This window comes from Hyla sarda, chromosome 11, assembly GCF_029499605.1.
Source record: "Hyla sarda isolate aHylSar1 chromosome 11, aHylSar1.hap1, whole genome shotgun sequence".
Classification (NCBI taxonomy): Eukaryota; Metazoa; Chordata; class Amphibia; order Anura; family Hylidae; genus Hyla; species Hyla sarda.
In genome coordinates this window covers 87,105,943-87,167,062 of record NC_079199.1, presented here as the reverse complement: position 1 = coordinate 87,167,062, position 61,120 = coordinate 87,105,943, and the positions used below count along the sequence as shown (strand labels likewise).

Sequence of the window (61,120 nt, the reverse complement as noted above, 5' to 3'; positions counted from 1 at the left end):
TGCAGTGTTTTCCAACCAGGGTGCCTCCAGCTGTTGCAAAACTACAACTCCCAGCATGCCCGGACAGCCAAAGGCACTTCTCTAGGCATGCTGGAAGTTGTTGCTTTGCAACAGCTGGAGGCACCCTGGTTAGGAAACACTGGTATAATAAGAACAACAGCTACGGATCTGCGAAAAATTTGCATACGGCTGGAGGCAGTACGTCTGTGCTCCGACCACTGCTCCTCTGGTCCGGGGCCTATGGGTCAGAGCAGTAGCCCCGGAGGAGCAGTGGTCGGAGCATTGAAGGCAGCATGCTGCAGTTACCTTCCCGGCCAGCCAGTTAGTCACGCGTCTTCCTGGCTGCTCCTCTGCTCCGGCTCTTCTTAACCTCTTGTCACTTACTGACTGACAAGAAGTTTTAAGAAAAAGTGTCGGGCCCGGCTGGGCTCCTCTAGGGGTCTGGGCCCCATACTGCGGTACTGGCTGTACCCCCCCATGATGGCGGCCCTATCTATACATCAAAATAGGAACTTGGATGGTGTCATCAAATGTAGGTTTCTAGTAGACAGTAACTATGATTAATATAGGGATTTAGGCCCAGATTTAGCAAACTGAGAAAGACAAAAACTGGAGTGATTTTCTCATAACGACCAATCACAGCTCAGCTTCCACTTTACCAGAGCTCGTTAGGATAGGAAAGCTGAGCTGTGATTGGTCGCTGTGGAAATATCACTCCAGTTTTTCTCTCACACCGTTTGATAAATCTGGGGAATTAACTATATATTTGCCTAAACATACCACTCCCATTTCCCAGTAAAGCATGTCCTCTTGTTGGATGGGAAGCATTTTACTGCTGATGTTTTGTTTTGCCTAAGGTTAGACTATTAGTTGGTGTAAAGATGTTTTCAGGGCTTATATGTTTGATGGCCTATCTCTGGCTAATGTCTGATTGGTCAGGTGCAAAGACCAAGTACCCACACTCATCTGTTGGCTCTGTTCACTGCATGTTGATAGTGCCACGGTACTGCAGTTAAAGGGGTACTCCGGTGGATAACTTTTTTTTTTTTAAATCAACTGGTGCCAGAAAGTTAAACAGATTTGTAAATTACTTCTATTAAAAAAATCTTAATCCTCCCAGTACTACTTAGCTGCTGAATTCTACAAAGGAAATTCTTTTCTTTTTTGGAACACTTAGCTCTCTTCATGACCCCAGTGCTCTCTGCTGATATCTCTGTCCATTTTAAGAACTGCCCAAAGTAGGAGAAAATCCCCATAGCAAACATATGCTGCTCTGGACAGTTCCTAAAATGGACAGAGATGTCAGCAGAGAGCACTGTGCTCGTGATGTCAGCAGAGAGCTCTGTGTTCCAAAAAGAAAAGAATTTCCTCTGTAGTAGTCTAGGGTGGGAGTACCCCTTTAAGCTCCCATTCAAGTGAACAGGAGCTGCCCAGGCACTATTCAGTGAATGGAACCAAGTGCTTCCCTCTCCGGGCGCTGAACGGCTGATCAATGGAGGTGCCATATGTTGGCACCCAAGCTGTCAGCGATCGATGGCCTTTTCTGAGCATATACTACAAAAACAATATCAGGGAGACAGAGTGCTTCATGTGTAGAGGCTTCCTAAATAAAATAACTGGAGATACATTGGTTACTGCTCACCTTCGAAGGTCGTGGAAATGGAGACACAGCACTCTAGATGGATTAGGTAAATCACTGGTCCTCGCTCGACTTGTCTTGGTAACCTCCAGGGTAACCAATAGAAGCATATTGATAAATCACCACTCAGGATCCCTGGCGTCAGGAACGATCTACAGTGCTCACCAAGAATATTGTGTTTTACATCTGAACTGGATTCTTCCGTAGATTCATAACAAATAGAAACAAACAAAAACTTTAAAACATTGCTGGGCTGGTCAGAGATCAATAGACGTGCCCCATAGCGCCATCTAATATCAATAAAATGTCCACTTGAAACAGAAATACACATATAAATCCATGCAGGATGGATTCCACACATTACAAATACATTGAAAAAAACTTTTTCATATTGATATATCAAACTCCCGGGACAATAATCCTGCTCATATTAAAACCACTACAAACATCAAGGGCCGGTAATGGACAACAAATATAAAAAGTCAAAAGCTTTACTATATACTGTAGTTATTCACCATTATTTACACTCCTGCACAGAACACGTTCTATATGAACACAATAGATTATGTCGGCTTCAGGAGCGCACTGGATACTTGCAGGCGCAGCAGGTAAAACATGCAAAGTAAAAAGGAAACATCCAGCGCTCAAAATGAAGCCCTGTGAAAAAATTGCATTTATTTTGGATTCATTAAAATCTTATATTACAAACGTCGCAATACAAAACACATGCTTGATGCGTTTCAGGGGAGGTTAACCCCTTAGTCAACACTGTTTTAAACCTTTTAAAATAACATCAACCAGAATAACACAACCAATACCTCCAGTGGTAATTAATTGGATAGCAAATCAGAAGAATAAATACGTATGTATCAATCCTCTCATTGAGGGGCATTTACTAAGGGGTTTAGTCATTTTTTTTGGACTATTTTTGGCGCAAAATTGTCGCAATTGCGCCTACCCTATTTTTTGTGCGACTTTCTCTAGCAAGAGCTAGAAAGTCAGATTTTTTTTCCCGCTTAATTTACGCAAGTTTTCAGTTTTTACTTGCAGTGGTCAGGAATTTATTAACTGAGACAGTCGCAGTTGCGCAATAAACTGTCGCAACGGCCTTAAAAATGAATTACTTAATTTACTCCAGCTCCAACATGGAGCAGGAAAAGCTACTGCCGCCCGGGTTCCGACATACTTTCTCCCCGCTACCCTCACTGCGCTACCGGGACACTGCAGTGATTTACATCCCCCCTCTCACCTGCCAGCGCCACACAACTCCCATCTGTCTGCTGTTGCAAGACTACAAGTCCCAGCATGCCCTTACAGTGAGGACATGCTGGGAGTTGTAGTCTTGTAGCAGCGGGAGCTGAGCGGCACAGGCGGGAGACAAGGGGGAGGGGATAGCGGGGAGGCCGTATGAGGAGCTCGGGCGGGAGACAAGGGGGGTAGCGGGGAGGCCGTATGAGGAGCCCGGGCGGCTGCACTGTGATCTCAGCCTGGGCTCCTGCCCTGAGAGCCAAAAGCTTTGGCTGTCAGGGCATGCTGGGTGTTGTAGTTTTGCAACATCTGGAGGCACCCTGGTTGGGAAACACTGTTTTAGGCCAGTGTTTCCCAACCAGGGTGCCTCCAGATGTTGCAAGACTACAACTCCCAGCATGCCTAGACAGCCTTTGGCTGTCCAGGCATGCTGGGAGTTGTAGTTTTGCAACATCTGGAGGCACCCTGGTTGGGAAACACTATTTTAGGCCAGTGTTTCCCAACCAGGGTGCCTCCAGATGTTGCAAGACTACAACTCCCAGCATGCCTAGAGAAGTGTATTGGATACACACACTGCACACTACCCAACTGTTTGGTTTAAATTGCAGAACAGATTACATTTTTCATTATTAACAAGTATGGTTTTTCATGTTTTTGGTGCCTTTTTATGCTATATATCTCTCTCTCTTTTTAGCTTTTCTTTGTATTCATTTTGTTTCCTATATCCATAATACTATAGGTACTAGTTAGTTCAGGTTGGTTTATAAAATTAAAAAGCAGGAGATCCAGCACTATTCTTTGCAGCCCTTATTGAAACACAGCACTCGGATAAAATCAGCCAACACATCAGACGCGTTTCGGGCGCATGCGCTCTTTTTCACTCACCGAAAAAGAGCTCATGCGCTCGAAACGCGTCTGATATGTTGGCTGATTTTATCCGTGTGCTGTGTTTCAATAAAGCTGCAAAGAATAGTGCTGGATCTCCTGCTTTTTTGTTCTACTGTCGGGTGTTGTCTGGACACCGATCCGTGCACGTTGGAGGGGTTTTGGTGAGCTGGACAAGTGTCTGTGAACTTTGGTTTATAAAATTGTATTGTGTATGGGTCGACTATGGCATGGTGAGGGTTAAGAGGAAGTTCTACCTTCTTGTCCGTCCCCTAACACCTACGGATCCCCATTTATACCTGGCTCTACCTGAGAATTTGTGTGCATTGACGAACGGTCCTACCCGAAATGCGTCCACACTGTGTTCTCCTGCTATTGCTTTTACATTGGCTGTACCGCTCACATTGCGGGTTTTATCCGGTTCAATAAAGCTTTCATCGTCTTACCCCTGGCTGCTCTTTCATTTTGCCTACAAGAAAACAGTATAACATATGACACCATCTAAAAAAAATTTCTCCTAAGTTATGTTTCACCAAGAACCTAATACATGTGATTTAAACCGGAGCGATCTAGTTTAAAACCGCACATTAGCAAGATCGCTTCAGTGGAGTCTTACATCAGTACAAACAGTTTGGTTGATGCGATTGTTCTCTTGGGTAAAACACTTCATAGTGCACTACAGAAATATCCATGTGGGTGATATCTCAATTTTAAAAGTTATGGGAATAAAGAAAGTTACTACTCCAAGGAGAGGAGGGAACATGTTAAGAAAAATATTAAACATAGGGAAGGAGATTTATCAAGCTTTTTATTTGTTGCTTCACTATTGTTTATGTGCCTGTTGGTGCTGCGCTGTCTTCCTTCCTGACGTAAACTCCAGCCTCAGCGCAGCGATGCAAGACTCCGCCCACCAACGTCACAAAATGCGGACTAAAAATTAAACAAAAAAGCCTCCAGAGAACGGATATTCATGGTGCGGCATAGTATGTTTTTAATATTTTAAAATTTCTGAGGAGGGTGGACGGGTTGTTGCGGGATAGTTGGAGTGCAGCTATTTAGTGGCAGGCCGGCCAGTCAGGGTGTCACCCGATGTGGTACGGCTCCCCTCCCCGCCACTCTCTAGCAACGCTACTGGTAATAAAGGGTAGATAAAGAACTTCGGCTATTAACATAAGGGAAAACTTTCTGCTTTAAAAAATGCTTTTATAAGCGAGTTTCCCGGGTTTTGCTTACGTGCAATTTATTTATCAACCTATTTATATATATATCAATTTATTGATAAATAGGTCGCATGAAAGCAAAAGTAAGTTAAAAAAAATTGTCATATAAAAGCCATACGTTTGAAAAAAATTATAAATCTTCTTCAGGAAGTTTTTGGATGTTCCTGCTGGAACAGTGGGGAGGTCTCAACCAGCAGAATGACTTCATTTTGACATATTGAGGTGGAGATGTCTATATTGCAGTTTTTTAGTATGCTACTAGCTGAGTACCCAGCGCTGCCCGGTTTTTCCTACCTTGTGGGGGAGGAAAAGCAAGAAAGGAGGAAGCTTTTGTCTTCATATCCCCTCCTCATATCCCGACCCCAAATCCCTCCTCATATTCCGACCTCATATTTTGTCCTAATATCATGACCACATATCCCGACCTAATATCCCGTCCCCATATCTTGTCAACATATCCCATCCCCATATCCCGTCCCCATATCCCGACCTTCATATCCTGACATCATATCTCGTCCCCATATCTCATCCCCATATCCCATCCGCATATTCCGTCCCCATATCCCATCCCCATATTCAGACCTCATATCCCGACCCCATATCCCGACCTCATTTCCCGTCCCCATATCTCGTCTCCATGTCCCATCCCCATATCTCGTCCCCATATTCCGTCCGTATTCCATCATATCCTGTCCTCATATCCCGACCTTATATCCCATCATCATATCTAATCCACATTTCTAATCCTCATATCCCGTCCTCAGGTGGGGCTGAGTTGTGATGAAGATATTGTAAGCTGATAATAAAAGGGGTGGGGCTTAAAGGCTGAGCGTATCTTTGTAATATGGGGCGTGGCATGCGGGGGAGGGTGTGGTCTACCAGCCGCACTGACACAATCACCAGGAGATGCAGAGCGGAGCTTGTGGAGTAATACATATATATATATATATATATATATATATATATGTCGCAAGAACCAAACTGTTTACATCTATGTAAGATCCACTGGTGCAATCTTGCTAATGTGCCGTTAAAAATTAGATTGCTCCGGTTTAGAACAGTGTACTTGAGAACTTATGACTAAGAGGTAACCAACTTGAAACACGTTGTCTGCTACTCAATAAATCAGAAATTGCACTTTCAAGACCTGATGAAGAGGGGTAAAACCCCTCGAAACTTGTCAGCTCTTTCTTTCATTTCTGACCAGCGACAATGATTTAAGTACCCAGCATTTCCAGATGATGACAAGAGGACTGCCCTGACCATCCAACCAGGGTATTGTGATGCCTGTAATATAAGATTTTAATGGATCTGTAATTAAAGAAAGCTTTTTACAGGACTTCATCTGGAATGCTGGATGTTTCATTTTTTGCTTTGCACATGTGGACTCAGCCGTAAAGTTATTCCGGAAGACAAATGTATTACCAGAAAGGGTCACTAGAGGTCTCCAATGTACCTCCTGTGTTACAGAAATACATTGTTCAGTGAGAACAAACCTGGGATATAAGTAAGTATCCATGCATGAGCAATAAGCAATTCATAACATAAATACATACAGCACTGATAAAAATCCATAATAAATCAATATAAAAAAGAGACAAGAGGGCACAAGAGTGAAGCCCATTGTAAAATAGAAAATAAAAAAATATACAGATGGTTCATTGAGCAATACTTACTCTTAATAAAAAAAAAGGATTACTCGCAACAAGGAAATTAATGCCTCTGCGGAACATTCTTCAGTACCTTGGAAGGACCCTAGCAACCAGGATCAAATCTTCAGTCTCAAATCAGTATAATTCTGTCCGGTAAAAGCACCACAAGTCTCAGCAAGGCAAGAGGGCTTTCAAGGGGTTACGCTGTGTGTTTATTCGCTCATCGTGTCTGGCCCAGGAGAAGGTACCTCAAACCTCGGACCGTGTATAGGATAACGGCGCCCTGACCTCACAAAGTGATCAGGTATTCTTACTAATACCCCGTGGCTACCACATTTGGATAGGGGATAAGATGTCTAGCAACGGAGTACCCCTTTAACAAGAAGCACTGCAGCCTAATATACTGTTTTTACCTTTAAAGAGGTACTCCGCCCCTAGACATCTTACCCCCTATCCTGTCCCCCCCCAAATCGCAAGGCCAGCACCCTGGCGTTCTGGACATTTATGTTCAGAACGTCGGGCTCGAGCGGTCGTGGTTTGACGTCACGTCACGCCTCCTCCATTCATATCTATGGGAGGGGGCATGACGAGCGACCACAGCCTATGCACAGCCGTCACAACCCCTCCCCCCTTAGACATGAATGGAGGGGGCGTGGCATGACATCACGAGGGGGCATGGTGTGACATCACATCTCCAGTCCCGGAAACACAGAGGTTACTGAGACTGTAGCAGCAGCCCGGCATAGAATGCTGGTGCTGCATGGAGATCGCGGGGAGTCCCTGCGATCAGACATATTTTCCCCTATTCTTTGGATAAGGGATAATATGCCTTTGGCCGGAATACCCCTTTAAGAACAGCATATACAGTGATCTTAGGAAAATCTACCATACATAGTACCAAATATTTGTGTCTAATTCTTTTACATGTTTTATATGTCCTGGCACAGCTAAGGCTACTTTTTGACAATCGTAATGTGAGCTCAATGTGATGTGTATCATTTTAAAATAAAATAACCTCATGATTTAGTCACTGCAATAGTAATATGTCATCCTGGTTTGAAGGTATTATTTAATTTTTTTAAACCCCAACTTTTGGGAAAATCCTAGGGACACAACTGGTGAGTAGCAATGCATACACTGTATGCATCACCGCTCCATTACATTCATGTGGTATATTCGGGGGAAGGGGTTTCCCAGTACTATGGCTTTTCCAAGGTGCGGCCAACCCACACTAAACCACTGCCGTGGTCTGAGATATTACATTTTCTTTCACATCATGTGGATGGCTTTGTGCATGGTTGTCAATCAAGGGGTTAGAGGAAGTGACCAGCACACGATGGGGAGTGACTGAGTGGTGAAGGGGCTGAATTGTGCTGGGCTCTAGCAGGAACATGATCAATGGGCTCCAAAGCCTGATTTGTTAATCTTTTAAAACTCTGGTATCTGAAAGATGAAATGGTCAATTAACTAATGAGCGGTATAGACAAAATCAGGGTCAAAAGTCCTATACAGCAACGCTCTTACGTTATACCCTAAAAACCTGCAGACAGGCCCACTTTAAGTCAGCACATCTAAACAAAGTGAATGCTTTTGCGTTTCAATCACAGCAGCACATTTCAAATATGTAGACAACAATACAGCAGCATTCTAGAAATACAATGTTACTGGTAGTATAACAATATTGAACAATATTAAAAATCTCTGGTCTCGTCACTGGATCCTCCTCCTGGCCTGTTACAGATCCACCACCCGTTTCACACTTCCTGCCATCTGGAGGTCGACTTCCTCTCTCTTTCTTACTCTTCTCTTAATGCATTACTGTCATTAAAGAAAACGTTTGACGAAAGTTTTGTTTGGTTTGGGTCCCAGGGCTGAAACTTTCACCAATTCTAGATATGGTCCCTATGATTGAGCACCAAGCCTGGGACTGAAGTGCACAGCACTGAAACTCCGACTGATAAAAACGTTTGACATAACTGCAAGACATATGAAGCGTTTCCTTTAATGACAGTAATGTTTTAAAGGCTCTGACCTCCATGCAATTAATACAGCCCCAAAATTGCTCTTTTCTTCTTTACTCTCCTTTGGCTGTGAACTGCAGCGGCTGCATTGTGTTTGGGAATAACACCGCTTTTAAAGCAACATAGACAGTGAAGTGAGTGAGAGCGGAGTGAGCATTTAAAAGTGCCATTTGTAAGGGTGACTTGAGATTCAGTGACTTTAGGTTCTGGGGGAAAAGTCCCTTTTAAATTGCTTACGATTGTCTTTATAGAGAACTGTTTTAGGTTCTGTTATCCCCATATGTAGACAATGTCCTCCATGTTAGACTATGCTGTCCAATGTACATCTTGTGCTATATATGCAGTCCTAGAGCAGCCATTTGAGGGTGCATATTGTTTTGTGAGATGTCAGCTTGTTGGGTGCCTGGACGTCCAGTTAAGTGTCAGGGAGGCTAGTCCTGATATAGCAAACCCCAACAGGTTTGCCCGATTGGCAGATGAGGGGAATGTTAGATCAGAGCTAGCAGTACTGCAGCAGGACTCTGCCTCTGACCGCCAGGGGGGTGTCTGCTCCAGTAAAGAGGGAAGGACGAGTGCAGGGCAGGCCATACAGGTACTGGTAGTGGGGGACTCGATTATTAGGGGGACAGACAGGGCGAACTGTCAGAAAGATCAGGAACGATGAACAGTGTGTTGTCTTCCTGGCTCTTGAGTTCGTCACATCGCGGATCGGGTTGACAGGTTGCTGGGTGTGGCTGGAGTTGACCCAGCGGTCATGGTACATATTGGCACCAATGACAAAGTAAGAGGAAGGTGGAGTGTCATTAGAAATTATTTTAAGGGACTTAGGCAGGAAGCTTAAGGCAATAACCTCCACAGTAGTATTATCTAATATCCTACCAGTACCACGAGCCACACCAGAGAGACAGAGGGAGATTAGGGAGCTAAACAAGTGGCTCAGAAGCTGGTGGACAAAGGAGGGATTTGGGTTCATGGAGAGCTGGGCCCACTTCGGTGTCGGATACAGGTTCTACAGTAGTGACAGGCTGCACCTAAATGGGGAGGGTGCATCTGTGCTCTGGTAGAAGATGGTCAGAAGGGTAGAGGAGTACCAAGACAGGTTATCAGACTTGGGGTATTTAGTTTGGAGAAAAGACGTCTTAGGGGCGATCTGATCACAATGTACAAATATATGAATGGACAGTACAGAGATCTTTCTAGTGATCTTTTTATTCCTAGGCCGGTAACCATGAAAAGGGGGCATCCTCTACATCTAGAGGAAAGAAGGTTTCACCATCATCATAGATAGAGATTCTTTACTGTAAGAGCAGTGAGACTATGGAACTCTCTGCCACATGATGTTGTGATCTCTGACTCAATAAAGTTCAAGGGAAGCCTGGATGTTTTTTTGAAAAAATATAATATTACAGGTTAATGATACTAGATTTATGTGGATAGATTGTTGATCCAGGGAAGGGAATGAACTTTTCCTCTTTCATGCGGCAATTGGCATCAGCCTAATGTTTTTTTTTTTGTCTTTCTCTGGATCAACACAGTAGGGTTCTAGGTTGAACGCAATGTACCGTTGTCTTTTTTCAACCTTACAAACTATTTTACTATTTTACTAGAGCCACAGGAATGCTTCCAGATCCCCTCTTAGGAATGTCGTAGGGGTTAGTCCTGTACCTATACAGCCCACTACTCAAAGGACTTTCCCAGCTGGGCTTACAACCCAGGCAGCACTAGCTAGACCACACATTTCAAATGCTCGGCTCACAGGCTACATCTAGCCCACTAAGCCACTTTTTTGTGGCCCGGCTCCCTCTGCTAAGTCTTGCAGCATCTTCTACGTCTGCTGCATTTAATAATTAGAAAAAGTAGAGGACGCAGCCAGCACTTTGCAGAGGGGGTAGAGCAAGCACAGGCGCAGTGGACATAGAGGACCTTGTGAACCTGTGTCTTCTTGGACAGAGTAGTGCTATGTGGGGTAGTGTGAAGGACCTAACTACTATGGTGGAGAAGTGTGGGGGACCTCACTACTTCATGGGGGCAGTGTGAGGGACCTTACAACTTTATGGTAGCAAAGAGGGGATCTAACCATGATATAGGGCGGTATGCAGGGCCCATTGGTTCTTACAATTACAATCATCCCTTTGAAGGCAACCATAAGGCTTGTGACTCTCTGTGAAAATGATACTCCTAATCTAGATGAATCTTTAGACCCGAACTATCCAGGCCACTCTACAGATCTGTAGGGCATCTAAATCCTGCTGAAGCTAACTGCTAGCTTTGTAACAGTGATGAATCGGCACTTGCACTACTGGAAGGGGTCAAAGGGTACCTCTCATCAAATAAACTTTTGATATATTTTAGATTAATGAATGTTGAATAACTTTCCAATAGCATGTTAATGAAAAATATGCTTCTTTCTATTGTATTTTTCCCGATCGGTCCTGTCAGCAAGCATTTCTGACTCATGCTGGAGTCCTAAACACTCAGAGCTGCCAGCCTGCTTTGTTCACAGCCAAACAGGCTGTGAACAAAGCAGGCTGGCAGCTCTGAGTGTTCTCCTTTGTGAACAAAGCAGACTGGCAGCTCGTAGTGTTTAGGACTCCAGCATGAGTCTGAAATGCTTGCTGCCAGGACTGGTAGGGAGACCCCTAGTGGTCATTTCTTCAAAGTGGAAAATGAAATAGAAAGAAGCATATTTTTTAATAACATGCAATTGTAAAGTTATTCTGCATACATTAATCTATAATATATCAAAAGTTTTTTTGATGAGAGGTACCCTTTAACCCCTTAAGGACCAAGGACGTACCGGTACGTCCTTGGTCCTGCTCTTCTGATATAACGCGGGGTTACACAGTAACCCCGCGTCATATCATGGCGGGCCCGGGGTCATAGTGAAGCCGGGACCCGCCTCTAATAGCGCGCAGCGCCGATCGCGGCGCCGCGTGCTATTAACCCTTTAGCCGCGCGCTCAGAGCTGAGCCGCGCGGCTAAAAGTGAAAGTGAAAGTTCCCGACTAGCTCAGTCGGGCTGTTCGGGATAGCCGCGGCTAATCGCGGCATCCCGAACAGCTGACAGGACAGCGGGAGGGCCCCTTCCTGCCTCCTCGCTGTCCGATCGCCGAATGACTGCTCAGTGCCTGAGATCCAGGCATGAGCAGTCATGCGGCAGAATCGTTGATCACTGGTTTCTTATGAGAAACCAGTGATCAACATAGAAGATCAGTGTGTGCAGTGTTATAGGTCCCTATGGGACCTATAACACTGCAAAAAAAAAGTGAAAAAAAAAAGTGAATAAAGATCATTTAACTCCTCCCCTATTAAAAGTTTGAATCACCCCCCTTTTCCAATAAAAAAAAACACAGTGTAAATAAAAATAAACATATGTGGTATCACCGCGTGCGGAAATGTCCGAATTATAAAAATATATCATTAATTAAACCGCTTGGTCAATGGCATGCGCGCAAAAAAATTCCAAAGTCCAAAATAGTGCATTTTTGGTCACTTTTTATATCATTTAAAAATGAATAAAAAGTGATCAATAAGTCCTATCAATGCAAAAATGGTACTGTTAAAAACTTCAGATCACGGCGCAAAAAATGAGCCCTCATACCGCCCCATACACGGAAAAATAAAAAGTTATAGGGGTCAGAAGATGACAATTTTAAACGTATTAATTTTCCTGCATGTAGTTATGATTTTTTCCAGAAGTCCGACAAAATCAAACCTATATAAGTAGGGTATCATTTTAATCGTATGGACCTACAGAATAAAGATAAGGTGTCATTTTTACCGAAAAATGTACTACGTAGAAACGGAAGCCCCCAAAAGTTACAAAACAGGTTGTTTTTTTCAATTTTGTCGCACAATGATTTTTTTTTCCCGCTTCACCATAGATTTTTGGGCAAAATGACTGACGTCATTACAAAGTAGAATTGGTGGCGCAAAAAATAAGCCATCATATGGATTTTTAGGTGTAAATTTGAAAGAGTTATGATTTTTTAAAGGCAAGGAGCAAAAAACGAAAATGCAAAAACGGAAAAACCTCCGGTCCTTAAGGGGTTAAGGCACACAGCTGCTGACTGGCCACTAGGAACCTTGCCTTATTCCTGGACTCCGAGGTGCATAATCCCAAATACAATGCAATAAGAGTCAAGCAGTAGAAGAAAAGGAGACTGCACTCACCGTCCAGGAAAACTTCTTTATTGTAATCAGTTAGGCATAGATACAACGTGCAGGAAATGCGTCAGATGGTAAGAGGCAGAGGTGATGACGGGACAGTACTGTTTCGCACGCTTAGCGTGCGAAACAGTACTGTCCCGTCATCATCTCATCATCTATGCCTCTTACCATCCGATGCCTATCCTGCACGTTGTATCTATGCCTAACTGATCACAATAAAGAAGTTTTCCTGGACGGTGAGTGCAGTCTCCTTTTCTTCTACTGTGTGACTCTAACTACTAGCTTTGCATGACTAGATATTCTCTACTTAACCTCCAACCGGGACATAACTACAACCGTCACTGAGTTTGAGCACTCCACTGTTTGCCTTTTGGGTTACTCATACATGACTTCAATACCAGGATGACAGTAAACTCAGCCTAGACCACCTCAGTAGTGACCCTAAACCACCTAACTCTATTGCCAGACCTGCTAAGCAAAAAGATAGTAGTAGGGGTTATTAGTGCTTGACCTCCTAGCTCACTATCTGCTACGTAATAACCAGGGCCCGTTAGGTAAAGCAGATTAACCCCTTCACCTTTGAGCCTGTGCCATGTCTTATAGCTTCCAGTCCACTAGAGCCAGGACAGAGCCCGCTGTCCAGGACTGTGGCCTATTCTTCACTACACAAGCTTTACATTGATACCTCATTAACACTTCCCAACTGGTGCCATACCCTACCTCCCCAAGACTCCTCCCACTCAGCAAGGTGGTACAGCATATTGGCATCACCACTTGTCCTTCCAATAACATGCTCTTCCAGGGCCGATGCTAGTACCTGCATCTCCACCTTTGACTACTACCCTAAAAGACTCTTGTTACCAGTGACAACAATCCAACGTGGCCGTGCCACTGGCTTCAAAGCCATTCATTGTGTAGTTTTTGCAATAAGACAATTAACAAATGTACACAAAATATATCCACATATAAATGAGCACAAAATCAACATAAACACAACTCATTGTGCAGGATTTGAGGTACGTAAAGTATACAAATTTGTGCAAGAGAGAATATACGCAGTTTCTCCCTCTTATAAGCAGCATCCAGGCCTGACTTCTGACTAAAGGTTTGCTTGCGTGACTAGAATAAACCTGCATCATCCATTTACTAGACCATAGGTTTAAAGGTATTCCAGAAAAAAACTTTTTTTTATATATATCAACTGGCTCCAGAAAGTTAAGCAGATTTGTACATTACTTCTATTAAAAAAATCTTAATCCTTCCAATAATTATCAGCTGCTGAAGTTGAGTTGTTCTTTTCTGTGTGGCAACAGTGCTCTCTGCTGACATCTCTGCTTGTCTTGGGAACTGCACAGAGTAGAAGAGGTTCTCGCTATGGGGATTTGCTTCTACTTTGGACAGTTCCCAAGACACATGTCATCAGAGAGCACTTTGACAGAAAAGAACAACTCAACTTCAGCAGCTAAAAAGTAATGAAAGGATTGAGATTTTTTTTTTAATAGAAGTAATTTACAAATCTGTTTAACTTTCTGGAGCCAGTTGATATATAAAAAAGTTTTTTCCTGGATAACCCCTTTAAAGCATAGTCTGCTTTGACCGACAGGAACCCCATCCCTCCTCAGATTTGTTGTAGTTACCTACACTGCTATCCCCGATTGGCTGATGCCCCCTAGAGGTCAGACTCCCCAGGGGCCAACCATACATATTATACATGCCTCAAAGTATGTAAAGTTCATATTATCCTCCTCTATCTCATTTTGTAACAATACAAAAGCCACGTACAAAGATACGTGTATTGAGTGGCCGACCATAAGTTATTTAGAAAGAAGGATTAGGAAACCTCAATTTGCAAAGACATTGCACAAATAAGTCATGTGAGGATAGTTCCGCCATTGGCGAGCTAAAATCTTGTGTTTCTGGAAGAAATTGTTGCTGATATTTAGTTTCATATCCCTTAATATAAAAAAAAAACTGCTGAATCATAGTAATGAGTCTGACTACATCCAGTATCACATACTCGCTTTCCAATGGCGTTTTCAAGAGTGGCCATAGGGGTTATGCATACTGGGAGGAGATGCCGTAGCTAGCCTTGTGTCCTACACTTGTAACCACAACAAATCGTAATTATAATTGTATAGCGCTGTCATTAAAGTCTACCTGTCATTAGCAAAAACTTCTTATATAATGTAGAGTATAACATATTTGTAATTATACATTGGTTAATGGGGTACTCCGCCCCTAGACATCTTATCCCCTGCTGCACCCAGCGTTCGTTTAGAGCGTCGGGTGCATCGCCGGAGGCTTGTGACATCACGGCCATACCCCCTCAATGCAAGTCTATGGGAGGGGGCGTGATGGCCGATGCGTGGCAGAGGCTCGTGACGTCACAGCCATGCCCCCTCAATGCAAGTCTATGGGAGGGGGTGTGGCGGCAGATGCGTGGTGGAAGCTCGTGACGTCACGGCCATGCCCCCTCAATGCAAGTCTCTGGAAGGGGGTGTGGCGGCAGATGCGTGGTGGAAGCTCGTGACGTCACGGCCATGCCCCCTCAATGCAAGTCTATGGGAGGGGGCGTGACGGCCGATGCGTGGTGGAGGCTTGTGACGTCACGGCCATGCCCCCTCAATGCAAGTCTATGGGAGGGGGCGTGACGGCAGATGCGTGGTGGAAGCTCGTGACGTCACAGCCATGCCCCCTCAATGCAAGTCTATGGGAGGGGGTGTGGCGGCAGATGCATGGTGGAGGCTTGTGACGTCACGGCCATGCCCCCTCAATGCAAGTCTATGGGAGGGGGCGTGACGGCAGATGCGTGGTGGAAGCTCGTGACGTCACAGCCATGCCCCCTCAATGCAAGTCTATGGGAGGGGGTGTGGCGGCAGATGCGTGGTGGAAGCTCGTGACGTCACGGCCATGCCCCCTCAATGCAAGTCTATGGGAGGGGGCGTGACGGCCGTCACGCCCCCTCCCATAGACTTGCATTGAGGGGGCATGGCCGTGACGTCACAAGCCTCCGCCACGCATCGCCAGTCATCTGGCACGGACCCCCGATATAACATGTCTAGGGGAGGAGTACTAGCAATAACAGCAATAGCCCTATGGTCTCCCTGTCTACTGATCTGGACTGTAACTAGAATTTCGCTGTAAAAGAACTATTGTATGTATATAGGTTGTGACCTTGTACAGTAATAATTCTTGGATTTCTTTGTCACATTTTTAGTACACATCATTTTTTATACTATGAGACGTGTATGTTGAGGATGTGATACTTTGCTTATACATCATGGTGTTCCTGTGGCCCTCGGCTCGTCTCGTGTGTCTTTCCACTGACTTCCTGTTGCACTATTATTTGTCTGTGGGAATTTACTGTTAGGTAAGACAGATGAGTCTCGAGTGTCCTCCTGACATTCTAGATCCTAATATTTCACAATTGTCTTTTGTAACCTACTCGATGTAGTTTTTAAGTTGGCTAAAATAGTGTTTTATGCTACCTGACACTTATCTAATAACTCCTGGCACTGACTGCTAGACCACCAATATTCTATTCAGACATTTATTAGTTAAAGGGTACTCTCTCTGCCCCTAGACATCTTATCCCCTATCCAAAGGATAAAATGTCTGATCGCGGGAGGCCGGCAGCTTGGACCCCCCGCAATATCCAGTCGGCACCCCAGTTATCCATTGCAGGGAGAGAACTTAACTTCATTCTGATGCTGGGCGGAGGCTGGTAACGGCCGCCACACTTCCTGTATTTGGTCTCTTTACAGAGAAACACCGGCAATAGCTGCTGGGACAAAAATATACACATTGATTTAAAGGGGTACTCCGCCCCTAGACATCTTATCCCGGGGGTCCGTGCCGGATGACTAGCGATGCATGGCGGAGGCTCGTGCAGGGCCGCCATCAAGTGGGTACAACCGATACCCCTGTAAGGGGCCAGAACCCCCAGGAGGCCCGTCTGGTTCCCGCAATTTTTTTTTCAATGTCAGTGAGTGATTGCCACTCACTGACTGCTGGGGCCGACACATTGTACACTGACTGATTGACTGACTGTACTCTGTACAGTCAGTCGATCAGTCACAGATCACACACGGCAGCGCCGCTGATGCTGCCCAGCACATATCTCCGGGCTGGCAGACGCTGTCTCTTTAAAACAGCAGCAGTGGTCGCCGGGAGGTAGTAGCATAGTCAGGAAAAGGAGGCCAGCGATGTGTAGCAGCAGTCTGACTGACTGCTACAGAGCGGAGCAGCGCAAAGGGCGAGCTGGCCCCGAGGAGCCCAGCGGGCCGGCACAGAGCAGAGGTTAATATGTAAAAAAAAAAAAAAGGAGAAAAAATATATGTATGGAGCTGGGGCAGAACTAGGTGGTGGGGCCTGCATTCTGGGGGGCAAGGACTGAGGCCTACAACTATATGGGGGGAACAGTTAGCAGCAGAGAGGGGCCTTTAACAACTATATGGCCTTCAACAATTAGTTTTTGTAGGCCTTTTTTTAGCTAATAGTTGCCCCCCATATAGTTGAGAGGGGACTACAACAACTATATGGGGGCAACTTAAACATGGGGGCCTACCCAAACTATATGGGGCCCCCATAAAGTTTGGTTAGGCCCCTCTTTTAATAGCTGCCCCCATAAAGTTTGGGTAGGCCCCTCTTCTAATAGCTGCCCCCATAAAGTTTGGGTGGCCCCTCTGTTAATAGTTGCCTCCATAATGGGGGCAACTATTAACAGACGGGCCTACCCAAACAATATGAAACAACACCGACCGAATAAAATATAGCTTATATTGTATAACCTGTTAAAGGGGTACTCCACTGGAAAACATAAATTTTTTTTTTTATCAACAGATGCCAGAAAGTTAAACAGATTTTTAAATTACTTCTATTAAAAGATCTTAATCCTTCCAGTACTTATCAGCTGCTGTATGATCCACGGGAAGTAATTTTCCTTTAAAATGTTCTTTTTGTCTGACCACAGTGCTCTCTGCTGACATATCTGTCCATGTCAGGAACTGTCCAGAGCAGGATATGTTTTCTATGGGGATTTGCTCCTACTCTGGACAGTTCCTAAAATGAACAGAGGTGTCAGTAGAGAGCACTGTGGTCAGGCAGAAAGGAAATTCAAAAAGAAAACAACTTCCTGTGGATCATACAGTAGCTGATAAGTACTGGGAGGATTAAGATTTTTTTTAATAGAAGTAATTTACAAATCTGTTTAACTTTCTGGCACCAGTTGATTTAAATAAAAATGTTTTCCAGTGGAGTACCCCTTTATGGACTAAGGGCGTACTTGTACGCCCTGGTCCCGCTCCCCCAGTTTGAATCTCGCTCACGAGCTGAGCACACTTCATACCCAGTGGGTCCCGACTGCTACAAGCAGTCAGGACCCACGGTTAATGCAGGGCATTCTTTGGCTTCATATTCTTTGATTAACAAATAATTCCTCACTGAAATTACTGGTGACGGCCTGACTCATTTTTTACTGTCTTTGTAGTTCTAATAAAATAAATAAAATTGGGAGTGGTTCCAGGGGGGGGGGGGGGGGCGCATCTAGGGGGTGAAGTTGGCATTGACCCTAGGGGGTGGGGCGTGCCATGGGGGGTCAGGCCTTGAGCTGTGTAAGGGGCCCCAAAATTTCTGATGGCAGCCCTGGGCTCGTGACATCATGGCCATGCCCCCTCAATGCAAGTCTATGGGAGGGGGCTTGACAGCCATCACACCCCCTCCCATAGACTTGCATTGAGGGGGCGTGACTGTGACATAACGACCGGGGAATGGCCGTGACATCACGAGCCTCCGGCGCTGCACCTGATGCTCTAAATGAATGCCGGGTGCAGCAGAGAGATCGTGGGGGGGGGGGGGGGTGTCTCCAGAGGTAGGACCCCTGCGATCCGACAAAGTACCCCCCCATTAAACCTGTTTGACCCCTTCCCTGCTGGCCATTCTTTTTGGTAAGAAAATGGTCCATTATGCAAAAAACAAGCCCTCATATGGGTCTGTGGATGTCCAGAGTAGGGGCAAATCCTAATGGCAAACCTCTCTTGCTCTGGACAGTAAATCTGTTTAACTTTCTGGCACCAGTTGATTTAAAAGAAAATGTTTTCTAGTGGAGTACCCCTTTAAGGCCAAAATGGATCCTTTGGATAGGGGATAAAATGTTTTTGCCCGGAATACCCCTTTAAAGCTGGAACCCAAGGTCCGTGCTTGAGGTAAACTGGTATACTCTGGCATTGGAGTGCTGTGTTTTTTCCTGTGTATAAGCTGAAAATATAGGCATTATTTTTGGAGAAAGAAATCTGCACCACAGTTAGAATCCCAGATGCATTAAAATTAGCAGTAAAAATATCCAACCCACTTACAATAATACAGCCCAGGGCTCTACTAATGGGAAAAGTTTTATGTGTTTTGGAGTAACAGTACTGCTAATACAAGCATAAAGGCACAATGGTTAAAAAAAATAAAAATAAAAAAAGTAATATTAATCTAAGTAAAAAACAAATGGTGTCCTTCGCTAATCTGCAGTGTGAAGATTGTAACATCTACTCCTGCCTCAGTAAAGACAGTTATCCATAACCTGGCATTGGTGTAATTATTATCCTGCACCAGGAGAAGCTGTTGGATCCTCGGACTGTGTAGGTTAATGGTGCCCTGGCATTACAAAGTGATAGATCTAATCACCCTGAGCCACAGCCTTGCACCACAGATAGAAGCACTAGTGCGCCATCATCACAGATACACGCTATATAGTTCAGACTCATAAATGAGACTGATAAATGTCCCAAAGAGAATTATAATAATAAAAATTCTTATTTATTTAGCGCACTCAGATTCCGCAGTGCTGTGCGCTTGTTACGCCGAGCGCTCCGGGTCCCTGCTCCTCCCCGGAGCGCTCACGGCGTCTCTCTCCCTGCAGCGCCCCGGTCAGACCCGCTGACCGGGAGCGCTGCACTGACATTGCCGGCGGGGATGCGATTCGCATAGCGGGACGCGCCCGCTCGCGAATCGCATCCCAAGTCACTTACCCGTCCCGGTCCCCGGCTGTCATGTGCTGGCGCGCGCGTCTCCGCTCTCTAGGGCGCGCGTGCTCCAGCTCGCTGAGACTTAAAGGGCCAGTGCACCAATGATTGGTGCCTGGCCCAATTAGCTTAATTAGCTTCCACCTGCTCCCTGGCTATATCTACTCACTTCCCCTGCACTCCCTTGCCGGATCTTGTTGCCTTGTGCCAGTGAAAGCGTTTAGTGTTGTCCAAGCCTGTGTTACCTGATCTCCTGCTATCCATATTGACTACGAACCTTGCCGCCTGCCCCGACCTTCTGCTACGTCTGACCTTGCCTCTGCCTAGTCCTTCTGTCCCACGCCTTCTCAGCAGTCAGCGAGGTTGAGCCGTTGCTAGTGGATACGACCTGGTTGCTACTGCCGCAGCAAGACCACCCCGCTTTGCGGCGGGCTCTGGTGAACACCAGTAGCCTCTTAGAACCGGTCCACCAGCACGGTCCACGCCAATCCCTCGCTGACACAGTGGATCCACAACCTGTAAGCCGAATCGTGACAGTAGATCCGGCCATGGATCCCACTGAGGTGCCGCTGCCAAGTCTCGCTGACCTTACCACGGTGGTCGCTCAGCAATCGCAGCAAATTGCTCAACAAGGACAGCAGCTGTCGCAATTGACCGCCACGTTACAGCAACTTCTGCCTCTGCTACAGCAGCAACCATCTCCTCCGCCAGCTCCTGCACCTCCTCCGCAGCGAGTGGCCGCTCCTAGCCTCCGCTTGTCCCTGCCGGACAAATTTGATGGGGACTCTAGACTCTGCCGTGGATTTTTGTCTCAATGTTCCCTGCATATGGAGATGTTGTCGGACTTGTTTCCTACTGAACGGTCTAATGTGGCGTTTGTAGTGAGCCTTCTTTCAGGAAAGGCCTTGTCTTGGGCCACACCGCTCTGGGACCGCAATGATCCTGCCACAGCCACAGTCCAGTCCTTCTTCGCTGAAGTCCGTAGTGTCTTCGAGGAACCAGCCCGAGCTTCTTCTGCCGAGACTGCCCTGCTGAACCTGGTCCAGGGTAATTCTTCAGTAGGCGAGTACGCCATCCAATTTCGTACTCTTGCTTCCGAATTATCTTGGAATAACGAGGCTCTCTGCGCGACCTTTAAAAAAGGCCTATCCAGTAACATCAAGGATGTGCTGGCCGCACGAGAGATTCCTGCCAACCTGCAAGAACTTATCCATTTGGGCACCCGCATTGACATGCGTTTTTCTGAGAGACACCAGGAGCTCCGCCAGGAAAAAGACTTAGATCTCTGGGCACCTCTCCCACAGTATCCTTTGCAATCTACGCATGGGCCTCCCGCCGAGGAGGCCATGCAAGTGGATCGGTCTCGCCTGACCCAGGAAGAGAGGAATCGCCGTAGGGAAGAAAATCTTTGTCTGTACTGTGCCAGTACCGAGCATTTCTTGGTGGATTGCCCTATTCGTCATCCACGTCTAGGAAACGCACGCACGCACCCAGCTCACGTGGGTGTCGCGTCTCTTGGTTCAAAGTCTGCTTCTCCACGTCTCACGGTGCCCGTGCGGATTTCCCCTTCTGCCAACTCCTCCCTCTCAGCCGTGGCCTGCTTGGACTCTGGTGCCTCTGGGAATTTTATTTTGGAGTCTTTGGTGAATAAATTCTGCATCCCGGTGACCCGTCTCGTCAAGCCGCTCTACATTTCCGCGGTCAACGGAGTTAGATTGGATCGCACCCGTGCGTTACCGCACAAAACCCCTCTTAAGGTGCATTGGACCCCATCACGAAATGATTGAATTTTTCGTTCTTCCCAACTGCACCTCTGAGGTCCTCCTCGGTCTGCCATGGCTCCAGCTTCATTCTCCCACCCTTGACTGGACCACCGGGGAGATCAAGAACTGGGACTCTGCTTGCCATAAGAAATGCCTCTCCCCCCCTCCCAGTCCCGTCAGGCAAGTCTCAGTGCTTCCTCCTACACCTGGTCTCCCCAAGGCTTATCAGGACTGTACCTTGCCCCCTCATGGCCCCCGTCCTGGTGACACACTGCCCCGTGCAAAGCTTCACCCTCTGCCCTCCCTCCCCATTCTCACTCCTGCTGTACTGCCTGCCTTTGAGGAAACCCTACAGTCACTCCCGGTGTCCTCGTCCCATGTGAAGCAGCTGCCGGACAAAAAAAGGGGGAGACCTAAGGGGGGGGTACTGTTACGCCGAGCGCTCCGGGTCCCTGCTCCTCCCCGGAGCGCTCACGGCGTCTCTCTCCCTGCAGCGCCCCGGTCAGACCAGCTGACCGGGAGCGCTACACTGACATTGCCGGCAGGGATGCGATTCGCATAGCGGGACGCGCCCGCTCGCGAATCGCATCCCAAGTCACTTACCCGTCCCGGTCCCCGGCTGTCATGTGCTGGCGCGCGCGGCTCCGCTCTCTAGGGCGCGCGCGCGCCAGCTCTCTGAGACTTAAAGGGCCAGTGCACCAATGATTGGTGCCTGGCCCAATTAGCTTAATTAGCTTCCACCTGCTCCCTGGCTATATCTACTCACTTCCCCTGCACTCCCTTGCCGGATCTTGTTGCCTTGTGCCAGTGAAAGCGTTTAGTGTTGTCCAAGCCTGTGTTACCTGATCTCCTGCTATCCATATTGACTACGAACCTTGCCGCCTGCCCCGACCTTCTGCTACATCTGACCTTGCCTCTGCCTAGTCCTCTTGTCCCACGCCTTCTCAGCAGTCAGCGAGGTTGAGCCGTTGCTAGTGGATACGACCTGGTTGCTACTGCCGCAGCAAGACCATCCCGCTTTGCGGCGGGCTCTGGTGAACACCAGTAGCCTCTTAGAACCGGTCCACCAGCACGGTCCACGCCAATCCCTCGCTGACACAGTGGATCCACAACCTGTAAGCCGAATCGTGACAGCACTCAAGACAATTCTTCAACTCAAATACATTTATTACCCCTTGGTCAGAGGTTAGTTTGGCTCAACACGTTTCACCCACATAGAGAGGGATCATCTGGAGACTTAAAGGGGTCCTCTGCCCCTAGACATTGTATCCTCTTTCCAAAGATAGGGGATAAGATGTCTTATCACTGGGGGCAGCCGCTGGGACCCCCTCGTGATCTCTGACCCGGCACCCAAGTAATCCTCTGCACAGAGTGAACTTCGCTTTGTGCCAGATTATGTGCAACCACAGCCGTCACACCCTCTCCCATAGACATTAAGGGGGGGGGGGGGGGCATGACCACCACTGCCGCCCAAAGCCTGACACAGCCGGCGTTCTAAACATAAATGGACGGACCCCCACGATCAGACGTCTTACCCCCTAACCTTTGGATAGGGCATAAGGTCTCTTGGGGGCTAATATTGGGGGAAATATTCTACCAGTAAAAAAATAAATAAAAAAAATACTCAAAAATGGTGGTATAATTAAATCAAAATATAGGTTGATGTTACGCCTAGCGCTCCGGGTCCCCGCTCCTCCCCGGAGCGCTCACGGCGTCTTTCTCCCTGCAGCGCCCCGGTCAGTCCCGCTGACCGGGAGCGCTGCACTGTCATGGCCGTTGGGGATGCGATTCGCACAGCGGGACGCGCCCGCTCGCGAATCGCATCCCAGGTCACTTACCCGTCCCGGTCCCCTGCTGTCATGTGCTGGCGCGCGCGGCTCCGCTCTCTAGGGCGCGCGCGCGCCAGCTCTCTGAGACTTAAAGGGCCAGTGCACCAATGATTGGTGCCTGGCCCAATTAGCTTAATTGGCTTCCACCTGGTCCCTGACTATATCTGACCTCCTCCCATGCACTCCCTTGCCGGATCCTGTTGCCTTGTGCCAGTGAAAGCGTTTAGTGTGTCCAAAGCCTGTGTACCTGAACTTCTGCTACCCATCCTGACTACGAACCTTGCCGCCTGCCCCCGACCTTCTGCTACGTCTGACCTTGCCTCTGCCTAGTCCTTCTGTCCCACGCCTTCTCAGCAGTCAGCGAGGTAGAGCCGTTGCTAGTGGATACGACCTGGTTGCTACTGCCGCAGCAAGACCATCCCGCTTTGCGGCGGGCTCTGGTGAAAACCAGTAGCCTCTTAGAACCGGTCCACTAGCTCGGTCCACGCCAATCCCTCGCTGACACAGAGGATCCACTACCTGGAAGCCGAATCGTGACAGTTGCACCAATGATTGGTGCCTGGCCCAATTAGCTTAATTGGCTTCCACCTGGTCCCTGACTATATCTGACCTCCTCCCATGCACTCCCTTGCCGGATCTTGTTGCCTTGTGCCAGTGAAAGCGTTTAGTGTGTCCAAAGCCTGTGTACCTGAACTTCTGCTACCCATCCTGACTACGAACCTTGCCGCCTGCCCCCGACCTTCTGCTACGTCTGACCTTGCCTCTGCCTAGTCCTTCTGTCCCACGCCTTCTCAGCAGTCAGCGAGGTAGAGCCGTTGCTAGTGGATACGACCTGGTTGCTACTGCCGCAGCAAGACCATCCCGCTTTGCGGCGGGCTCTGGTGAAAACCAGTAGCCTCTTAGAACCGGTCCACTAGCTCGGTCCACGCCAATCCCTCGCTGACACAGAGGATCCACTACCTGGAAGCCGAATCGTGACAGTAGATCCGGCCATGGATCCCGCTGAGGTGCCGCTGCCAAGTCTCGCTGATCTTCCCACGGTGGTCGCTCAGCAATCGCAGCAGATTGCCCAACAAGGACAGCAGCTGTCGCAGTTGACCGCCATGTTACAGCAACTTCTGCCTCTGCTACAGCAGCAACCATCTCCTCCGCCAGCTCCTGCACCTCCTCCGCAGCGAGTGGCCGCTCCTAACCTCCGCTTGTCCCTGCCGGACAAATTTGATGGGGACTCTAAACTCTGCCGTGGATTTTTGTCTCAGTGTTCCCTGCATATGGAGATGTTGTCGGACTTGTTTCCTTCAGAACGGTCTAAGGTGGCGTTCGTAGTAAGCCTTCTTTCAGGAAAGGCCTTGTCTTGGGCCACACCGCTCTACATTTCCGCGGTCAACGGAGCCAGATTGGACTGCACCGTGCGTTACCGCACAGAGCCCCTCCTCATGTCTATTGGACCCCACCTTGAGAGGATTGAGTTCTTCATTCTCCCCAACTGTACCTCTGAGGTCCTCCTCGGTCTGCCTTGGCTCCGGCTTCATTCCCCCACCATTGATTGGACCACCGGGGAGATCAGGAACTGGGACTCTGCCTGCCACAGGAAGTGCCTCTCCCCCCCTCCCAGTCCCGTCAGGCAAGCCTCTGTGCCTCCCCATGGCCCCCGTCCTGGTGTCACACTGCCCCGTGCCAGGCCTCGCCCTCTGCCCTCCCTCCCCATTCCCACTCCTGCTGTACTGCCTGCCGTTGAGGAAACCCTCCATTCTTTCCCGGTGTCCTCATCCCAGGGGAGGCAGTTACCGGACAAAGAGAAGGGGAGACCTAAGGGGGGGGGGGTACTGTTACGCCTAGCGCTCCGGGTCCCCGCTCCTCCCCGGAGCGCTCACGGCGTCTTTCTCCCTGCAGCGCCCCGGTCAGTCCCGCTGACCGGGAGCGCTGCACTGTCATGGCCGTTGGGGATGCGATTCGCACAGCGGGACGCGCCCGCTCGCGAATCGCATCCCAGGTCACTTACCCGTCCCGGTCCCCTGCTGTCATGTGCTGGCGCGCGCGGCTCCGCTCTCTAGGGCGCGCGCGCGCCAGCTCTCTGAGACTTAAAGGGCCAGTGCACCAATGATTGGTGCCTGGCCCAATTAGCTTAATTGGCTTCCACCTGGTCCCTGACTATATCTGACCTCCTCCCATGCACTCCCTTGCCGGATCTTGTTGCCTTGTGCCAGTGAAAGCGTTTAGTGTGTCCAAAGCCTGTGTACCTGAACTTCTGCTACCCATCCTGACTACGAACCTTGCCGCCTGCCCCCGACCTTCTGCTACGTCTGACCTTGCCTCTGCCTAGTCCTTCTGTCCCACGCCTTCTTAGCAGTCAGCGAGGTAGAGCCGTTGCTAGTGGATACGACCTGGTTGCTACTGCCGCAGCAAGACCATCCCGCTTTGCGGCGGGCTCTGGTGAAAACCAGTAGCCTCTTAGAACCGGTCCACTAGCTCGGTCCACGCCAATCCCTCGCTGACACAGAGGATCCACTACCTGGAAGCCGAATCGTGACAGTTGATACTTGTGAGTACCTGTCACACTTTCCCATTCACTTGCTTTTAAAACTATCAACATGAATATGTTTAAAATGTAATATAAAAAACGGCCACTGGGTGGCTCTGTTCTGTTCCCTGCCACAGTTAATACAGTGAGTTCGGTCTCCTCCCGGCCTGGCAGGAGTCCAACTCAGGAAGTGTTTCTCTGATCTGAGCTTGATTGACAGCTGCACAGAAAGAAAAAGCTCCGCAGATTCTCACAGAAAGCCACACAGACTGACAGCTGAAGAAGAGCCTCACTGAAATCTGCACAGACTGAAACATGCACAGAGCTTGAGATCTTATATTCATCACAATGCTGCAACAATATGAGGTCGGAAGTGGTCCCCCAGCAGGCTTCAGTGATGTCATGCCTGCTGGGAAATGCCCACTTTCTCCTGCTGGGAAATTGCACTATGTGAGCAAGAAGAAAGGTAAGATACACAGCTTTTTAAAGCTCTGAAATAGTTTTTAAGGCCAGAGGGGTGTTAGGAGTAGTTAGGGAACATAGCCTGAGGTCGTTGAGAACAGTTTATTTGGTGATAGGTACTTTTTTAAAGTAGACTACACACAGGTTATTTGTAATCTGTAACCATTGAGACTAATAAATCTGCATAGGAGCTGATTTCAGATTATTTATTAATTATTTATATATATATAATTTTGATTTTATTTAGGATGCATTGTTACAATAAACAGGTGCCCCTATCCTTATACCCTGCCTCTCTACCTAGAAGACAGTATCTGTGGTTTCTTCGGTTTTCTCATATGTAACTCTATAAAATGTTTGTCCCCTGCAAACAATATATGATCAGTTGTTGCTACGAGTTGTGACTTCTGAGGGGGAGGAGAAATATGAGAAGAGGGAAATAACACATATGAAAATAGTGATTGGAGAAAAGGCGGATGACATAACGAAAGTGAAAATCTTTTATTCCCCTGGCCTTCCTGTTCCTTATTGTCTCAGCAGAAGTTATATAAAGGTGCAGTAAGTCCCCGACAGCTTCTCCTTCTTCTAGTGACAGCAGGTGAAGACGGCGGCTCATACCTTCTGACTGTATTAAGGTTAGTTCACATAGTGGGGTACACATCCTACTACAGACACATCCGCTATATCCTATAACTCACGGTAGGTACACCTAAATACAATCCGTCCTTCTCTGGTATCAGTCATTTCAGGTCAGGCTACAGAGATGTTGCTTGTAATGTTATTAGGTAAAATGAGTTACAGGCCCAAAAATATGTGTTATCCCCATATATTACTTTGTTGTTTCACCAAACAGTGGTTCAAAGAGCGTCTAGATATATTTACGTATATATGTACAGTAGGTGTGTATGAGATAAGTAGATTGTCTTATACTATTGTAAGGAATAATAAGATAGATAGATAGAAATGAAATAGATGGATAGATAGATATGAGATAGATAGATATGAGATAGATAGATAGATATAAGATAGATAGATTTTTTAGATAGATAGATAGAATTTTTCTTAATTTTGGCCTCTATGTACCCTCTGTCAATGTGACATAAGATTTCTGGCGTTCGTAAGACTTAGTATTTACATTACAGGGCAAGTGGGTGGGTTAAACAATTTTCCAATATACTGAGGCGCTGAAGATAATGCACCGGCAGATATCGTTTAGGAACCCGATATATGGTGTCACTTCCCTGCTGTTACTCAATTTGAAGTTTAGCAACCAGAACCATGTTTAATCACCAATTGTACTTTGTCCCTTATAATGTCCAGAGGAGCGCAATATACAATAGTCACAGGCTGCAGTCTCTCTCATGGTTTTCAGGGGGTTTTCTGCTCTGGTGCAGTAGTGTATAGGGGGTGTAGAGGTAGTATATAGCTATAGGGGTGTAGAGATAGTATATAGCTATAGGGGTGTAGAGGTAGTATATAGCTATAGGGGTGTAGAGGCAGTATATAGCTATAGGGGTGTAGAGATAGTATATAGCTATAGGGGTGTAGAGGTAGTATGTAGCTATAGGGGTGTAGAGGTAGTATATAGCTATAGGGGGTGTAGATGTGGTATATAGCTATAGGGGTGTAGAGATAGTATATAGCTATAGGGGGTGTAAAGGTGGTATATAGCTATAGGGGGTGTAGAGGTAGTATATAGCTATAGGGGGTGTAGAGGTGGTATATAGCTATAGGGGGTGTAGAGGTAGTATATAGCTATAGGGGGTGTAGAGGTAGTATATAGCTATAGGGGTGTAGAGGTAGTATATAGCTATAGGGGGTGTAGAGGTAGTATAAAGCTATAGGGGTGTAGAGGTAGTATATAGCTATAGGGGGTGTAGAGGTAGTATATAGCTATAGGGGGTGTAGAGGTAGTATATAGCTATAGGGGTGTAGAGGTAGTATATAGCTATAGGGGTGTAGAGGTAGTATATAGCTATAGGGGGTGTAGAGGTAGTATAAAGCTATAGGGGTGTAGAGGTAGTATATAGCTATAGGGGGTGTAGAGGTAGTATATAGCTATAGGGGTGTAGAGGTAGTATATAGCTATAGGGGGTGTAGAGGTAGTATAAAGCTATAGGGGTGTAGAGGTAGTATATAGCTATAGGGGGTGTAGAGGTAGTATATAGCTATAGGGGGTGTAGAGGTAGTATATAGCTATAGGGGGTGTAGAGGTAGTATATAGCTATAGGGGGTGTAGAGATAGTATATAGCTATAGGGGGTGTAGATCAGAGCGCTCACTATCCTAAATGGTTGCAGATCGTACCCTATGGACAGTACCTGCGCATGAGCAAGAATTTGCGCAGGCTGCTGTCCTTCCTACCGGGACGTTTTCAAGTCTGATGCTTTTAACAGGGTTAAAGTTAAAAAAAACAATCTGATTTGACTTTATTGAAAAAAGAATTAAATAAACCTTCTATAAAACAGGGATGTTTATAATAATGTCAGGTTTAATTTTGTCACTAATTTTAATAGTGCTTCTAATGAGATAAGAAAGATCTTGACGTGCAATTGGCTGATTTTAATGGATGATCCTATACTTAAAGGGGTACTCCGGTGAAAAACTTTTTTTTTGTAATCAACTGGTGCCAGAAAGTTAAACAAATTTGTAAATGACTTCTATTAAACAATCTTAATCTTTCCTGTACTTATTAGCTGCTGAATACTACAGTGGAAATTCTTTTCCATTTGAAACACAGAGCTGTCTGCTGACATCATGACCACAGTGCTCTCTGCTGACATCTCTGTCCATTTTAGGAACTGCCAGAGTAAAAGGAAATCCCCATAGCAAACATATGCTGTTCTGGGCAGTTCCTAAAATGGACAGAGATGTCAGCAGAGAGCACTGTGCTCGTGATGTCAGCAGACAGTTCTGTGTTTCAAAAAGAAAATAATTTCCGCTGTAGTATTCAGCAGCTAATAAGTACAGGAAGGATTAAGATTTTTTAATAGAAGTAATTTACAAATCTGTTTAACTTTCTGGCACCAGTTGATGTAAAAAAATAAAGTTTTTCACCGGAGTACCCCTTTAATGGCCGGCATTTATCATTGTACACTTTTTTTTTGTATGCTGGTAATGTGTAGGAACACCAAATTTATTTAAGGCTCATTCATAAATTGATACATTTTGTGCAGGTCACATTTTCGGAAAATTCTCTCATCACATACACCAAAAAGCTAAGTTAAGTCTGGGCTGATGTAGTTTTAGAGACTTTTCAGTGGCTTTGCGCCTTTTTTTGCGCCTTTTCACAAAAAGGCGCAGTTCATAAATTCCTTCCATACCATGTGTATTGCCAAAATCAGTGGATTACTACTCAAAATCAGCAGAAATGTGTAAACAAAAGGCAACAACCCTGCTTGTGCCTTTTTTGAGCCTTTTCTAGACACAAAAAACAGTCTAAAGACAATGATAAATGTCGGCCAAAGACCTTCTACTTAAAAATCCGAACATTACGTTCAGACAATCTTTTAATTTGCGCAATTTGTTGGCCCCGAGTAGATCAAGCCCTTCTCTTCGTGGTGAAAAAAATCATTAGTTGCATCATGATTTGTGACTCTACATTTACGTTTAGTGTACATCATATCAAACACAAGCTAGTTTACCAATTAAGAATCATGTCACCTGCAATACCCAATATGCAGTATATCTCTTGTCTTGTAGTTGTAACTTTTAGTATGTGGGCCGCGCTGTTCATACTGTATAGACAGTGCGGTCCCACATGAATAAGCAACGCTCTAATATAAAAGCAAGCTATATGTTACACAGCCTTTCTCATCATTTCATGAATGAATCAGAGCGACAGCTCTCCTCCTCCTCCTCTTTGCACCTGTGCACGGGCCTGATCAGCAGCCTCCCTGACCGTGTGTGTGCACGAAGAAAGAAAACGGTCCAGCACTGGTTTGCAGGTAAAAACAGCTTCTTCTTTATTGGGTCAACTCCGACAAGACAACATAGCCGACGCGTTTCGGACCTACACTTGGTCCTTAGTCATGGCATACACGCGTATGCCATGACTAAGGACCAAGTGTAGGTCCGAAACGCGTCGGCTATGTTGCCTTGTCGGAGTTGACCCAATAAAGAAGAAGCTGTTTTTACCTGCAAACCAGTGCTGGACCGTTTTCTTTCTTCGTTCTCATCATTTCACACTGACACATTATAATAATAAGGAATTCCTTCGTCTAGTTATACTGGAATCCATTCTTAATGAATGTCCTGACAGATCCCAGAGACTCATTAATCGTGAGTCCTTTTGAATATTCAAATTATATTTAAAAAAATATTGAAATCAATGTATTTCCTTAATGGGGTACTCCCCTGCTCAGCGCTTGGAGCTTGTGACATCATAGCCCCGCCCCCTTATAATGTCTCGCCCCGCCCCCTCAATGCAAGTCTATGGGAGGGGGCATGACGGCTGTCACGCCCCCTCCCATAGACTTGCGTTGAGGGGGCGGGACGTGTCATCATGAGGGGCGGTGCTATGACGTCACGAGCTCCAAACGCTGAGCAGCGGAGTACCCCTTTAAGGGATTAATGAGACCATTGAGATTGTTTGATAATTGTATATCTATATATATTTTATATAATTTGTATTTGATATTTTGTATTTTTTTAAATATATTTTTTATGTTTTTGTTTATATTTATCTATATTTTTATTATATTGCTTCTATATGTGTTTTTTTTATAATGGGACAAAATATGTGTATTATATTTTAGGTACTCGTACATGCTTTTTGTACTATGTGATTATATTTCTGTATTTAGGTGTGAAGGGGTTAACCTGTTAGTATATAACTTACCTTCTTGCTGTTGTTTGCCACACCTGATGAAGCTGCCCATGCGCAGTGAAACGCGCTGCATATCGGTCCAATAAACCGCTTTGTCTGCACACCTGTGGATGTCCTGTGTAGCGCCTCGTCAATCCTGCTAGTCCTTGTGCACAAAATGTCTGGAATTTCTTCAGGTGGACATTTCATAGTGTGAATGGGCCCGTAGTTTAACCCCTTTACAACTGCTCAAGAAAAATATACATTGCCAGTTGTGTGGGAGAGCTAGTCTTGATCCATATACCTTGGGCGCCAACTGCTATTTGCAGCTTATACCTACAAAGAATGACTGACAGGTTATCAGGATGTTTAGGGGGGGTTGCCTGACAGGTTTCTGCATTGTCATACCTCTGATCAGCACCCCTGCAATGCAGTTGAGGGGTGTGTCGATCAGTTGTCATGGCAGTCGGAGTCCATGCCTGCCATGTTGACTCCACTAATACAGTAGAGCACAGTTTCCCAGTTCAATGCAATGCTATAGTATTACTTTGAGCTGTATAAGCAATCAAATGATTACAGAAAAAAGGATTTAAAAAAATATAAATTTTTTGTAAAAAAAAAATCCCCCCGATAATTTTTTTTATCACTACCATTTGCACATAAAAAAGTCTAAAAAAAAAAAAATATATATATATATATATATATATATATATATATAAAACAAATTTGATTTTGATGCATGTTGAAATATCTCAATTATTAAAACTTTATGTTAACAGAGTGAACTGTTTACACAAAGAAATACCTAATATCAAAAATGAGCTAAATACAAAAGGCATAGGGTGATTTTAAAGGGGTACTCCACTGCTCAGCATTTGGAACAAACTGTTCTGAACGCTGGAGCCGGCGCCGGGAGCTCGTGACGTCATAGCCCTGCCCCCTCATGACATAATGCGGGACATCACGAGGGGGCGGGGCTATGACATCACAAGCTCCCAGCGCTGGCTCCAGCGTTCAGAACCGTTTGTATCAAACGCTGAGAAGCGGAGTACCCCTTTAAGCATTTTTTTTAATTATTATTATTATGTAAAGTAGAAAAATAAAATAAAAACTACCAAAATTGGATATTGCTGTGATCATACCGAGCCACAGAATATTGATAGCATGTCAGTTTTACCATAAAGTGCACTGCGTAAAAAAGGAAACTCCCTATAAGTTGGTGCAGTGGCTCATCGGGTGAAGAATAACACAGAGATCCTTTCTTGCATGTTCTGGATCAGTCTGTAATGTGAAACACTCTGCATTTCCTAAAATTAAGGCTATCAACAGAATTGCCTTATAATTCATTTCAGAAAAATAAGACCCAGGTTCAGCGCCGCCAAATCATCAGGAGACTTTTGGAAATACAGAATCTCACATGAGCCCACCCCTCACATTTTTGTAAATATTTTATTCTATCTTTTCATGTAACATCACTGACGAAATGACCCTCTGCTCCAATGTAAAGTAGTGAGAGCACGGCCGGTATAAGGCTGGGTTCACACTACGTTTTGTAATTACGGTTCCCGTATACGGCTGGGAGGAGGGGTGGGCGGGGCTTAATCGCGGCGCACACACTGCGTCTTCGGCCGTATGCGGTTTCCCGACTGCAGGCAAAAACGTTGTCGACCGCGTTTTTGCCTACGGTCGGGAAATCGCATATGGCCGAAAACGCAGCCGACCGGAGGCTGCGGTTCACTCCGGTCGGCTCATAGACTTGCATTAAATACGGTTCAAACAAGACAGGGCAAAGAGTGGGTCCGGCACTGCAAGCCACCTGAACCCCGTTCCGGGGAATGCCTAGCCGGCAACAAAGTCCTGCGGGGCAACACTGAGGGTGCACTCTAAAATGAACAGTATGCAATGTGCAATAAGGAAGAAAGAAGGCAGATGCACTCACTCACTCAGGTATTCGTGCCAAACGGAGTCTTTATTCGGTATCCGTAGCAAGGTACAGCGGGTAGACGCAGAGGAGCAGCCTCGCAGCGACAGACTGTTTCCTGCGCCCTAGACGCACTTCCTCGGGCTGCTGGTCGGAGGAAGTGCGTCTAGGGCGCAGGAAACAGTCTGTCGCTGCGAGGCTGCTCCTCTGCGTCTACCCGCTGTACCTTGCTACGGATACCAAATAAAGACTCCGTTTGGCACGAATACCTGAGTGAGTGCCTCTGCTTTCTTTCTTATTAAATACTGTTCCCCTATACGGCTGAGTGCGGGCGCCACGATTGAGCCCCGCCCCCCTCCTCCCAGCCGTATACGGGAACCGTAAGTACAAAACGTAGTGTGAACCCAGCCTAACAGTGTTTAATGTTGTGTCCTCTCAAAATATCTCAGCACACATACATTAAAGGGGTATTCCAGGAAAAAACTTTTATATATATATATATATATATATATATATATATATATATATATCAACTGGCTCCAGAAAGTTAAACAGATTTGTAAATTACTTCTAGAAATTAATGGAGCAGGTGCGGACCCCAGCGTGCACTCCTCTCAGAGACCCGGGGCCCGTTCAGGAGATCGCTGGGGAGCCCTGTGGTTGGGGGATAAGTTACCCCTTTAAACACTGTTACACAGGCTGTGTACTACTTTAGAGGGTCATTTCTTCTGTGTTGTCTCATGTAAGAGGTGTACTCGCTTATGCAAGATACTGTATATTCAAGCTGATTTATTGCGGTTATTTAAAAATATCACTAACGCATTTCAAGGGTTAAAGGGGTACTCTGGCGCTAAGACATCTTATCCCTTATCCAAAGGATAGGGAATAAGATTCCTGATCGCGGGGGTCCCGCCAGCGGCGGGACCCCCGCGATCAGGCATCTTATCCCCTATCCTTTGGATAGGGGTTGAGATGTCTTAGCCCCGGAGTACCCCTTTAAACCTTCTTCATTAGAGCATATACAGTAAGGTCACATACATACATGTGAATATGCCTTTACTGTATGCAATCTTAGTTACATAGTTTATAAGCTTGAAAAAAGACCAGAGTCCATCAAGTTCAAACTATAACCCTAATCAGTCCCAGATTGCAAAAAACCCTCAGACTAGAGGTAAAAATTCCTTCCCGACTCCAAATATGGCATCAGAATAAATCCCTGGATCAACGTTCTGTCCCTATAGATCTAGTATATATAACCAGCGATGTTATTATTCTCCAAAAATGCATCCAGACCCTTTTTGAACTCTTTTACAGAGTTCACCATGACCACCTCCTCCGGGAGAGAATTCCACAGTCTCACTGCTCTTACAGTAAAGAACCCCAGTCTGTGCTGGTGTAGAAACCTTCTTTCCTCTAGACGTAGAGGATGCCCCCTTGTTATAGATACAGTCCTGGGTATGAATAGATCATGGGAGAGATCTCTGTACTGTCCCCTGATATATTTATACATAGTTATTAGGTCGCCCCTAAGCCTTTTTTTTCTAAGCTCTGATGAGGAGGGTATATAGAAGGAACGAGCTGATACAGGAGCATAAAACCATCAAGGGTGTCGGTGTCCTTCCTCATTGACCGGAGCCGTTTTATGCCCTTTTGTTCCCTTTGCGGCTCCTTCTTCCGTGTGTACACTTCTCTGTATACATTTCTTTCTCTGTGGTCGGTTGCAACTCTATACACTGTTAACTGTTCGTGTCATGGTTTCCATAGCTGCCTCAGTTATATCACTTGTACCTCTCTATGGGGGGAGATTTCTCAAAACCTGTAAAGAGGAAAAATTGCTGAGTTGCCCATAGCAACCAATCAGATTACTGCTTTCATTTTTGAAAAGACCTCTGGAAAATGAAAGAAGCGATCTGATTGGTTGCTATGGGCAACTCGGCAACTTTACCTCTGCACAGGTTTTGATGAATCTCCCCCTATCTGACTACATTTTGTTTATAATACCTTTTTACCTGGTTTGTTATAGTTGGTTGATACTCTGCGGGAGCATTATCTGGCTCTTCAATCCATACAGCAGACACCATGCACTTCACTATAGTTTTATAGACCAGTTTTTGAGTTGTAACCAGGGGTCAAGTCCTGAGGATAAAAGTTTGGGAACTCACCCAAGATGTCCACTCAAGGGCTGTAATGGGAACAGTGTTCCTTCTGTGGAAAAGTGCAGGAACTCCGTTCCCATGCGTTCCTGCAGGACTTGAGCCCTGGTTGTAACTAGAGATGAGCGAACTTACAGTAAATTCGATTCGTCACAAACTTCTCGGCTCGGCGGTTGCTGACTTTTCCTGCATAAATTAGTTCAGCTTTCCGGTGCTCCGGTGGGCTGGAAAAGGTGGATAATGTCCTAGGAGACTCTTTCCTAGGACTGTATCCACCTTTTCCAGCCCACCGGAGCACCGGAAAGCTGAACTAATTTATGCAGGAAAAGTCAGCAACCGCCGAGCCGAGAAGTTCGTGACGAATGGAATTTACTGTGAGTTCGCTCATCTCTAGTTGTAACCATTTTATACATACTGATTTAAAATGTATTTAATACTATTCTCTCATTATTGTTTATTATTGTTTTTTTTTTTTTTTTTTTTTGTATCATTGATATTTGAAGAACCTTATTATGACGTGTAAGCTTCTCCAACATCACGGTGACCCATTTTTCTTACCATTTTCAAATAGATGGCAACACTGCCTGATCCTAAAGAGTAATTAAGGCAAAAAAAAACAAGCGTATATAGATCCAGCAATAAAGTTTATTAATGCATATACGCAAAAAAAAACAAAAGCAAAACACATTAAAAACAATCAAAGATAGAGGTAATCTTTAATAGTTTTTATGTGTTTTAAATGTAATCTTTTTTGGATATATGTATTAATAAACATCATTGTTGGATCTATATATGCTTGTTTTTTGCTTTAATTATGCCTTATGCGTAGGGTCATTTACCTTTGTTATTTTGGTGTATATTGATGTTAAAGGGGTACTCCGCTGGAAAACATTTATTTATTATTATTTTTTTTTAATCAATGGTGCCAGAAAGTTAAACAGATTACTACAGGGCTCTCTGCTGACACCTCTGTCCATTTTAAGGAATTGTCCAGAGTAGGAGCAAATCCCCATAGCAAATCTCTCCTGCTCTGGACAGTTTCTGAGACAGACAGAGGTGTCAGCAGAGAGCACTGTGGTCAGACTGAAAGGAAATTCAAAAAGAAAATAACTTCTTCTGGAGAATACAGCATCTGATAAGTACTGGAAGGATTAAAAAATTTTAATAGAAGTAATTTACAAATCTGTTTAACTTTCTGGCACCAGTTGATAAAAGAAAAAAATAATGTTTTCCACCGGAGTACCCCTTTAAAGAATGTTCAAAAGCCATCCAATAAATAGAAGGTTTTCAACATATATATAGATCCAGTGCCATCTAGCGCCCTCATATAAAGGAAAAGAATGCAAGATTTTCATTAAAAAAATATTAAAGGGGTATTCCTTTCTGGAACATTTATGCGAGTCCCATGTCAACATCAAGTTCCAGAACGAGTCAAATTGTCTGTATTACATAGTTTACATAAACTATGGGTTATCCAGGGATGGAAAAACATTGAAATCAGCTTTGTTTTTCTAACTATGGATAACACAACTCCATTAAAGTTAAAGGGGTATTCCGTCCAAAAACATTTTATCCCCTATCCAAAGGACAGGGGATAAAATGTTAGATCTCGGGGGGCTCGCTGCTGAGACCCCCCACAATCTCCCTGCAGCACCCGCATTCTATGTGGGTACTGAATCTCCAGTTTCGGAAATGTCCAGGTTTCCAGGACTGGGGACGTGACGCCATGCCCCCTCCATTCATGGCGTGGCGTGGCGTAACATCCCCAGTCCCGGAGGTCTCAGCAGCAGGTCCCCCGCGATCAAGCATCTTATCCCCTATCCTTTGGATAGGGGATAAAATGTTTTTGCCCGGAATACCCCTTTAATGGAATTACTCAAACTTGCGTAAAACAGCCTCTTCTGGTATTTTTGGCTTCCTGATCACTACTGGCAGCCGCAGCTGTTGTCGCCCTTGATCTCGAGATAGGTTTGGGACCGGCATCTCTCAGACATTTATTGCAAATCCTGCCCGGGTGACATTAATTAGCCAAACTTATGTAAGAGTGGCTACTTCCAGTTTACCAAACGTGCTAGACTACGCCTCTGAGTCAAAAATTTACATACATTTGGGACACAGACTAATCATATTTTTTTCGTAGACTACATTCGGTCTATAAAAGTCAAAGAAACCACCAGGGGTACGTCGCAGTATATGTCCTAGTATACCTCCTCCCCGGAATCCTGACGTATAGAAGCGAAAAATATAGTGTGAATAGGGCTTTAGACAACACAAGGTAGGAAATCACCCAGGAGTCAAAGAGCACGGATTGGAAAAGAAGCACCAGTCTCTTGGGGTGGTTGGGTGTTGGAGGGATCCAGTATCACAATAAGGCTTCTTCTCTATAAATGCTACTTTATATAACAAAAATGATCTTGAAGGGGTACTCCGTTGCTCAGCATTTGGAACGAACTGTTCCGGACTCTGGAGCTGGCGTCGGGAGCTTGTGACATCATAGTCCTGCCCCCTCATGATGTCACGCCCCGCCCTCTCAATGCAAGTCTATGGGAGGGAGCATGATGGCCATCCCGCCCCCTCCCATAAACTTGCATTGAGGCGGCATGGCCGTGAATTCACGAGGAGCGGGGCTAGGACGTCACAAGCTCTCGGCGCCGGCTTCAGTGTTCGGAACAGTTTGTTCCAAATGCTGAGCAGCGGAGTACCCCTTTAAGAATTAATTGTTTTATTTGTTTCCATGTATAAGTATTATTTCTAATTCTGAGGCCTTCAGATGTAATAGTTCTGCTTTCGTCAGTAATGTTGAGCAATGTGGGGAAGTACAGTAAATGTTCTATTTTCATGTACATTCGGTATTGCTTAAAGAGAACCTGTCATCACACCATATTTTCTAAACTAACTCAGATTATACAGGTTCTTCTAAAAAAATTTGCATATTGTGCTAAAGTTCATTATGATAAAAATTAAACTTTCATATATTTTAGATTCATTGCACACCAACTGAAATATTTCAGGTCTTTTATTGTTTTAATACTGATGATTTTGGCCTACAGCTCATGAAAACCTAAAATTCCTATCTCAAAAAATGTGCATATCATGAAAAGGTTCTCTAAACGAGCTATTAACCTAATCATCTGAATCAACTAATTAACTCTAAACACCTGCAAAAGATTCCAGAGGCTTTTAAAAACTCCCAGCCTGGTTCATTACTCAAAACCGCAATCATTGACCTGTCCAGAAGGCCATCATTGACCCCTCAAACAAGAGGGTAACAAATAGACTGTTCCCAGAGAGCTGTATCAAGGCACCTCAATGGGAAGTCTGTGGGAAGGAAAAAATGTGGCAGAAAACGCTCCACAACGAGAAGAGGTGACCGGACCCAGAGGAAGATTGTGGAGAAGGACCGATTCCAGACCTTGGGGGACCTGCGGAAGCAGTGGACTGAGTCTGGAGTAGAAACATCCAGAGCCACCGTGCACAGGCGTGTGCAGGACATGGGCTACTGGTGCCGCATTCCCCAGGTCAAGCCACTTTTGAACCAGAAATAGTGGCAGAAGCGCCTGACCTGGGCTACAGAGAAGCAGCACTGGACTGTTGCTCAGTGGTCCACAGTAGTTTTTTCGGATGAAAGCAAATTTTGCAGTAAGACTGGGGAGAAGGAAAGGCCAAAATGCCTGGAGTCCAGTGTCAAGTACCCACAGTCAGTGATGGTCTGGGGCGCCATGTCAGCTGCTGGGGTTGGTCCACTGTGTTTTATCAAGGACAGGGTCAATGCAGCTAGCTATCAGGAGATTTTGGAGCACTTCATGCTTCCATCTGCTGAAAAGCTTTATGGAGATGAAGATTTCATTTTTTACCACGACCTGGCACCTGCTCACAGTGCCAAAACCACTGGCAAATGGTTTACTGACCATGGTATTACTGTGCTCAATTGGCCTGCCAACTCTCCTGACCTGAACCCCATAGAGAATCTGTGGGATATTGTGAAGAGAAAGTTGCGAGACGCAAGACCCAACACTCTGGATGAGCTTAAGGCCGCTATCGAAGCCTCTTGGGCCTCCATAACACCTCAGCAGTGCCACAGGCTGATTGCCTCCATGCCACTCCGCATTGAAGCAGTCATTTCTGCAAAAGGATTCCTGACCAAGTATTGAGTGCATAACTGAACATCATTATTTGAAGGTTGACTTTTTTTTGTATTAAAACACTTTTCTTTTATTGGTCAGATGAAATATGCTAATTTTTTGAGATAGGAATTTGGGGTTTTCATGAGCTGTATGCCAAAATCATCAGTATTAAAACAATAAAAGACCTGAAATATTTCAGTTGGTGTGCAATGAATCTAAAATATATGAATGTTTAATTTTTATCATTACATTATGGAAAACAATGAACTTTAGCACAATATGCTAATTTTTTTTAGAAGAACCTGTATTCCCTAACTTCTCCTAACACCCCTCCGGTCCTTAACATTTTTTTCTCAGCTTTAAAAAGCTGTGTATCATACCTTTCCCCTTGCTCACATTGTGTGAGCTCCTGGCAGAAGAAAGTGGGCGTTTACCATCAGGTACTACGTCACTGAAGCCTGTGAGAACTGTGCCTCACCATGCCCCGCACGCACGCACTTCCTGAGTTTGGTCTCCTGCCAGGCTGGGAGGAGACCAAACTAACTGTTTGACTTGTGCAGGGAACAGAACAGAGCCACCTAGTGGCCATTTTTTTCAATCACATTAAAAACATATAAAGGTTGAGAATTTTAACAGCAAGTAAATGGCAAAATGGCAAGGAACAATATATTAAAAGTTTAGTTTGGTAACAGGTACTCTTTAAGATATTTTGTTGTGACCCACTAAGGCCACGTTCAAACATCAAAATCTCTGTGCCGGATACCGCATTGGAATCCGGCACTGAGATTCCGCTGCAGCAAAGTCCAGTTGAATTCAACGGGATCCTGCTGCGCTGTGCACACAGTGGAATTTCTGTGCCAGATGTTTCCAGCACAGAAATTCCATTTTCCATGTCCGCACAAAGAATGAACACGTTCTATGAGATGGCGCATTCCTGTGCGGTCCTAGCACCGGAATACTGTGCCGGCACCACACAGTGTCTGGAATTTCTGATGTGTGAACATAGCTTAACCCTGTGAACATAGCCTAGCCCGGCCTAAAAACCCTTACAGGTGCTGTGATTTAAAGCACCCCTGGCCCCATTACAAATAGCGCATACTCTGAAATTGTCTATTGGACTTTTTAACGTGTATAGAAAATCATGTAATGCTAGCGCTTCACAGCCAGCATTGTCCATGACTGATTTAGGTAGAACAATTACTTACTATGGGTAGTCACAGTTCCCACCTCTTCATTTTACACATCTATATTAAAGGGGTACTCCGGTGAAAACCTTTTTTCTTTTAAATCAACTGGTGGCAGAAAGTTAATCATATTTGTAAATTACTTCTATTACAAAATCTTAATCCTTCCTGTACTTATTAGCTGCTGAATACTACAGAGGAAATTCTTTTCTTTTTGGAATGCTCTCTGATGACATCACGAGCACAGTGCTCTCTGCTGATGTTATTATAATAATAATAACGCTTTATTTATTGTTGTTCTTAGTGGGATTTGAACCCAAGTCCCCAGCACTGCAAGGCAGCAGTGCTAACCACTGAACCACCATGCTGCCCTTAGCATACATCTGCTATGCACGGTTGCTAAAATGGACAGAGATGTCAGCAGAGAGCACTGTGCTCGTGATGTCATCAGTGTTCCAAAAAGAAAGGAATTTCCTCTGTAGTATTCAGCAGCTAATAAGTACTGGAAGGATTAAGATTTTTTAATAGAAGTAATTTACAAATATGTTTAACTTTCTGCCACCAGTTGATTTAAAAGAAAAAAGGTTTTCACCGGAGTACCCCTTTAAATTCCCCATAGTGGCAGCTGCCAACAGGTAGAATTTTATCATGAAGATCTATGTAGGGATTTGAAGCTCTTTACCAGAAACACTCTTGGTCACCATTAATATATACGATGAAATAATCAGCCACCAATTACCTGAAGACAGACCCATGTGCCCCATTACTTTTGGGAACCTCTCCAGAAACAGCGCCACTCTTGTCCATTGGCTGTAACTGGCACTGCAGCTCAGTCCAGCTAAGGAACCTGCCTAGATTTTGACCAAGTTGGACCTGATACCTTGTCTGATACAGTTCTGTTACCAGTGAATTATTCATTTTATGCAAATTCTCTTGACAGGATGAAGTCCTGGACGTGTGTTTTATTGGCGACCTTTGCAGCTGCATCCGTGAATGCGTCCATAGACCCTGCACTGGATAACCACTGGAAATTATGGAAATTCACATATAGCAAAAAATACGAGCATGAGGTAAGAATTATATTGGCCTTTAAAGGGGTACTCCGGGGAAAAACTTTTTTTTTTTTTTTTTTAAATCAACTGGTGCCAGAAAGTTAAACAGATTTGTAAATTACTTCTATTAAAAAAATCTTTACCCTTCCAGTACATTTTAGCAGCTGTATGCTACAGAGGAAATTCTTTAATTTTTCTTTTGCGACCTCGTATATGTCCATTGTACACGTTCCTTTATTTTTCTCTATGTTAAAATTGGAAAAGATCTACTAAATAAACCGTTATAAAAAAAAGAAAAAAAAATCCTAATCCTTCCAGTTCTTATTAGCTGCTGAATACTACAGAGGAAATTCTTTTCTTTTTGGAACACAGTGCTCTCTGCTATATCACGAGCACAGTGCTCTCTGCTGACATCTCTGTCCATTTTAGGAACTGACCAGAGCAGCATATGTTTGCTATGGGGATTTTCTCCTACTCTGGACAGTTCTTAAAATGGACAGAGATGTCAGCAGAGAGCACTGTGGTCTTGAAGTCAGCAGAGAGCTCTGTATTCCAAAAAGAAAATAATTACCTCTGTAGTATTCAGCAGCTAATAAGTACTGGAAGGATTAAGATTTTTTATTAGAAGTAATTTACAAATTTGTTTAACTTTCTGGCACCAGTTGATTTAAAAAAAAAAAAGTTTTCCACCGGAGTATCTCTTTAATGATCTTCACTATTATTATCTTGTATATCCTAATAGCACCAACATAAGAGGCTCCTGTGGTTTGGACAACCCCCTCACTTTTGAGAGTTTCCCCAAAGTAAATACAATACTACAACTCCCAGCATGTCTTTATATTTCCTTTTACTACAAGATATTTTTAGAACATTGTGTAGGGTTGCCACCTATCTTGCAAAAAAAAAATAAAAAATACCGGACATGCTAATTTGCATGATAATTATGTATGCGTAACATCACAGGATACACATATGCGGGGGAAATCGTGTCCTATTCTGACCCCTATAACTTTTTTTTATTTCTCTTCTTATATGGACCCGTATGAGGGCTCAATTTTTGCGCCCCGATCTGTAGTTTTTAACAGTACTATTTTTGTTTTGATGTGACTTTTTGATTGTTTTTTTTTTAAATAAAATTTGGGAGTTGCAGTTAGTTACTAACTACAACTCCCAGCATGCCCTGATACAGCCTGTGGCTCAGCAGCTGCCCCAAATGAAAACTGCAATTCCCAGCATGTTGGACTATATAGTAGTATACAGTATAGGTCAGTGTTTCCCAACCAGGGGTGCCTCCAGCTGTTGCAAAACTACAACTCCCAGCGTGTTGGACTGTATAGTGTTATATATTATAGGTCAGTGTTTTCCAACCAGGGGTGCCTCCAGCTGTTGCAAAACTACAACTCCAAGCATGTTGGACTATATATATATATATATATATATATATATATATATATATATATATGTCAGTGTTTCCCAACCAAGGGTGCCTCCAGCTGTTGTAAAACTACAACTCTCAGCGTGTTGGACTGTATAGTGTTATATATTATAGGTCAGTATTTTCCAACCAGGGGTGCCTCCAGCTGTTGCAAAACTACAACTCCAAGCATGTTGGACTATATATATATATATATATATATATATATATATATGTCAGTGTTTCCCAACCAGGGGTGCCTTCAGCTGTTGTAAAACTACAACTCCCAGCATGTTGGACTATATAGTAGTATACAGTAAAGGTCAGTGTTTCCCAACCAGGGGTGCCTCCAGCTGTTGCAAAACTACAACTCCCAGCGTGTTGGACTATATAGTGTTATATATTATAGGTCAGTGTTTTCCAAACAGGGGTGCCTCCAGCTGTTGCAAAACTACAACTCCCAGCATGTTGGACTATATAGTAGTATACAGTATAGGTCAGTGTTTCCCAACCAGGGGTGCCTCCAGCTGCTGCAAAACTACAACTCCCAGCCTGTTGGACTATATAGTAGTATACAGTATAGGTCAGTGTTTCCCAACCAAGGGTGCCTCCAGCTGTTGCAAAACTACAACTCCCAGCATGTTGGACTATATAGTAGTATACAGTATAGGTCAGTGTTTCCCAACCAGGGGTGCCTCCAGCTGCTGCAAAACTACAACTCCCAGCATGTTGGACTATATAGTAGTATACAGTATAGGTCAGTGTTTCCCAACCAAGGGTGCCTCCAGCTGTTGCAAAACTACAACTCCCAGCGTGTTGGACTATATAGTAGTATACAGTATAGGTCAGTGTTTCCCAACCAGGGGTGCCTCCAGCTGTTGCAAAACTACAACTCCCAGCATGTTGGACTATATAGTAGTATACAGTATAGGTCAGTGTTTCCCAACCAAGGGTGCCTCCAGCTGCTGCAAAACTACAACTCCCAGCGTGTTGGACTATATAGTAGTATAGGTCAGTGTTTCCCAACCAGGGGTGCCTCCAGCTGCTGCAAAACTACAACTCCCAGCCTGTTGGACTATATAGTAGTATACAGTATAGGTCAGTGTTTCCCAACCAAGGGTGCCTCCAGCTGTTGCAAAACTACAACTCCCAGCATGTTGGACTATATAGTAGTATACAGTATAGGTCAGTGTTTCCCAACCAGGGGTGCCTCCAGCTGCTGCAAAACTACAACTCCCAGCATGTTGGACTATATAGTAGTATACAGTATAGGTCAGTGTTTCCCAACCAAGGGTGCCTCCAGCTGTTGCAAAACTACAACTCCCAGCGTGTTGGACTATATAGTAGTATACAGTATAGGTCAGTGTTTCCCAACCAGGGGTGCCTCCAGCTGTTGCAAAACTACAACTCCCAGCATGTTGGACTATATAGTAGTATACAGTATAGGTCAGTGTTTCCCAACCAGGGGTGCCTCCAGCTGCTGCAAAACTACAACTCCCAGCCTGTTGGACTATATAGTAGTATACAGTATAGGTCAGTGTTTCCCAACCAGGGGTGCCTCCAGCTGTTGCAAAACTACAACTCCCAGCATGTTGGACTATATAGTAGTATACAGTATAGGTCAGAGTTTCCCAACCAGGGGTGCCTCCAGCTGCTGCAAAACTACAACTCCCAGCATGCCCGGACAGCCAACGGCTGTCTGGGCATGCTGAGAGTTGTAGTTTTGCAACAGCTGGAGGTGCTCTGGTTGGGAAACACTGGTATAGTATATGGTGCAATATTCCGGGAGTTGGAGGATTGGTTGGATAAATACCGGCCATTGCATTGCTGGTATTTTTAATATAAAAATACCGGCAGGATGACCAAAATACCGGCCAGGTGGAAACCCTATGTTACATGCAAAAAACTGTTGTACTATGTGTTTTCTGCAGAGAGAAGATTCCATGAGGAGAATAATATGGGAAAAGAATTTAAAGTTCGTCACATTACATAACCTGGAGCATGAACTGGGGGTTCATTCATACTCTGTGGGCATGAACCATCTTGCAGATATGGTAGGTGTTATCTAAATGTATAAAACTCATGATATATTCCTGCATTACATCCAGATGGCTGGAGATATTTTGATGAAACTTGGTACACATGTTACTTATGTCAACTAAAAATATAGTAGATTGGGAGGTTGGGATATGGGGATGAGAGTGTCATTGTTGCTTTTCTTCTCTCACAAGGTTTAGGTAAGAATTACGGACGACTTCAGGTTATGAGGTTGGGATGTGAGGTCAGGATATGAGGGTGGGAAATGAGGACGGGATATGATGTCGAGATATGAGGATGGAAGTATCATCAGTGTTACAGCGAGCGCTCCGATCCCCGCCTCCGGATCGGAGCGCCCGTTGCCTGCCTCTGTTGCCCCTGGTCCCCAGCGTCTCCCGGTCAGAGACACCGACCGGGAGCGCGGGTCCTACTGTCCCAGGGACGCGGCTCGCGTGGCGGCTGGCCACCGCTCACGCGCCGCGTCCCCCTCCTTCTCACCTGCGCTCCGGCACGCTGCGGCTCCATCCTCAGCATTCCGGCTCGTGCAGCCCCGCTCCCCAGGGCGCGCGCGCACTGTCTATGGTAAATTTTAAGGGCCAGCGCACCGATAATTGATGCGCTGGTTCCTGATTCCCCCACTGTGTCCCTGCCTATTTGAGAGCTCTTCCCCTTCCTGCCCTTGACGGATCTTTGTGCCTAGTGCCATTTTGAAAGCGTTTCCTACTGTTGTGTATTGCCTTGCCCGTTGCCGTACCTGTTGCTATTGTCCTCTGGCCTGTGAACCTTTGCCGCCTGCCCTGACCTCTGCTACGTCCGACCATGCTTCTGCCTTCTCTTTTGTACTTCGCCTGTCTCAGCAGTCAGAGAGGTTGAGCCGCTACCGGAGGACACGACCTGGTTGCTACCGCCGCAGCAAGACCATCCCGCTTTGCGGCAGGCTCTGGTGAAAACCAGTAGCAACTTAGAACCGATCCTCCGGTACGGTCCACGCCAATCCCTCACTGACACAGAGGATCCACCACCAGCCTGCCGAATCCTGACAATATGTCTTTTTCTCTCCCACAAGGTTTAGGTAGAAATAACGGGCAACACCTGGTACTCAGCTAGTTGGTAATATGACAGATATGGGACTGTGGACTGTGGTAAGGTGGATCCACTGACCTGTGGGGTTGATGGCATGGGCCGTACAGGGAGCAGAGTCTAAGGTGCCGCTGTTTTTCACCAGAGCCCGCCGCAAAGCAGGATGGACTTGCTGCGGCAGGCGGCACCTAGGTCGCTACCTCTGGTACGACTCATCCCCTCAGGCAGCCGAGGAATAACGTGGTACAGGAATGTAGAGGCACAGACGTAGTCAGGACAGGCAGGAGGTCAGGGCTGGCGGCAAGAAGCAAGGTCAGGTTTCGTAGCAAGGGGTCAAATACACGGCGAGGCAATACACAGGAAAACACTTTCCCTTATGCTAACTAGGCACAAAGATCTGGCAGGGATCAAGGGGAAGTGAGAATTACTTATAAGGTCAGCACCCAATTATTGGTGCGCTGGCCCTTTAAATCTCAGAGAGTGTACCGGCAGTGAGAGAGCGTAGAGGAGCCGGAAATGCAGCGGAGAACGTGTCCACCAGCAGAGAGGCTGCGGGCAGAGCCCGTTAAGGTGACAGCAGTGCCGCCCGTGCCGGAGACAGCACGGGGCGGCGGGGTAGAACTGTGCCTGTGGCCAGCATGTCTGGCCGCGGAGCCTCTTGTAACAGTGACTATTACTGAGAACCAAAACATTAGCTAAATATCAGCTAAACATGGCCAACTTCAGCAGGAGTGGCTGGCTATCTAATATGTATGATGCTTTTTCTTCCCTTTTCTTTCCCAAAAACATCTTGGGCATGCCCGGGAACATAGGGTAAGTCCCAGTACTGGCAATCACCTGATGAAATTGATAACGCAATGAATACATAGGGGTAACTTGAAAAATGTAATAAGTGAAGGTTTGAGGAAAGATGGAACATGAATGTCATTGTGAGCTTTTTTTTCTTTCTTTAGACCAGTGAGGAGGTAGAAGCCCAGCTAACTGGTTTAATATTACCTCCTCGTGACGAGAGGGAGAGCTATCTGAGTAACACAAGAAACATTACCAAAAACACTAACCTGCCGGACTCTATAGATTGGAGGGTAAAAGGATGTGTCACAGAGGTCAAAAACCAGGTAAGAATACTGTCTTTGTGGTGCCCACAAGGAGAATGGGTGGAGCCCTGTTGGTCCCCCTGTGAGCCCATGAAAATGGGGGGTCTTGCACAAGATAAGAAGTCCTTGACCCCTTCTGAGGGGTGTACACACAATGGTCTGTGCAACAGAAATACTTTATACAAAGCTGTAACAGGGTTTAATCTCACTAAAGTCCTTCGTGTAGAATCAAAACATATACCTGTATTTTCTTTACAGCACAGGTACTTCAAGATCGATGTGTGAAAATTGGTCACAGTTCCCTTTAAGTTGCTTTGTAAGCAGTTGCACAGACAAAAAGTCTCTATGTTCGCCTATAACATTTAGTGTTGCTGTTACACATTTATACGCAGTTCAGATAGTTCATTGTAGAATTACCAAACTGTGATGTAGATATTTATACAGACTTTTACTCATGGTTATGTGCGATACATTTACCTATTCTAAGGCATGCACTAAAGTTATTAGTAACGTGACAGACACCCAGCATTGACTGTGGCTGAAAGCCCACAAAGAGTTAAGTGTTTGCAGAAGAGTCCTTGCTAAGCGATTCCCTCTTCTGACTAGACAATTCTCCTTCTTAGGGCAGGAACAGAATTTTAGAAATGATTGCTTTTTCAATATGGACTTAAGACAGTCTTGAGTGAAACCTGCTTAACGGAACTGATTACCCTAAGTGAACCCGGATCTGACTCAGGTTAGACTCCAGCAACTGGAACTAGTTTTACTGGCAAAGCCAAGGCTAGGTTACTTGCTTGAAGTAACTTTAAGTGGAAACTAGTTTCTGTCTAGGCCTAAAACTTCCTTTACCTCATATGATCTAGCAGAGAATAGATAGGCTGCGTCTTCACTCTAGCCTAAGATAGACCAGACTGCACTGGTTCCAGTCCTCTGGGTGGAGAGGGTTGGACTTGGGAGACTACTCCCTTAGAAATTTCTAGTTGTTTCTGCATAGAAACTAAGCTGAGGGGAGTAATGTTGCCAATGTTTCATGCATCCTCTACAAATATATAGTGGTGGCAGTAAAGAGTAAAAAGTTAACCCCTTTCATAACCAAATCCATAATACCACAGTACATACAGAGATAGAAATGTGACACACAACATAGCAGTTAATACAAGTAAGACATAGTGCCAAGGTTCAAATTTAGACCCTAGAGAGATTATTCCTCAGCCACATAACAACTTTCTACTGTAGTACCTGGAAGACGGTATCGGGACATCTTAGTTATGTGATAATAATAATACGTAATGATGAAAATGCATCAAATCTTGTGTGAACAATGTCTTGAGGCAAAGTTGTTATCAGTGGATCCAGCGTAAAGGAATATAACAGGAGCTAGAGGGATCGGTCACTGAGCATAACTGCTTGTAAAAAATAGTCCCCAGAATACCCCTTTAACTATATCTTCTAATGTGAGTCTGGAGTAATCTAAAATGCCCCTATAGACTTACCAGGGGCTTCTTGTGCAGTTACTCTGTCTCCCATGCTTTATTCTGTAGTTTTGCCTGTTCAGATTGGCAAAGTATGAGTGCCACACAGTATATGTAATGGCCACCGTACAGTGCTTATACAGTGACCAAATACCAGCCCTATAAAATCTAATAGTCTTATACAATGTTTAGATAATACTGTTATACAACTTATATAAAGGTGTAAATGGTAAGAAGCCTTTGGTACAAGGCCATGTTTGGTTCCCCCTACATTGAGTGTGTCTAATGTGCTGCGCCTAAAGATAATACTGTTATACAACTTATATAAAGGTGTAAATGGTAAGAAGCCTTTGGTACACGGCCATCTTTGGTTCCCCCTACATCGGGTGTGTCTAATGTGCTGCGCCTAAAGATAATACTGTCACGTCGTATCATTACCTTGTGTCCCCAACATGGGAAATTACATGCTTTTTGCCACTTTCCAGGGTTCCTGTGGATCCTGCTGGGCATTCAGTGCTGTCGGTGCCCTGGAGGGACAGATGAAGTTGAAGACTGGAAATCTGGTTTCCCTCAGTCCTCAGAATCTTGTAGATTGTTCAACTAAGTACGGAAATAAAGGATGTAACGGGGGTTTTATGACCCAAGCTTTTCAATATGTTATAGATAACAATGGCATTGATTCCGATTCGTCATACCCTTATCACGCTACGGTAAGTAGATGCTAATGTGGGACTGAAATGTGCGCAGACCCAAATGTTTCACCTGGGGACATATCATAGTCTGTGAGGCTGTCCTAGTCTTGCCTCTAATGACCATCATTCTAAGAATAACAACATCATATTAAGAATAAATATAAGCGCAGATCCTACATATTTTATGGAATCTCGTAGGTGAAGGGGGCTTTCAATGTTAGGCCATCCTTTTGTGATCAGTGGATTCAAAGCACCAAGACCTTTCACAATGACATAGTTATATAATTAATAAGATAGAAAAAGGACAAGACTACATCAAGTTCAACCTATATCTCTACTTAGTTCATCCAGTGGAAGGCAAAAAAAACCCTATGAGGCTGATGCCAATTGCTCCACATAAGAGGAAACATTTCTTCCTTCCAATATGTCAATCAGAAAAAAAAAATCCAGGCCCCCCTTAAACTTGTTTATTAAGTCAGACATCACTACATTAGGTGGGCTCCACAGTCTCACTGCTCTTACAGTAAAGAATCCCGTCTGTGATGATGGTGAAACCTTCTTTTCTCTAGATGTAGAGGATGCCCCCTTGTCATGATTACCGGCCTAGGTATAAAAAGATCACTAGAAAGATCTCTGTACTGTCCATTCATATATTTGTACATTGTGATCAGATCCCCCTAAGACGTCTTTTCTCCAAACTAAATAACCCCAAGTCTGATAACCTGTCTTGGTCCTGTAATCCTCCCATACCATCAATTATCTTTGTCGCCCTCCTCTGCACCCTCTCCAGTTTGGCCATGTCCTTAAAACACAGGCGCCCAAAAGTGGACACAATACTCCATATGTGGTCTGACTAGTGATTTATCCAGAGGCAAAACTATGTCCTTGTCACGAGCCTCTTTTGATTCACCCTTGATTTTATTTCACTGGTCGGTAAAGCTGAGTTTTCCAATATTTCAAAGTCATTTTTCAAAAGGACAAAGGGGTCCATTGCTTCTTGGACAATGGTAACCACTTTTATTCAGTGCTCGAGAAAGTGTTATTCTAATCTGTGTAGCTGTGCCTGGTACTAGAGATTGCTCATTCAGTATACCCATCAAAGCCTAAACCTGAAAAATGTAAATGCAGCTTGTAATGGAACCAATAATAATAATCAAATTGATTATCAATCTATTTTAGGATGGAAAATGCAAATATAACCCATCTACCAAAGCAGCTTCATGTACAAAGTACACAGAGGTGGAACCAGGAACTGAAGAGAATCTGAAGCAAGTCGTAGCCACTGTTGGTCCAGTATCTGTGGCAATTGATGCCAGGCATCCAGCATTTTATTTATACAAAGATGGTAAGGGGCTACTCAATATTAGGCGGAGAGACATTATTTTTCATGTTTTTTTTCCTTGTAGTCAGCAATTTAGTTTGGAGGTTTGGTCAGATTTTTCACCAGGATGCGGCATCTTTATAAACCGTACCTGCTGCAAAGACAACAACTCTCAAAATGCAAATTCACAGAGTAAACTTTGTGCAGAGCTCAGCTCAGAAGCCTGCAGAATTGTAAATACAGGTCTGGCTTTTGAAATAGACTGTAACAGTACAACTTAAAGGGGTACTCCGGTGCTTACACATCTTATCCCCTATCCAAAGGATAGGGGATAAGATGCCTGATCGCGGGAGTCCTGCAGCTGGGGACGCCCGTGATCATGCACACGGCACCCCGTTTGTATTCAGTCGCCGTTTGTAATCAGCTATCACGCCCCCTCCCGTAGGCTTGCATTGAGGGGCGGAGCGTGACGTCACACGGGGCGGAGGCGTGACTTCACACGCCGCCGGCCCTGCGGTCGACCGTAATCAGTCCCGGAGCGAACACGCTCCGGTGACTGATTACAAACGGGGTGCCGCGTGCATGATCACGGGCGTCCCCAGCTGCGGGACTCCCGCTATCAGGCATCTTATCCCCTATCCTATGGATAGGGGATAAGATGTGTAAGCACCGGAGTACCCCTTTAAAGTGTACCTGTCGTTAACAAAACTTTTTATATAATGTAGATAGCACCATTATATGTATATTTGTAATATACATTGGTTAAAAAATGGGTATATTTTTGTCCCTACAGCTATTGTCTGTGTGTCTCTGTGAGGAGTCCAAATACCGGAAATGAGGGTGTACAGGGCTCTGTACACTGAGGACAAGCAGGGCTCTGTACACTGAGGACAAGCAGGGCTCTGTACACTGAGGACAAGCGGGGCCCTGTACACTGAGGACAAGCGGGGCTCTGTACACTGAGGACAAGCAGGGCACTGTACACTGAGGACAAGCAGGGCTCTGTACACTGAGGACATGCAGGGCTCTGTACACTGAGGACAAGCAGGGCACTGTACACTGAGGACAAGCTGGGCTCTGTACACTGAGGACAAGCAGGGCACTGTACACTGAGGACAAGCAGGGCTCTGTACACTGAGGACAAGCTGGGCTCTGTACACTGAGGACAAGCATTGCACTGTACACTGAGGACAAGCAGGGCTCTGTACAATGAGGACAAGCAGCGCTCTGTACACTGAGGACAAGCAGGGCACTGTACACTGAGGACAAGCAGGGCTCTGCACACTGAGGACAAGCGGGGCTCTGTACACTGAGGACAAGCAGGGCTCTGTACACTGAGGACAAGCAGGGCTCTGTACACCGAGGACAAGCAGGGCCCTGTACACTGAGGACAAGCGGGGCTCTGTACACTGAGGACAAGCAGGGCTCTTTACACTGAGGCTCTGTGACACTCTCCCGCCTCACACAGCAGGATGATTGACAATCTAGGATCCTGCACAGAGCCCTCCTTCTCCTGCCATCACTTCCTGTATTTGGTCTCCTCATAGAGACACACAGGCAATGTGACAGCATTTTTTCATCTAAAAATATAAAAAAAAATGTCATCAATTTATATTACAAATATACATATAATGGTATTATCTACATTATATCAAAAGTTTTTGTTAACGACTGGTACACTTTAAGTCATGTATTTACAAGGTCACCCAACATTTACTCAAATAATATGTGGTTAGCTTTGTCTTTGAGGGCACTCTCTTATTGACACTGTTTAGTGAGGCCTTTTGGGGCTAGCATTGTTTATTGTCGTTAGCACTGCTTATGGGGGCACTGTCTGGAGGACATTGTTTTTTTTTGGGGGGGGGGGCTCTTTGTCAGTGTTGCACATTTTGCAGTTCTGATTGTTTTCAACACATTGTTGTAGAAAGACCTTTGCTAAACAATATCTTTTGCAGGTGTCTATGATGATGCGTCGTGCACTCAAAATGTCAACCATGGAGTTCTTGCTGTGGGATACGGAAACCTTAATGGGAAAGACTACTGGCTTGTAAAAAACAGGTGAAGTCTAGATTGTATGATAGTAAATGCTATAAGTATATGCTACAACTACACACAGGATGAATGTAAAGAAATGTAATCCTCCTCAAGAAGAGACAGCATCTTGACCACATTTCAGAATCCACATGTGTAACACTCACGGAGGTAGTAGATCCGCTGTACCTTTGTGGATGATGGCTTGGGCCGTGTCAAGGTCGAAGAAGTCTAAGGTGCTGCTGGTTTTCACCGCAAAGCAGGATGGATTTGCAGCGGCAGGCGGCCCCCAGGTTGCTACCCCTGACACATCCACTCTTCCACACAGGCTGCTGAGGGGTACGTGGCACAGGAGGGATCAGGCAACTCGTAGTTAGGAAAGCAGATGGTCAGGGCAGGCGACACAGGTACATGGTCAGGAAGGTAGCAGGAGGTCAATATGCAGGCGGCACAGGAGCAAGGTCAGGTCACAGAACAATAGGTCAGAACACAGGTAGGAAAATGCTTTCTCAATGGCACTAGGGCAAACAAAGATCTGGCAACAGATAGAGGGAGGTACAAAAACTTGTAAGGAAGGGACATTTGCAATTAGTAATTAGAGCGCACTGGCCCTTTAAATCTCAGAGCTTCAGCGCACGCGCCCTAGGAGGCGGGGGAGCACGTGCCGGAGAACAGAGGCAGCAGGGAAGTCAGCAGGAGCAGAAGGTAAGTGACGTCCCGAGATTCGCATGCGGGCACGTACAGCGATGTGAATCCCGGGCCTGCCGGAGGAAGCAGGAGGAGAGCGCTCATGGCCAGAGTGAGTGGCCGGAGCGCTCAGCGTAACAACAGGAGTAAGCAAGTAAGGGTGTATTCACATGGCAGAATTTCCTCTTTCCGAATTCCATCTCAAATGAAAGCCCATAGACTTCTTTGGGATTCCGCACTCCCATTCCCACTTCTGAATTTCAGCTTGCGGAATTCCGCAAGCGGAAGTTCAGAAGTGTGAATGGGAGTGCGGAATCCCATAGAAGTCTATGGGCTTTCATTTGAGACAGAAATTCTGCTGTGTGAATAGACCCTAAGGAGAAAAAAATAAGAGTATCTACGGGCTTCCTACCCCTATTCAGGGGAAAAATAGCATTGAAAATGTTTGTATACATCTATTTTGTGTAGAAATATCAGACTTTTTCAACTTTGCGGTATTAGTGTAGGTAATAACAGATATCTAAACCAGCTCATAGTTGGTAGAAATTTTAGTTTGTGGCGCTTGCACAATCGGAGATGTAAAAAAAAAAACACAGATAAAACATATATATATATATATATATATATATATATATATATATATATAAAAATAAGTGCACCTGGTGCATGGTACTCCAGTGGACTTCTGTTTAAGACAGGCATAATAAAGTCAATTTAACACCTTAAGGACCACGGGTTTCTCTGTTTTTTCGCAGAAAAAAATGCCATTTTGTTACTTTTGGGGGTTTCCGTTTCTACGCAGTACTTTTTTCGGTAAAAATGACACCTAATCTTTATTCTGTAGGTACATACAATTAAAATGATACCCTACTTTCAGGCAGCGGGACCCGGAGCGCTCACGGCGTGCCTCTGCATGCAGCGCTCCGGTCAGCACCGCTTACCGCGAGCGCTGCTCCCTTGTCACCGGAGGAGACGCGATCCGAGGCACGCTCTCGGATCGCGCCCCATGTCACTCACCTCACGCCTCCGTCTGCTTCCTCCCGGCGCGTGCCGGCTTGCTGAAATTTAAAGGGCCAGTGCACCACTAATTGGTGCCTGGCCCAATCATTGCAGAACCTATAAATATCAACTTCCCCTTCCTGCCCTTGCCGGATCTTGTTGCCTTGTGCCAGTGAAAGCGTTCCCGTGTGTCCATTGCCTGTGAACCCAGACCCTTACCGTTGCCCTTGACTACGAACCGTTGCCGCCTGCCCTGACCTTCTGCTACGCCTGACCTTGCCTTTTGCCTAGTCCTTGTGTACCGCGTCTGACTCAGCAGTCAGTGAGGTTGAGTCGCTATTGGGTGGAACGACCTGGGGGTTACCTGCCGCAGCAAGTCCATCCCGCTTTGCGGCGGGCTCTGGTGAAAACCAGTAACCCCTTAGATTCCGTTCCCCTGGTACGGCCCACGCCATCACCTCACTGACATAGAGGATCCACTAACTGTGTCATTTCTGCATACCACTCCGGATCCTGACACCTACTTATATAGGTTTGATTTTGTCGCACTTCTGGAAAAAATCATAACTACATGCAGGAAAATTTATACGTTTAAAATTGTCATTTCTGACCCCTAAATGACAATGGGGCGGTATATAAAAAGTGATCAAAAATATACTATTTTGGACTTTGTAATTTTTTTGCGCGTACGCCATTGACCGTGCGGTTTAATTAATTATATATTCTTATAGTTCGGACATTTACGCACGCGGCGATACCACATATGTTTATATTTATTTTTATTTACTTGTTTTTTTTTTATGGGAAAAGGGGGGTGATTTGGACCTTTATTAGGGAAAGGGTTAAATCACATTTATTAACCTTTTTTTAAAACAAATTTTTTTTTGCAATGTTATGGCTCCCATAGGGGGCTAGAACATTGCATACACTGATTGCCAGCACTGTTCACTGCAAAGCCATAGCTTTGCATTGATCAGTGTTATCGGCGTTCAATTGCTGAAGCCTGAATCTCAGGCTTGGAGAAATCGATCGGACGCGCGGGAGGAAGGTAAGTGACCCTCCGCTCGCATCCTAGCTGATCGGGCCATCGCATTTTCACTGCGGTGGTCCCGATCAGCCCCACGGAGCAGCTGGGAAGGATTTACTTTAGTTTTAGACGCCCCGGGTCCCGGCTTCAGTTACATGCTGACCCGATATGACACACGTTCACCGCGTGACCACGCATTATATCGCGGGAGCCGGCCATGGATGTAAATATACGACCGTGGTAGTTAATGGGTTAAAGGGGTTATCCAGGAATGGAAAAACAGAGCTAAATTCCATCAAAAAATGCTCCCTGTCTGTCTCCATATTGGGTGTGGTTCTGCAGCTCAGTTCCATTGAAGTGAATGCAGCCAAGTTTTAATACCACACACAACCTGGGGACAGACGTGGAGTTGTTTTTGAAAGTAATTAGCTCTGTTTTTCTATACCTGGATAACCCCTTTAAGTAAATCTCTCCAAATTGACATGGATAGAGATTAGGATCCACAGCTATATTACATCCTTAAAAGCTACGAGGAAACCTAGCCTTAGGAAGAGTTTGTAGAAGTATGCATGCTTGTACTTGTAGTTGTACAAACTCTTCCACTGTACTGATTCCTGGAGAGCATGTTTGTCAGTATAACCTATTTTGCATGTCAATTAGGCACATCTGTTTAATTAGGTATGTATATATGCTGGATACATGCTACTCCAGGACATGATAACTAGGGGAGTTTCTAATGCCTGAAACACGTTGATGCCATCCGGTTGAGTGATTTTGTGTTTTTATCTGCAAGAATAAAGCACCTTGTCAAGCGTCTTCTGTAGGATTATTTCTTCTTGTATAGAAGGATGTTGTACATTATACTTTCTTTACTCCATGGAAAGTAAAATGAACAGATACAGAAATGATACAAAAAGAAATGAAGAAGAATAGCTTAAGACGTATCACAAAGGAAACAAAAAAAAACCCTAAGGACATTATTCATACTGTAGTTAGGATCATTTTCCTGATACTTGTATCTGGGTACGTTCACAGGCGCGGATTTTCAGCGTATTTTACGCTGCAGATCCGCTGGTGAAGGCCCCGCTCTATGCTGGCTTTACATGTGTTTGCTCGTAGTGGCAATACGCCGCTACCAGCAGGCACACTGCGATGTGTGAGTCGCAGTATACTCGCACATCGCGGGAGCTCTCTGGCTAGCTCAGTGCAGGGAGAGACGCCTCGCACATCGCTGCAGTGTGTCTGCTCATAGCGGCGTATTGCCGCTACCAGCAGGCACATGTAAAGCCAGCATAGAGCGGGGCCTTCACCGGCGGATTCACGCGTGTGAACGTACCCTCTGTGTACACTCTAGTTCTGGCCAGATAACAGCCCCACTGTGCTGCTCAGGTCTCCTGCATTCCTCTCCATAGCAGGGGGCATGTCTGTGAGCAAGCACATAGCTGGCCCTCACATCTCCTGCAGACACTTTCTGGGTCCCTATCACTCTGCAGAGACATAGAAGATGTGCTGCAGAGACCAAATGATGAGGCTGTCCGGTGTTGCAAACTGATCTGTATGGGGACATCTAGTGGATGAAAATATGATGGCCTAATACTAGGGGATATATGCAGAATGTTTTAACAGAAATGCATTGGAGATTGTCTTAATCTGCTGCATATCAATAATTAATGATGATCTTAGCGCCTCTTTAAAAGACACTAATAACATTAATACCCATGTGATATTTTCTATCTTTTTTAGTTGGGGACAGAATTATGGACTTAAAGGCTACATTCTTATCGCAAGAAACAAGGGCAATATGTGCGGCATTGCAAGTTATGCATCCTACCCTGAAATGTGAACTGGCATGGACTGCAAGATGTAGCTGAAGAAGTGCAGATGCTTTAAAGGGGTTCTCCGGTGCTTACACATCTTTTCCCCTATCCAAAGGATAGGGGATAAGATGCCTGATCTCGGGAGGCGACCACCGGGCCGGCGACGTGTGACGTCACGCCTCCGCCTCTCAATGCAAGCCTATGGGAGGGGGCGTGACAGCTATCACGCCCCCTCCCGTAGGCTTGCATTGAGGGGCGGAGCGTGACGTCACACGGGGGCGGAGGTGTGTCATCATACGCCGCCGGCCCGGTGGTCGCCTGTAATCAGGATGAACACGCTCTGGGGACTGATGCCGCGTGCATGATCCCTGGGGTCCCCAGCGGTGGGACTCCCGCGATCAAGCATCTTATCCCCTAACCTTTGGATAGGTGAAAAGATGTGTAAGCACCGGAGAACCCCTTTAAGAAGAGGAGGCACACTTCTTAAACCTTGGCCTATATGGAAGATTTTTAGATCTTATACAATTGCTGTTGATTGTTCTGATACAACTGATCATTTCAAACGTAACTAAGTGCAATATATGTCCATACTGCATATCCACTGACATTTCAAGCCATGCCCTGTTCTATTTAGAAAGGGCCCTTTTCAAGCAAATGGGAACAACCCCTTCCTCATTGAAGACTGTTGCGTCACACTTTTGGTAGCTATGATACTGTATATTTCTGCTTCTAATAACCTCAGGTCCTTTATAAAACAATTCCACCAAATATTCTAATGCAACAGCTAAATCTAATCCTCTGCTGTGAATGTAAACCTACTGATCAAGGGGGATTGTTCTTTAATGTTTTTATCTGAGAAGCAATAAATAATGTTTATACTTCTTTGTATTGTATCTCGTGCCGTAAAACAACTTGATATCATTTAATGGTCGTATAAAATACAAAAGTTAAGTAAATGTTTAAATAGTCTTTATTAAAAATGTTGTTTTGTATAAACAGCTCCTATGCAGCTCACTGGTTACAGAGTTTATTTGTAGTCAGTAAACACAAAGACACATAGGTCTTCAGATGTATACATAAAACAAAATATATATTTTTCTTAAGACTAATTTCAAAGTTGTTGTTTTTTTTTTTTTTTTTTTTAAAGAAATGGACCAAGAAGATGTTCATATAGTTAGACATAGCCTAGAGAATTTCCTTAAAGGGTACTTCTCATCAAATAAACTTTTGATTTATTTTAGCTTAATGAATGTTGAATAACTTTCCAATAGCATGTTAATGAAAAATATGCTTCTTTCTATTGTATTTTTCCCGATCAGTCCTGTCAGCAAGCATTTCTGACTCATGTCCTAAACACTCAGAGCTGCCAGCCTGCTTTGTTCACAGCCAAACAGGCTGTGAACAAAGCAGCCTGGCAGCTCGTAGTGTTTAGGACTCCAGCATGAGTCTGAAATGCTTGCAGCCAGGACTGGTAGGGAGACCCCTAGTGGTCATTTCTTCAAAGTGGAAAATTAAATAGAAAGAAGCATATTTTTTAATAACATGCAATTGTGAAGTTATTCTGCATACATTAATCTATAATATATCAAAAGTTTTTTTGATGAGAGGTACCCTTTAATAAAATCACCCTCAAGTCCTTGAGGCGTCTTTTTGTATCAAGTGATTAAACCACTTCTTTTACCTTCTTCTGAAAAACCTGGGTGACAACCAACATGGCCGCTATCACAGGTGATGAAGGGGATGTCATCCAATATTTACAGACTCCTGAATGGCAAAACTATGTAGTAATGTAGGGGAAAATTCCTTGGCTTTTCTTGGCAAAGTTACTACTTAGTTCATTAGGAAAGCTTAACAGTGGATTAGCTACAGTGGCGGCCATATTGGTCCCATATTTATAACTGGCAGATGGAAATTCTAAAAATAAAACACTTTAGGACAAGTCAAGGAGCCAGGAAGAAAAGACCAGATTACGTTCTTCATTTGACTTCTACCTCAAAAGGTTTATCACTAACTCAGACAGTAGGGGGTCTATTGACCTAAAATAACCAATCACCATACAGTTCTCTTTTTAGTTCACTTAAGAGAGGAAAGCTGAGCTCGGATTGGACGCTTTAGGAGTGTCGATAAATGAAGCTGCAGTGTGGACTCCCCCATGTAGTACATGGTAAACCAGTTGCCATACTTGAAGGCATTATGGATTAAACCACATATAGAGGTTGAGATTTCAGATTCTTCTACCAATTGTGATTTTATTATGGTAGATGATTAGAATGATTTATAATTCTGTATATTCATTTCTGAATGTTTATATCTTCATACAAGTAAAAGTTATTTTAATAAAATGTATATCACTTGGGTGTGTACCAGGGTTATTTGTGAATTCTGTAAACATCTGGGGCACAGGTTGAGCAGGAGGGTTGGGGTTCGGTCAGTGATATAGCTAAAGGCTCATGGGCCCTGGTGCAAATGTTCTTTTCTTCACAGCTGCCCATAGTGATGAAGCACTAACAGCTCCAAGTGTTGCTAGGGTTAAAGATTAAAGACACAAACCCCAGGACACATGTTTTGTCAATTTGGGAGGGGGAGGGGGACTGTTTTTATGGGATATGGTGATAGTCATGTTCACATCTTCTTCTGGGTCTAGGTCACTGTGAAATGTTGAAAGACCTTTTAAATAGTATTATGAAATAATCTACAGTCATGGTCACGCCCCCTCCCATAGACTTGCATTGATGGGGCGTGGTCATGATGTCACGAGGGGCGTTGACCACCGCAACGCGAAAACAGCATTCGGAACATTTACTTCTGAACGCTGGCCAGTGCAGTACCCCTTTAAAGTCCATGTTTGATCTGTTTACCCAATGTTGACAAATAATAAAACATTAGGTAAAACTACTACAGCAAAGGACTTAGAGGTACTGGGGTACAGTAAGCTCAACATTAGTGATCAGTGCCAGGCAGTGGCTGCCAAGGTACTCGCTGAATGGACAGTACAAAGATCTATTTAGTAACCATGAAAAGGGGGCATCCTCTACGTCTAGAGGAAAGAAGGTTTCACCATCATCACAGAGATTCTTTACTGTAAGAGCAGTGAGACTATAGAACTCTGCCAGATGATGTTGTGATGTCTGACAAGTTTAAGGGGGACCTGGATGTTTTTCTGGAAAAATATAATATTTCAGGGTATTATTAAGGATGCTAGATATATAGGGACAGAACATTGATCCAGAGATTTATTCTGATGCCATATTGGAGTCAGGAATTACTTTTTCCTCTGTTACAGGTCAATTGGCGTCAGCCTCATAGCGTTTTTTTTTTTTTTTTGCCTTCTTCTTGATCAACACAGTAGGGTTTTAAGCTCCACTGGAAAAGGAGTTGGGGCTTACAGTATTAAATAAAGAGGCAGACAGTGCCGTCTCCTTACAGACCTCTATAGACTGCAGACTATTGCACCATACTTACATAGGAAGGTACGTAGTCAACTGCACTAAGGTATATCTGCTCCTGTCACGGTATGCTGTGCTGCAGCATGTTTTTCCTGACCTCTCGACGCAGTCCAAGGCTGGAGAGGAAAGAACCTGAGGAGAGGTCAGGATACCAGTGCTACTGTACAGTGTACTGTGCAAAGTGACAGACCATAAAATACAGTCTTTTTAGTGTTTCTTTTTGGAGCAGATAAGTGTTCACTGTCCCTTTAAGAGTTCTTTTTTTTTACAGCAGATTAACTTTTTACTCACAGGCTTACGGTACAATACGATGTGCAGGGCGTATGCTGAAGAACTTCTGTGAC

At 45.0% G+C, this 61,120-nt stretch overlaps 1 protein-coding gene across 2 annotated transcripts; it reads left to right on the top strand.

Moving 5' to 3' along the window:
- The first annotated feature begins 26,898 nt into the window (after positions 1 to 26,898).
- Positions 26,899 to 58,484, top strand: LOC130295620 (cathepsin S-like). 2 transcript variants are annotated; one of them, XM_056546520.1, is made up of 8 exons: positions 26,899 to 27,054; positions 41,548 to 41,677; positions 45,005 to 45,127; positions 47,144 to 47,305; positions 49,242 to 49,466; positions 50,628 to 50,793; positions 52,725 to 52,827; positions 57,257 to 58,482. In XM_056546520.1, the coding sequence occupies exons 2-8, from the start codon at positions 41,549 to 41,551 to the stop codon at positions 57,354 to 57,356; spliced, it is 1,008 nt and encodes a 335-aa protein (XP_056402495.1). In that variant the 5' UTR covers positions 26,899 to 27,054; position 41,548; the 3' UTR covers positions 57,357 to 58,482. The 2 variants fall into 2 exon arrangements, with proteins under 2 accessions (XP_056402495.1, XP_056402494.1); XM_056546519.1 differs by lacking the exon at positions 26,899 to 27,054 and adding an exon at positions 35,046 to 35,101 and having other exon boundaries at positions 57,257 to 58,484.
- The last annotated feature ends 2,636 nt before the right edge of the window (positions 58,485 to 61,120 follow it).

Coding starts and splice junctions, on each gene's coding strand:
- LOC130295620 (XM_056546519.1), top strand. CDS start 35,070: ATGGGCAACTCGGCAACTTTACCTCTGCACAG. Junction 35,102..41,547: donor GCAACTTTACCTCTGCACAG/GTTTTGATGAAT, acceptor TTCTCTTGACAG/GATGAAGTCCTGGACGTGTG. Junction 52,828..57,256: donor TACTGGCTTGTAAAAAACAG/GTGAAGTCTAGA, acceptor TATCTTTTTTAG/TTGGGGACAGAATTATGGAC.